Source organism: Triticum urartu, chromosome 3 (assembly GCF_003073215.2).
Source record: "Triticum urartu cultivar G1812 chromosome 3, Tu2.1, whole genome shotgun sequence".
In the NCBI taxonomy this organism is placed as follows: Eukaryota; Viridiplantae; Streptophyta; class Magnoliopsida; order Poales; family Poaceae; genus Triticum; species Triticum urartu.
In genome coordinates this window covers 8,346,251-8,397,421 of record NC_053024.1, presented here as the reverse complement: position 1 = coordinate 8,397,421, position 51,171 = coordinate 8,346,251, and the positions used below count along the sequence as shown (strand labels likewise).

Here is a 51,171-nt window from a genome sequence, read left to right as displayed (position 1 = left end):
CTTGGAGAATACTTTAGCTCCTTGTAGCTGGTCAAACAAATCATTGATCATCGGTAGTGGGTACTTGTTCTTAATTGTTACTTCATTCAATGCACGATAATCAACAACCATTCTCAAGGATCCATCCTTCTTCTCAACCAAGAGCACTGGGGCTGTAACATCCCAAATTTTCAATTTGGAATGTTATACACTAGATCATCATTGCATATCATATTTATTGCATTTTGATTGATCCTAGAAATTTCACGCAACTCAAGGACCCTCGGAGAGAGTTGGGGATTTCGTTATTTTCATATTTGAGTTCTCTCAAATTTTGCAAATAGGATCATTTGATTTTATTTATTTTATCTTCAATTATTTCTATTATAAAAATTATGAGAGAGGGAATAAAATGACTTTCCCAAAAATAAAGAAATATTGGGGTTTTAATAAAAAATCAAATAAGATTTTATTTTGGTTTTATTTGCTATTTTATTTGTATTAGGGAAAAATGCGCGTTTTTCAAAATTGCATTTAGGCCCCAAATAAATGTTCATCCTGTGCGGCTTGATTTTAGAAGCCGGGGAAATTTTATTTCAGGATTTTTGGAGTCAGTTTAGTATTTCTTTTGTTTTTTTCCGAGCGTAATTATTTAAAAAAAAGTCTAAACCGCCCTTGGGCCATAACCGGCCAGGAATCCTCCTGTCCGGGCCTTTTTATAGCGCCCCGAGGCCCCGGCCAAGCCCAGCCGCGCCCCACCCGAAAACCCTAACCCTAGCCGCCCGCCACCGCCGCGCCGCCCCGCCGCCGCCCGCCACCGCCGACATCGCCGCCCGCCAGATCCGCCGCCGCCGGAGGTTGTCTCACCGCCGCCGGTTTTTCTCAAAAAACCGTTCGATTTTCCGACGGTTTTGTTCGTTTTTTTAGTTTCGGTTTTTTTAAATAGATCAGTTTTTCCGGTTTATTTAATTAGCGAGCGTTCGTCTGTTCGTTCGTTTTAACGAACGTTTGTCATTTTTCTTTTTCTCGGATTAAATCCGTGATTTTTCTGATCGCGATTTCTGATCCGATTTTCGTTTTAGTCTAACTTTTCGCTCGTTTATCGGAATTAGACGATTCAAGCGCCTGGAGTTTCGTCTCGAAACCCTCTTTCCGTTTAACCAACACAAACAAGTTTTTTCCACTGTAAAAATTGCCTTAGATCCAAAATAGTAAACGGAGCCTGTTTCTTTTGACGTTTGTCTTTCGTTGCTTCGTTCGATTTGATTCTTTTTGCCAACCGGAGTTCTTAAGTTGAACTTTCTGGTTAGATCTCTTATTTGAGTTTTACCTATGCATTATTTGAGTACATATTGTATGCTTGTTTGTTTGCGATAGAGTACCCGGAGTGCACCGCTTGCTACTTCGAATCGCTAGGTTTCCCGGATCATCAGCAAGACAAGTAACACTTTGATCATGTTTTTCCCTCTACCTAGTTTTATTGCATTAGATCAATCCTCACACATTGCATGATTAGGATCTAATTAAATTGTGGGTTTGGGAAGTAGTTGACGTAGTACCTATTACCTTTTATTATCAAACCTTTGGGAGTTACTTCTACGTTTGCTTTATGCCATGCTATGCTAGTAGACGTGGATTGGGTGAGTGTATCCGTGATAGATGTGAGTTGTTAATTAATGGTTTACTTAAGGTGGCAACTTAAATACACATCTGGGTGGATTGAGGCACCTGGGTATTCCAGCGATTGCATGTTTTTCTTTATGGACCGCCACCCAGGCTCAAAGGGATCATGAGATTATTCATGCTAGAAACTTCCGTGTGCAGCCACAAGCTGTTATGGGCTCTAGCATAGTTGATTAAGTCGTGCGAACTATTATAGTGGTAGACTAGCAGATGTAGGGGATGTAGGTTGGTATGGTCTACCCGTTCGTAAGGTGCTAGCGCTTCTGAAAGACTATGTCTCGGTCATCCGTCTTCTCAAACACCATGTAGTGCGAGAAACCAAACGGAGGCGATCGAGTCTTGTGGGGAAAAGTGTGCAAACCTCTGTAGAGTGTATAAACTAATCATGATTAGCCGTGTCCCCGGTTATGGACATCTTGAGTATCTAGTACCTGGATTATCATGTGAATCTCAACATGTTACTCTAAACTTAATTTTGTTGGGTTTTGTTGTTTAATGATGATGCTTAATTGGGATTGAGAATGCTGTCAACCATTCTCAATGTTTAACAACCACCATGATAGATTAAATTTTATTCCTTTGAAGTAGGGAAAAATTGGCTTTACGCAAAAACTGTAACCATAGAGCTTTCCACCAGCCAAATATGCATATAGTATAGCTGTTTCATTCCATTACTCTCTATGTGTTACCTTGCCAGCATATTCCATGTGCTGACCCGTTTCGGGCTGCAACGTTAATGTTGCAGACTTTTCAGACGATGATTAAGGAGTTTTTAGGTCGTGGTTCTATACTCAGTGATGCCGTTGTAGTTGATGGACTCACTTATCTTCCAAGCCTTCCGCTGTTATCGTTATTAGATGGCCTTAAGCCATATTTATTGTAATAAGTTCTCTTGAGACACTCGATGTAATAAGTGTGTGATTGCTACTCTGCTATAAATCCGAAGTACTGTGTGGTGTCAGCATTACTGATCCAGGGATGACACCGGAGCACAGAGATCAGACGTTTGAGGTCTGGTCGCTACAATAACCACCATGGACAACCGACAGTCGACAACCAAGAGGCTCTGCCAAATAACTCCACCTTCAGCCCACGTAATAATGGCCGTCATCGCCCCGTGGACAGAACCATTCCTCGCCTACCTTACTAGGCAGGAACCTAGGCAGGAACTCCTCGAGGACCAAAATGAGGCACGCTGCATAGTGCGGCGATCCAAAGCCTACAGAGTCCACGAGGGAGAGCTCTATAAGAAAAGCACTACCCGAGTCCTTCAAAGGTGCATCTCCGAAGAGGAGGGGCGGAACCTCCTGGCTGAAATTCATGCCGGACTCAGCGGTCATCACGCTGCAGCCCGGTCCCTTGTAAGCAAGGCCTTCCGTACAGGTTTTTATTGGCTGACGGTCCGGGCAGATGCTCAGGACTTAGTCCAACGATGCACCGGTTGCCAGCTCTTTGCAAACCAAAGCCATATGCCACCCACCGCCCTCCAAACTATCCCCATTACTTGGCCCTTCGTGGTTTGGGGGCTTGACATGGTTGGACCCCTTAAAGGCGAAACCCACAAGCAAAAATACTTACTGGTCATGGTGGATAAGTTCACCAAATGGATAGAAGCCAAGCCTGTTAAGACGGCCGAATCCGGACTGGTGATAGACTTTATATCCGGGGTTGTACACCGTTACGGCGTCCCCCACAGCATCATCACTGATAACAGCACGAACTTCATGGCCGACGAGGTAAAACTCTGGTGCAAAAACATGGGCATCAAGCTCGATTATGCTTCCGTCTATCACCCACAAATTAACGGCCAGGTCGAACATGCAAATGGTCTTATCATGAGCGGCATCAAACCCAGATTAGTGCGGTCCCTCAAGGAATCTAACACGCACTGGGTAGAGGAGCTCGACTCCGTACTCTGGGGGCTGCGGACCACGCCGAATCGCACCATCGGATACACACCATTCTTTATGGTGTATGGCGCAGAGGCAGTTTTGCCTTGCTACATAATTCATGACTCACCTCGAGTGCGCATGTACGAAGAAAGAGAAGCCGAGCTCGATCGTCAGGACAGCTTGGACGCATTGGAGGAGAAGCGTGACGTGACAAAAGCCCGTTCCGCATTCTATCAGCAGCAGGCTCGAAGATACCAAAGCAGAGAAGTACGGGCCAAAAATTACAACGTTGGCGAATTAGTTCTACGACTACCAGACAAGAAAAAGGACAAACTCAAGCCCAAGTGGGAAGGTCCCTTCATAATTGACCAAGTCCTGACTGGTGGAGCGTATCGCCTGCGGGATGCATCGGATAACCGACTCGAGCCAAACCCATGGAACGCAACCCGTCTCTGAAGATTCTATGCCTAGTGCTGAACTCTGTGTTCGTCTCCTTCCTCTGTCCATTTTTTATATATTTTCTGTCTTACATTTCTCTTCTGCTCTCTCTCTCTCTTATAGCCTTTAAAGGCTCATAAAGTGACGCGCTATCCACGCTCATTAAACCTAGGGGCTTCTTTAAAAAGAAGCTTATTCATACGGGCTTCATGCCCAACACATGTGTGACACTTCCGCATGTACCTTTTATTCACCATTATATGCATCGATATGACTTAAGTTTTGGCCAAGCTGGGTTGCCTGGCTCCTGTGCTTACCCCTACATTCCCGATTGTTCGGCTAGGTGGTAAAGGGAGCACCTCTGCGATTGTTACTGCCGGGTCAGTCGGACGTGTACCTCAGACTGGGTGAAGCCGAAAGCTAGCGTTCTTAAGGGAATATTCGGTCGATGAACTAAAGATGATCTTTTTTTATTTTTATCTATACGCCCCAGATGTTTTTCCTGCGTTTCTTTTCGCAGCATGGACATGCACCTTAGGGCATGCCTCCCAGGGAAAGGAACCCCTAACGAAACTATTCTCCCTGGAAGATGTTTCTTACTAACCATGTAATATAACATAACTAGTCGGGCACTTGTCTGTTCAAGCCCTAATGACCCCTACGCCTGGTCTCCATGCATTCCCCGGTTCCTATATAACCGCATGGGAATTCGGACACACTCCGGACCGTCAGGTCCCGAGGCTGAAGCGAAAAGGTCGGCCATGACAAATGATCTACAATCTGGCTAGAAGGCATTATAAATGTCAATTAAATTACATAGTCATTTTGACTGATTGTATTCCTCTTCAATACCATCTAACAGGCTGTCTAATTTACAGTCCTGCTGGGAGTACTTTGCGGCCAACTCTACTTGGCCGTATACTAAGCTTACAGGGATCTCCTTCCCATCGGGCCCTACAGGACCGACCTCGGCCATGTGGTTGGGGTCAGCCTTTGCGTACCGCGTCTTCACCATGGCCCAGGCCTCCCTAGCGCCTTGACGGCAGGCTGATATCTTCCACAAGCGTAAGCGCCGCCATGCTCCCTTTAGCTTCTCCGCAAGCTCTCCAAGACCTTCGGGCATGGAGATGGATGGCCACAGGGCCTGGGTGACACCTTGCATCGCCTGCCGAACTCGATCGAGCAGTTGCGAGAGCTCGGGAAGAAGGTCACCCGTAGAACCAGGCATCTCCTCTGCAGGACGACCTGTTAGCACACCTACAGACATTGCTCTGTTAGTCGACTTCCCCGCCGAACTTTCTTTCAAAGGTTCGTTCAAGCACTTACTAAATATGCCGCGCCGAAGCCACTGATTCTCCTTCACGGAGTCTGACAGCTGGGCACGAACATCTTTCAGCTCGACGCCCAGCTTGGTGTTGGCATCTTGGAGATCGTTCTTCTCCCGCCTCACCTTTGTCAGCACCTTCTCACCAGCCTTTAGCTGGCGTAGGAGGTGTTGCCTTTCCGGATTCAATCCGGCGCCATCTGCAATTTCATTTGTCAGATTCGCACCCATGCCGTGCTTTGCAAAATACTTATCTTTCGAAGTGTATATTACCAGAGGGGGGTCTCCTTGGGCTCCCCTTCCGCGGCTAGTGTGGCCTCAAGTTGGGCTTTGCACTCTTCTAGCTCCTTGGACAGTAGGGAATTCTTTTCTGTAAGAACATGCATAACAAATGATCCTTAAATCAGTTATTCTAACTATTTCAAGTCTCGGGGGCTACTGGTATATATATATAATTACCAGAATTTTCCTACCCGTATGTCTTTTACATATTGCTCCGTGGCTCTAGCTAGACCATTTTGAGCGGCACGGAGGTACGCATCTCCTGAGTTGAAGGCATCTAACGCCCCTTGGGAGAAACAAGCGTCACGAAGAATTGTCCGGCGACGCCTGTGGTTCATGGCACTCTCCACCTCAGAGTTGGTGGCAGACAACCCGTCCACATCCTCCGTCGGAGGAGCGTCTCGCGCGCGCCTTGCGTTCTCCTCCGCCTCCGGACCAGGCTTTGGAGCCTGGCTGGTGGAGGCGCGATTGCCAGCCTCTCCGGATATAGTCCGGTGAGGTCTCTTTATCCTGAAGAGAGCGCGAGTGTCAATGTGCCTCGAAGGTATAACACCTGGGATAAGGGGCGCGCCATACCTTTACGCTGACGCCTCAGTCCGGACTGCACTTCTTTTCTGCCCGCGGGGCCCTACGGCCCCTCATTGGCTTGTCGCCGCAGGTTCGGCCTTCCGCCTTAAAAACCTCCCCTGCAAAATTCAGTAGTAATCAGGAAACTGAAAACACGAGTGGGCGGACACCTATTCGGGGTACTGGGACTTCGATCTCAGTTACCTGGGGGGGTCAGGATTAGCCCTAGGTAATCGGCCGTAATGGCCACCAAGGCGTTGTCCTTAATCAATTGATGGAACACTCCATCAATCAGCTCCATAGATATGTCCGGATCCTCTTGAGAGGCCGGGGCGAGGGACCGTCTTGGGTCCTCGGGTTGTGGAGGAGGGCTGCTTATTTCCTTAACAGCCCGGCGCAGTTCCTGCTTTGAAGTCGTTAGACTGAATATTTAACAATGGGAATACAAAACGGATGGACAAGTACGGCCGCTTACCCAGCTTGGGGGATTGTGCATGGAGAATCCACCCTGAGCGTTGACGCGGAGAAATTCCTCCTCTTCTCCCTTATACAAAGTGGACAAGATCTTTAGTAGAGCGGCAGTTGAATCCGGCCCCTTACGGCCGTAGCGGGTGGCGTCGTCCTCCCCGTTGAAGTCCCACATGGGGTGGCTTCTATACTGAAGCGGCTGCACCCCCCGCATAATGCATTCGGCCATAACCCCGATCATGGTTAGTCCGGAATGGGCTAACAATCTTATTCGGCCCATCAGGTAAATGATGTCCCTGTCACTTTCCCTCTGAGGGCTTCGTGGGCGCCAGCTTAGGTGCTTCTTTAAGGGAGTACTGTTGAATTCAAGGAGGCCGATCCGGACAGGATCCGGCAGCGGGACGTCTTCTATATAAAACCATTCCGAGGGCCAGTCTTTGGACGCCTTCTTTGGGGTTCCGGACAGATATCCGGTCCCGGCGATGCGTCACACTTCGGCTCCGCCCACTTGATACATTGACCCCTTTTTAGAACGGGGCACGAGGCAGAATAGCTCTTTCCATAGCCCGAAATGAGCCTCAACACCCAAGAACAGCTCGTAGAGGGCTACAAAGCCCGCGATATGCAATATGGAGGCAGGCGTGAGATTATGTAGCTGGAGGCCGTAGAACTCCAGCAGCCCCCGGAGAAATGGATGGATTGGAAATCCGAGCCCCCTTATTAAATAAGGGACGAGGCACACCCGCTCTCCTTTGGAGGGATTAGGGGTACTCTCTGCTTGCTCTCCGCCGTTATAGACGGCAAGACCGGCTCGAACCGGGACCATATAGGTCGGGGGGAGAAATCCCTTGGTCCGGAGCGTCACTAGCTCGCTATGCGGGATGGAGCATCTCTCCCAATATCCAGGCTTAGGGCTGGAAGGGCGAGGGGAGGAGTTGCGATGGCTGGCTATGGTGGAATAGACCTTTGTTGGATGCGCTCTGATGAACACTTGCGAAGGGGAGAAGGTGTGGTTTGGATTCAAATCCTCGTCCCCTTAAATAGGGCAGCTCATTTACGCGGCTAGGGGTGTGGATGTAAAAACACTCAGACTTTTCATATTCGTTTGACACGTGGAAAGCGGCCATTATTGGGCGTAGAAGCCAAGGAGCGCAACATCTACAAGGAACCGGACTTTATTCAACAGGTACACATAATTTGGGGGAGAACCCACCTTGCAATGCCGAAGACAATCTGCGCGCCGGACTCATCATCATTGAAGCCTGGTTCAGGGGCTACTGAGGGAGTCCTGGATTAGGGGGTGTTCGGATGGCCGGACTATACCTTCGGCCGGACTCCTGGACTATGAAGATACAAGATTGAAGACTTCGTACCGTGTCCGGAAGGGACTTTCCTTGGCGTGGAAGGCAAGCTTGGCGATACGGATATGCAGATCTCCTACCATTGTAACCGACTTTGTGTAACCCTAACCCTCTCCGGTGTCTATATAAACCGGAGGGTTTTAGTCCATAGGACAACATACACAACAACAATCATACCATAGGCTAGCTTCTAGGGTTTAGCCTCTCCGATCTCGTGGTAGATCTACTCTTGTACTACCCATATCATCAATATTAATCAAGCAGGACGTAGGGTTTTACCTCCATCGAGAGGGCCCGAACCTGGGTAAAACTTCGTGTCCCCTACCTCCTGTTACCATCCGGCCTAGACGCACAGTTCGGGACTCCCTACCCGAGATCCGCCGGTTTTGACACCGACACTTTCCTCTTTAAGGGAAAACCAACGCAGTGCTCAAGAGGTAGCAGTGTCTAGATTGGATCTGATGGTTCTGGACTCTGCGGCGGCTGGATAAGCCAACTCGCTCCCACGAGGCTCCCCCAATTTGAAGCTTCGTTGGCCGTCGGATTTGTATTCCAGCGTGTCCGAGCCATCAAATTTTCATGGCAGTTAAAACTAATTTTCACCTGGCGGTAGTTTTCATTGTCCATTGACGGGTGGGCTCACGCGGCACGCTGGTTGGCTGGGCCACCTGTTTCCGCGTGCAGAGTGTTTTGCCCAATCTGCACCGCGCGCTCCGCACCCAATCCCCCTTCTCCCCAGGCCCCAGCCCCCACCAGACAAACCCTAGCCTCACCAAGCCCCACATCTCGCGCTCCTCCCTCCTCCATCCTCGTTAGCCGCCGCCGTCGTTCTGCCTCCCTCCTCTCTCTCCTACAACCACGCCGCCAGGAGGAAGCCGTCGTTCGTGGCGCCATGCCGCTGCCGGGGTGTTGCACACGCATCGTTCCCCATAGCCCCTCCCTCATCCTCGCTCGTCACCACCGCTGCATGCTACTCCCCTCCACCATCGTTGGTGCTTCTGGGTTGAATCTGGCGTTGGTGGGTCGGAACTCGAGATAGAGGTCGAGACGGGGAAGGTCAGAAAAATGAGAGACCGGATGGAGGTGCTCGAGATAGAGGAAGCTGGAGATGGTGAGATCCCTCTCCCCATATCTATTCTCTTAGTTTTTCCTCTTCAAACCTTCATTGATGGTCTATCTCCCTCAACACAATTATCTTCATTGTCCATCCGGTGGTTGGAGCACGGGGCAACGCTCTGGTCGCGATGGGGTTGAGCTGCGCAGGAGGGGGAGGAGGCTGGCGACAGGGAACCGGGCCAGGGAGGAGGCAAGGTATGTGTTGTCCCGTGTCTTTTCTCTTCGCGTTTTTCTTCTACCATGTGTCTGTTTGTTTCCAGAGTGGATCCATGCCACCAAATTCTTGGATAAATAATGAGTGCCTAGGTATGTATGCTGACATGTGAGTTAATTTTTTGGAAAAAATATAATCATATATGTATTGCCAACAATTTTTATGTTTAAAGCAACCAATTTTGTGAAAAGAGTGGAGAGAAAGATACATGTGCAATTTCTTGATGTTACAGCGGATGGATACTCGATCTTTAAACATAAGCATAGATGAATAGGTACAAATTCGAGGAAAGGCCAATGAAATAGTTGCCTATACACATATGTGCCAGTTTTATACCTGGTTGTCTGGTTGCATTATTTATCCGGTTTCAATTCAGTTTGAGTAGATTGTTATCCGTGAGCGATACTTGCTACTATCTGTCGCCATGCACCAATTTGCATACCTATTTTAGGCACAGAAACCAACCATGACTGAAAATCTTGTATATATAATATACTATGATTCATGGTGAGAAAATCATGATTTAATAAACGAAAGGTGGTTTGTTTTGCTAATAGTAATGAGTATAAATGTAAATCGCAGATCGTACGCTGCTGCTACGGGCTCCATGTTGTTTATGCTAGACAACACAATGGTTCTTGTGTTATCTGTAGTTGAAGTCACAGTTTAATATTCTTTGCTTTATGCTTGTGTTATATGTGGTTGAAGGGACGTCCTTGTTAGTTTGCATGGTCTATGTAAGAAGGGGCAGTACAATGCTTGTCAAGTTTGTTTATATTCTGATGGATGTTGAATTCTGGACAATGGAGACGTGAATTTGTTACGTACATAAGTATTAGCCATAGGATACTTTACTCATTGACGACAGGTAGTTTTAGAGAACTTCTGAAAATTCCAATCCGGGTTTTCTGTGTTCCATTCAGGAAGAACGCACAGTCTGCACTGGGGTATAAAATTATCTACTACTTACCTTTGTGTCTCGACATATGCTTGTGATGCATCGTGCTACCAGAGGCCAACATTATCCAGTATCATAGCGATGCTAAAAATGCCTATTGGCTACTCCACATATTCTCATCTAATTTCTCATATATAGATATTAATTTCCTTTCATGGGAGGCCTTCATTACATTTCAGCGGCAGTTGCGGATGTGGTCGGTGGTTGAGGGAGGGTCTCCGACTAGAGCAGCAGGAGCAAGGAGCTCGAGGAAGTTCAGGTTTGCCTCTACATCCTCTCTCTTTCCTCCACTTTGTTCTTGCATTTAGATGATACAATTTGTGATCATGTGTATGTGCATTTATGAGATCTTTGCTGCTAGGCACAGAGTTTATGGTTACTGAAATTGGATAATAGAGTCACAGCTTCAGTTTTCAATTATAGTATGTGTTATGTTTGCTACAATGTGTCATGTGTGTTTGAGAGAGAGGGATGAAAAAGAGGGGACTGGAAGCTTGATCATTGCTAGGATCTAGATTCAGAGAGAGGGATGAAAAAGAAGGGACATGGATCCAGAGAGGGATAAAAAGAGGGGACTGAAAGATCTTGCATTGTGTTTCTTCATCTACCAATACGATTTTGTGTACCATTTGAACATAACCAAGCAGTATAACAAAATGTGCTGGTAATATCCCTTTCTTATTTTGTAATTGGACAAATATTTGCACATGTGCCACGTCTATGCAGTCTTTCTAACTGATGCAGTTTCTAGGTTTATGGCTTCTCACGGATTGTGATTCTGGTCATGCTGCCTGTTATGAAGGTAAAAACAAAGTTATATGTTTCTTCGGTTTAGTTTGGTCTGCATTTATCCCAGAGAGCGAGTGTTCACAGGTCCAGTGCTTATGTCGTTATTAATTAGTCTGGATTATGTTCTCGTGTAGAATATTTTGTTCAGTTTGGTCTGCATTTGTCCCATAGAGTGAGTGTTCACACGTTGATTGCTTATGTCAGTTATTAATTAGTCAAGATTCTGGTCTAATGTACTCCCTCCGTTCCTAAATATTTGTCTTTCCAAACATTTCAAACAGACTACAACATACGGATGTATGTAGACATATTTTAGAGTGTAGATTCACTCATTTTGCTTCGTATGTAGTCACTTGTTGAAATCTCTAGAAAGATAAATATTTGGGAACGGAGGGAGTAGAATATTCAGTTTAGTTGGTCCACATTTGTTCCAGAGAGCGAGAGTTACTGATAAAATACTTATCTGGCTTAAATTAAATTTTATGGATTTACAGGCTGAGGCGAGCATCATGGAGATGAGCAGGCGAGTGGCTGATACAGAGAGCTCCTCGAACAGGGAAGAGGCATTGCTGGAGGAACTCGAAGATGAGCTAGTCAATTTTGGCATGTCCAGTTCATGTAACCTTTGCATCTTTACATATCTTTGCCTTACTGCCATTTTATTTTTGCTGCTTTGGGGTTAGGTTCCGAAGTCATGCCTTTGCCTTGCTATTGTGCTGATATTGGATGCAACATTGTGGACCTTTGGTTCGAGCATGGCCAGCATGGCCACGGATTGTAGGGGAGGAATGTATTGCCTAATGAGTTGTATGCTTTCTTCGGATCCTCTGTGCTTCCTATCACATCTATCTTGGCCACCTACAAATTCTTGGGTCCAGGTGAGCTCTCCCTCCACTCTCCAAGTTTGGCTTGATCTTTCTGGGCTATTTGTGTAGGCTAGCCCCTTTCCTAAGTCTCTTATTTTATTATGGATCGTGGAAGCGGGAAGTGTAACTCACATTTTTAGAACACTGATCCTTTAGGTATATATAGTTTGGTTTTCTGAAAGTGGATTGCATTTGCTTCCTGATCACATTGAAACAAGAGTGGAAACAACCATCGTCCGCCGTCCGTTATTCCTCCCTTAGGTTCCTGATCTGAAGTGGAGGGAACACGAGGTCACATCCGCAAAGTGGCGGAAGGGGGCTGCAACGTTTTTCTTCAGTCTGATAATCATATAGTAATTAGACGGTGTAGTACTATGGCGGTGGTATACTGATTTGGTGTAAGAATCACTAACATGACTTTACTTGTACAAATCTTACAGGTTAATGGTATTAAGAATTAGTAGCGTGTTTTTTTGTTTACTGCTGGATTTGCTAACAAGTTGTCTCTTGTGTTGTTGTTCATATGTTGACTTGCTATTTTTTGTTCAGTTGAAGGGTTCTCCAGGCTTAAGATCTTTCTAGGATAATTGCGTCATTGAATCTGAAGATATTTGATTGGTTTCTCAACTCATGTATCGATAAGCATTTTTTCATCCTCAATATATTGTTACTTACCTAACTTGTCGTACATTTGTGAGGTTTCTGAGGAAGTTCACTTCTTGCACGCGGCGTATAACTTGAGTTGCCTACAAATGATTTTGCCAGTTCGACGAAAACTTAAAATAACCAAGGGAAATTTCTCAGTTTTGTTGTTCTTGCTCTTCTCAGATCTTAGGTTGGGGGTATTAACATATATGCCACACACTAAGTTTAGATCTTAGTGTGAGATTAAATAGGGATAAATCCTTGTGCCATGTTGAAGAATTAGAATTACAAAAAAGAAAGGAAATATTAAAGAAGGGATATGGTTGATTAGGTTATTTTGGTGTTTCTTTGTAAATAATGACATGCTAACTTGCTGGTTTAATTTAGGTGTGTGGAATATAGGAAATACAAGGAGAGATATTCAGTTGCAATCCAGCTTTATTTTCAAAGTGAAACATGGTATACATGCATAGCATGCTGGTCTTTTACTCTATAGTTGTGTGTCGCCATGGTGTCAACTTTGAACTTGCAAACTGAACTGTAAAATGTTTTAATGCCTTGGCGCATGAAGTTTTCTTTGCCTGCTCTGACTACTTCATTTATGTTTATTTATCAGGTTATGCAATCTCCTGTGTTGCTGCATGTTGATCTTCTGTTTTGTTGTAACTCTGTTTTGCTGCTCGAGGTTTGCTTCCTTTCTTTCCAGCTACATGTGTATTCTTTGAATTCAAGCTACATGCATGTTTACATTTTGCTCACGGAATAGTTTAGTTATATTGAACAGGAGCATCTCTATTATTAGAGACATACTAGGCTCGTGCTTCTTCACAGTGGCCATCTCTTTTTTGTGAGAAGTGTGCCTTATGGCTTATTCTTATATATTCAGTTCTTCTGCCTTTCAACAGTCAATTACCAAGACATTTTTATGGAGCCGATAGTGTTACTTCTGGTGGTCAGTGATAACTGAAAATATTTTTCATTATCATTGCTTGCTATGTAGCCATTTTTTTAGCTTTGCTTCGATGTGTTTTTTTCTATGGAGTCTCTGCTACCCTACAACATCAAGATGAAAACTAAGCATGTGAGTTTCTTGGAGCAGCCCTACACGTGGTTGTCGTGCCTTTTTGCCTTGTTCTTTTGAAATGCAACATGACAGTAGCCAATGTCATATATCAGGGTTGTAAACCTATTAGATTTGGGACAGAGGAAAGTATGAAGATCTTCTTATTATTGCAAAGTAAAAGTTGATATTAGTGCCAACTTAGGTGATCTGGTCCGAAGGGGTATCTCAGCTTTATGAGTTGATAGTATATTTGCATCTAAGAATAAACCTTAGCTTTTAGATAGAATTTATGAGTGAAAGTATTCTGGTGTATACCATCCTTTGTGCAGGATTGTCATGGTTATTGTGGTTGTCAATTTTGTTGACAAAATAGATCCAAATGATATCTTTTTCGATGTCTTATGGTAGATATATTTGGTCTGCTGTTTCATGCATTCTTCGGATTTATGATTAATATTCCCAGATATTTGAACAATTTAGCTATTAAATATACATCCCAGGAAATTTACATTATTACAGTGGGGCACTCCTTTGCACGGTTTTCAGTATAAGAGATTTAACCTTTTTTGCAGTATCATTCTCCCTGGCGGATTACATGTAGGTTGTTGTTCTAATTACAAGCATGCCTTTAGCTCATGATTCTTATATTTTTGTATTTTCCATAGGACAATTTCCTGGATTAATATCTATACTGGAGATCTAGGAGTCCACCCGAATTCAGTCTCCAAGAAGCCGTTCATCCAGGATCCACCAAAATTCAAATGATATGTGAAAAGTGTGTGCTAGATGTGGCCCCTATCCAGCGTTTTGATTTGTCCACTCAGGTGCTTTTGTCTAGGTGGTAACACAACAAGTTGCTTATCTTATAGAAACTTATTATACATACAGTCATATGTTCGTTCTGCTTGCATGTTAGAGAAAGAGATTCTGCCCCTATGTGAGTAATCCTATGGGAATTAGCAATGTTGGTTGTACTTTCAAGCGGGCTGAATCCAATGCAAGTTTTTGGAGCAGTTGGGTTCCAGAACAAACGACTAGGTATTCCCAAAGAGGTCATTCCACTGGTGGCTAGCATAATACCTTCATGTCGGGACAAGTAAGATGACAGATCGTTTCTCAAATATTATGCCGTTGTTCTCAATTTTTATTTTCTCTTCTTTTCTGCTACTTGCCTCACTAACTATGACCTCAACGATCTTTGGTGCAGCGATCCAAGCAAGCAACCATCATTCTACCAGCTGTTGTCATCGTTGAAGAAATTACAGTGGTTACATTGTTACAGAAAGCCTATGACAATTTGCGAGTGTTGTTTGTGAAATATACTGGTTTTATGGGAGGTGCATGTATGAATTCATATGGTAGTGGTCTCCTTGTTTACAGTTATAAGAATAATAAAAATATTGATAATGGTCTTTCCACTATTACAATCTCATAGATTACATTACTTGTTTCCATTAGAAAGGAACCGTGGCTCATGGGTTTACTGGATGATCTTTTTGATGGACATTTTAAAAATAGCATGGTTTAACACATGGGATTTTTATTACGAGTATCGAATATGTCCTTGCAAAATGAAACTATTTTCATCGACAACATGGTTTTAGCGGGTCTTTGTGCCATTTGGCGCAACGGGTCAACTAGTTTATAAAGCAAAGAAGCGGTCCGGGAGGCACCCGAGGTGGGCACAACCCATCAGGGTGCGCCTGGGCCTCCTGGCACGCCCTGGTGGGTTGTCCCCTCCTCGGAACTCCCCCCAGGTGCAACCAGGGCCAAACATCTTCCTTTTGGTCCATAAAAAATCTTCGTAAAGTTTCGTGGCATTTGGACTCCGTTTGATATTGATTTTCTGCGATGTAAAAAAACATGGAAAAAACAGCAACTGGCACTTGGCACTATGTCAATAGGTTAGTACCAAAAAATGATATAAAATGACTATAAAATGATTATAAAACATCCAAGATTGATAACAAAATAGCATGGAACAATAAAAAATTATAGATACATTGGAGACGTATCAGCATCCTCAAGCTTAACTCCTACTCGTTCGAGTAGGTAAGTGATAAAAACAGAATTTTTGATGTGGAGTGTTGTTCATCATGTCATACCATATTCTTTTCTTTATAGCATGGACATTTGGACTTTTACGTGATTCAAAGAAATAGTCTAGTTTTGACATAATAATTTAGATACTCAAGCATATCAACAAGCAACCATGTCTTTCAAAATATCAATGCTAAAATAAGTTATCCCTAGCCCATCATGCTCAAACATTGATCCATTCATGAAACATACTCGAATATTAACTACACCCAATACTTAAGCACGATCATATTACCTCCTAGTTGGTGCTTTTATAAGAGAAGATGGAGACTCAAAATAAAAATAAAAATTGCATAAAGTAAAGATAGGCCCTTCGTAGAGGGAAGTAGGGATTTGTAAAGGTGCCAGAGCTGAAAGCAAAAAAATTGAGATAAAAACATTTTGGGAGGTGTATCCATCCCACCAACGAAAACGACTTAGATTTCCCAATACTTTCCATGCATAGATATATCATAGACGGTTCCCAAAAATAAAATAAAGTGTATTCCTTTTTCTATCATAACTTTCACTTTCCATGGCTAGCCGTATCCACGGTTGCCCTCCATACCAACACTTTCCAAGGAATGTATCATTTGACAACATAAAGTAAATTCATTTGTTTTTGCATTTCGGGACTGGGCATCCCTAATACCTTTGCCTTACTCTTGTGCAATGACAAGTGAATAAACACTCTTCCTGAGAATAACACATCTAGCATGGAAAATGTTAGCCACCCCTCACCGCTCCGCGAGCGAAACAAACACACAAAAGAGAAGTTTATTTTGAAAATTAGAGATGGCACATGCAAATTTGCTTAGAACGGCAAAAGAATACCGCATATAGGTAGATATAGTGGACTCATGTGGCAAAACTGGTTTAAAGGATTTTGGATGCACAAGTAGAGGTCATACTTAGTGCAAAATGAAGGCTAGCAAAATATTGGGAAGCAACCAACCAAGAAACGAATAATCTCATAAGCAAGCATTAAGAATAATTAACACCGAATAATGCACCACAAGTAGGATATAATTTCATTGCATGATTATTGACTTTTGTGCATGCATAGGGAATCACAAACCTTAACACCAATATTATTACTAAAGCATAATTACTCATCAAGATGACTCACATATCACATCATCATGTCTCAAAACTATTACTAAGAATCAAGCTTATTTTGTCCAATGATCTTCATGACATTTTTTTCTCTTTTTTTCTTTATCCTTCTTGGATATCTATCACTTTGGGACTAATTTTCATGTGTTGCTTTTCATAATCTCAAACAAATATAAGTGAAGATCACGAGCATAACAAATTTTCTTTTTCTCAAAATAATTTAAGTGAAGCAAGAGGGAATTTCTTCAAAATTTTACCAACTCTAAAATAAATCTAAGTGAAGCAAGAGAGCATTTCTTCAAAAATAACAAAGCACACCGTGCACAAAAAGATGTAAGTGAAGCACTAGAGCAAGTCCATTGCTCATAAAAAAATTAAGTGAAGCATAGAGAGCAATTCTAACAAGTCAAGATATACTTTTGACTCTCTCAAATAGGTGTGTCTAGCTGATGACTTAAAACACAAAATAAACCAAGCAAAGACACATATCATACAAGACGCTCCAAGCAAAACACATATCATGTGACGAATAAAAATATAGTCTCGAGTAAAATACCGATAGTTGTTGGAAGAAAGCGGGGATGCCACTCGGGGGCATCCCCAAGCTTAGTTGGTTTCTCATTCTTGGATAATAGCTTGGGATGCCAGGGCATCCCCAAGCTTAGGCTCTTACATCCTTCCTTCATCCATCATAAGATAACCCAAAACTTGAAAACTTCAATCATACAAAACTCAACAAAACCTTCGTGAGATCCGTTAGTATAAGAATAATAAATCACTACTATAAGTGTTGTATCAAACCAATTCATATTTTGTTTTTGTATTATATCTATTGTATTCCAACTTTTCTATGGAAAAAGCCCATCAAAGAGAACCATTGAGCCATCAAAATAAGCACACAGCACAAAAGAAAACAGAATCTGTCAAAATAGAACAGTCTGTAGCAATCTGACTATTTCGAATACTTCTGTAGCTCAAAAAACTCTGAAACATTAGGACGTCCTAAGAAATTTGTATATTGGTCTAGTGAAATTGGAGTGGGTATTTTATCGCTCTTTGGTAAAAAACTAAAATTAATTTCATCAGCGCAAAACTTTCTGTTTTTTCAGCAAGATCAAACAACTATTTCCCAAGAAGATCCTAAAGGCTTTACTTGGCACGAACACTAATTAAAACACAAAAACACAATCATAACGGTAGCATAATTGTGCTAACACTCAAAAACAGGAAGCAAAAAGCAAAAATATATTTTATTCATTGGGTTGCCTCCCAACAAGCGCTATAGTTTTACGTCCTTAGCTAGGCATAAAGCAAGGATCTAAATTTTGTCATCTTTGGTTCGAGATCCATAAGATGCCTTCATGATTGATTCATAGGGTGGCTTAATTGTAGTTCTAGGAAAGTATTCCATACCCTTCCTCAAAGGAAATTGAAACTTAATATTGCCTTCTTTCATATAAATCACGGCACCGATAGTGCGTAAAAATGGTCTACCAAGAATAATTGGACAAGACAGATTGCAATCAATATCAAGAACAATAAAATCTATGGGCACATAATTTATATTTGAAAGAATAAGAACATCATTAATTCTTCCCATAAGCTTTTTAATAGTAGAATCCGCCAAGTGCAAATTCAAAGAACATTCTTCAAGATTAGTAAGACCAAGCACATCACATAAAGATTTCAGAATTGTAGAAACACTAGCACCCAAGTCACACAAAGCAAAACACTCATAAGTTTTAATCTTGACTTTGATAGTAGGTTCCCATTCATCATGCAATTTTCTAGGAATTGAAACTTCTAATTCCAATTTTTCTTCAAGAGCTTTCATCATAGCATCAACAATATGTTTAGTAAAAGCTTTGTTTTTTTCATAAGCATGGGGTGAATTTATCATGGATTGCAACAAAGAAATACAATCAATCAAAGAGCAACTATCATAATTAAAGTCTTTGTAATCCAAAAGAGTGGGTGCATCACTAGCTAAAGTTTTGACCTCTCCAAACCCACTTTCATCATTCTTCTCAACAAGATTTTCACCCTCTGAAATATTGGGACGCCTTCTACCTAAAGTTGACTCTTCTCCAGTCCCTTTTTCATCAATATTAACTTTACTAAACAAGGAATCAATAGAAGAAACACCAATCATTTTAAGATCTTCATCACTTTTATCTTCTAGCGAGATTGGTTTAGCAACCATTTGATTTACTAAGGTAGCTTGTGCATCGGATATTTTTCCTAGCAAACTTTCAGCAAAAGCATACTTAGATTGAAGATTACAAACTTCTCTACTAATATCATCAAGTTGTTTTGTGATAGCATCTAGCACAACGGAGTGTTCCTTAAGTTCTTCAGTAAAGTACTTATTATGCTCAAATTGTGTAGTCATATATTCCTTAGTACTTTTCTCAATTTCAAGCAAAATATTTGGGTAAGGAACATCATAATATTTTCTTTGAGGTATCATGATTTCGCAAACAAGAAAGCAAACAAAAACGGATCCGGCAAGAAAACGGCGAACAGAAAAAGAGGGGCAAATAAAGAGGCAAATCTTTGTGAAGTGGGGGAGAGGAAAACAAGAGGTAAATGGCAAATAATGTAAATTGCGAGGAGGCAAGATTTGTGATTAGGAACCTGGTTATGATGAAAATCCTCCCCAGCAACGGCGCCAGAAATTCCTTTTGATGTCGCTTGAAGCTACGTCAGTTTTACCCCCAAAGAGGAAGGGATGATGCAGCACAGCGGTCGAACCAGTAGGAGAACCAAGCAACATAACATAAACAGCCCCTGCACACAAATAACAACCACTTGCAACCCGACGTGTTAAAGGGGTTGTCAATCCCTTTCGGGTAACGGCCCCAGAAATGGCACGAGGACAGGAGAACGATGTAAATACTGATAGATCGAATGCCAAATAAAATAAATTGCAGCAAGGTATTTTTTGGTTTTTTGGTTTAATAGATCTGAAAATAAAAGCAAGAGAAAAATAGATCGCAAAGGCAAATATATGAGAAAGAAGACATGGGGGCCTTAGGTTTGACTAGTGGCTTCTCTCGAGAAAAATAGCAAACGGTGGATAAACAAATTACTGTTGGGCAATTGATAGAACCTCAAATAATTATGACGATATCCAGGCAATGATCATTACATAGGCATCACGTCCAAGATTAGTAGACCGACTCCTGCCTGCATCTACTACTATTACTCCACACATCGACCGCTATCCAGCATACATATAGTCTATTAAGTTCATGGAAAATGGAGTAATGCAATAAGAACGATGACATGATGTAGACAAGATCCGTTTATCTATGGCGGTAGATATAGATCCCATCCTTTTATCCTTATTAGCAACGATACATACGTGGCGGTTCCCTTTCTGTCACTGGGATCAAGCACCGTAAGATCGAACCCACTACTTGGCACCTCTTCCCATTGCAAGATAAATAGATCAAGTTGTACAAACAAAACCCAAATATCAGAGAAGAGATATGAGGCTATAAGAGATCATGCATAAAAGAGATCAAAGAAACTCAAATACTTTCATGGATATAAAAAGATAGATCTGATCATAAATTCAAAGTTCATCAATCCAACGAACACACCGCAAAAGAGTTACATCATATGGATCTCCAAGAGACCATTGTATTGAGAATCAAGAGAGTGATATGAAGCCATCTAGCTACTAACTACGGACCCGAAGGTCTACAAAGAACTACTCACGCATCATCGAAGAGGCACCGATGGAAGTAATGAACCCTGAAAGTGCGTTAAGTCGACTAGAGGGGGGTGAATAGGCGATTTTTATGAATTCTTCACTGAGGAATTTCAGGGTGAGGAAATTCCTAAGAGAAGAACTATTTGCAGCGGAATAAGTACTCAGATGCAGACATGACATGACATAACATAAGCATGGACATCATGATGAATAGAAAACAAACATAGAGTACAGGAAGCGTAAGCATAGGATAGAACAGAATGGAGACAAACAGATTGGAGAAATTGAACTGAGGAAATTGAGAATGTCTTCAGTCAAAGCCTTCAAACAGATATGAACAGGTACACGACACAGTAATGAAGAAATGAAAGGGTTGAGGAAATAGAACCAGTTAGCTCGGTGAAGACAAAGATTTGGTAGACCAGTTCCAACTGTTGTGACAGTTGTACGTCTGGTTAGAGCGGCTAGGTATTTAAACCTGAGGACACACAGTCCTCACCGTATTCTCCTTGAACTAAGGTCACACAGACCTCGTCCAATCACTCGTGGCAAGTCTTCAGGTGACTTCCAAACCTTCACAAACTCGGTAACCCAGCGATCCACAATTTCCTCTTGGATGCTCTAGACCATGACGCCTAACCGTCTAGAGGATGCACAGTCCTCAAAGGTAACAAGCGTTTGTTCCACACAGGAACAATCTCTTTAGTGATGCCCAATCACTTTGGGTTTGTAGGTGTTTGGTTTGTGGTTTTCGGTTTTTTCCTCTCTTGATGATTTTCGCTCAAAGTCCTCGGAGGATGGGATGCTCTCAATGACAAGTGTCAGTTTCTCGTGGAGTAGCCAACCAGCTAGTGGTTGTAGGGGGCGACTATTTATAGCCGCCGGGAGCAGCTCGACATGATAAGACATAAATGCCCTCCAATGATATGACCGTTAGGTGGATAAGATATTTTGGGACAGCTAGCGCATAACACAGCAACGGTCGGAAATTTGAGGTTCAAATTCCTCAGGGCTATCATGTTCCTCACTTGTAGGCAATCTGCACTGGTGAATTCCTAACTCCTCAGTCAGGACAAATTCCTCAAAGACCAGAAGTTCTTCATCTCTGTCACTAAAGAAATTGACTGGACTGTATGAGATTTCCAATGGCTTCACTTGAAGGGATTGGTAGGTGTAGGATTTTGTGATGAGCATCACCTGGAAACTTTTCCTTAGTTTTAACTTGACCCCCTTTAACAGTGCGGTGTTTCCTATGACTCAAGAAAGAGAAAATGAAACTACGAAAACAAAAGTCTTCACGCTTCATGTTCCTCGCATGAATATCAAGTCTTCATGGTCACACCAATTTCTTCACTTTCAAAGTCTTCAGAAAGTCTTCAGAAATCCAAAGTCTTCAGTTGAAGACATTCATTTTTAGGGGTCGACTTTCTCTATAAATATCAAACTCCTCATAGACTTATAGTCATGTGTACACTCACAAACGCATTTGTCCCTTAACCTATAAGTCTTCAATACACCAAAATCACTAAGGGGCACTAGATGCACTTACAAACCCCTCCGTGATGGTGTCTAGATTGGATCTAGTGGTTCTGGACTCTGCGGCGGCTGGATGAATATTCCGTCGACTCCCCTAGGGTTCTGGGATTTTTGGGGTATTTATAGAGAAAAGAGGCGGTCCGGGGGGCACCCGAGGTGGGCACAACCCACCAGGGCGCGCCTGGGCCTCCTGGCGCGCCCTGGTGGGTTGTCCCCTCCTCAGGACTCCCCCAGGTGCAACCAGGGCCCAACATCTTCCTTCTGGTCCATAAAAAATCTTCGTAAAGTTTTGTGGCATTTGGACTCCGTTTGATATTGATTTTCTGCGATGTAAAAAACATGGAAAAATAGCAACTGGCACTTGGCACTATGTCAATAGGTTAGTACCAAAAAATGATATAAAATGATTATAAAACATCCAAGATTGATAATAAAACAACATGGAACAATTGAAAATTATAGATACGTTGGGGACGTATCAAACACGAGAGAGAGAGAGAGATCAATGGTGATTTTTTTCTGGAGGTAGGTGATGATGTGGTATGAAGAGATAAGTGAGGGGGCCCACGTGGGGACCACAACCAACCAGGGCGCGCCTGGGGGTCCTGGCGTGCCTAGGTGGGTTGTGCCCACCTGGTGCACCTCCCTCTGATGTTATTTGCACCAAAAATTCTTAAATATTCAGGAAAAAATCGTATTAAATTTTCAGGGCATTTTGAGAACTTTTATTTTTGGGTCATTTTTTTATTTCATGGTAAATTCAAAAAACAGACAAAACATGGCATTTTATTTTATTTAACTAATAAAAACATAGAACAAAAAGTAGGGACATAAGGTAGTGCTTACTAAATTCATCAACTTCACACCTCTCAAAAATTATCCATTAATAAGGTTGATCAAGTCTTATTAACAACAACTTTCGATTAGCATGAAACCGAAGAACTTCCGTAAATCACTAAGTTACCTCAACGGGGACATGAATGTCCCCAACTATAAGCGTTTCATTTTTTTTGACAGTAGGTAGAGGTAGTTGAAAACTTCCAATAATGATTGTCGAAGATTTTTCAATAACATTAATACCATTCACTTGGAATTGTTTCTTCGGAAAGTGCATCGTATGCTCATTGCTATTGATATGAAAAGTGACCTTGATTTTATTGCAATCAATAACAGCCCCTACAGTATTCAAAAAGGGTCTACCAAGGATAATAGACATGTTGTCGTCCCCGGGCATCTCAAGTATAACAAAGTCAGTCAAAATAGTAACATTAGCAACAACAACGGGCACATCCTCACAAATACCGATAGGTATGGCAGTAGATTTGTCTCCCATTTGGAAAGATATTTTGGTAGGTGTGAGTTTATTCAAATCAAGTTTTTTATATAAAGATAAAGGCATAACACTAACACCAGCTCCCAAGTCACATAAAGTAGTTTTCACATAATTACTTTTGATGGAGCAAGGTATAGTTGGTATTCCCGGATCTCCAAGTTTTTTAGGTACTCCATCCTTAAAAGTATAATTAGCAAGCATGGTGGAGATTTTAGCTTCCGGTATTTTTCTCCTATTGGTGATGATGTCTTTCATATACTTTGCATAAGGAGGCATTTTCAAGATATCAGTCAAGCGGGTACGCAAAAAGACTAGCCTCAGCATTTCAGCAAAGCGTTCAAATTCTTCATCATCTTTCTTTTTAGTTGACTTAGGTGGAAAGGGCATAGGTTTTTGAACCCATGGTTCTCTTTCCTTACCGTGTTTCCTAGCAACAAAGTCTCTTTTATCGTATTTTTTATTTTTAGGTTGTGGGTTATCAAGATGAACTGCAGGTTCTATCTCAACATCATTGTCTGGTTCTTCATTATTTGATTAACTATCTTCATGAACCTCATCATTAAAATTTTCATTATCAGAAGGTGAGTGTTCACTACCAGGTTGAGTTTCAGCATCGGAGATAGAGACTTCATTATCAAGAGGTTTTTCTACTTCAGGTTCACTAGAGGCATGCAAAGTCCTATCATTTTTATTCTTATTTTTATTTTTAGAAGGACTACGGGCATCAGCGTTAGCTCTTTGAGAGTATTGTTCAATTCTTTTTTGGGTGTCCCTCAGGATAAAGTGATTCCTGAGTCATTTTACCTCCTCTAGTTGCTACTCTAACAGCAAAGTCATGTATGTTATGTTGGGGAACGCAGTAATTTCAAAAAAATTCCTACGCACATGCAAGATCATGGTGATGCATAGCAACAAGAAGGGAGAGTATCATCTATGTACCCTCGTAGACCGTAAGCGGAAGCGTTATGACAACGTGGTTGATGTAGTCGTACGTCTTCACGATCGACCGATCTAGCACCGAAGGTACGGCACCTCCGCAATCTGCACACGTTCAGCTCGGTGACGTCCCGCGAACTCATGATCCAGTAGAGCTTCGAGGGAGAGTTTCGTCAGCACGAAGGATGATGACGGTGATGATGATGCTACCGGAACAGGGCTTCGCCTAAGCACCGCTACGATATGACCGAGGTGGATTATGGTGGAGGGGGGCACCGCACACGGCTAAAAGATCAATGATCAACTTGTGTGTCTATGGGGTGCCCCTCCCCCGTATATAAAGGAGTGGAGGAGGGGGAGCGGCCCTCCTAGGCGCGCCCCAAGGGGAGTCCTACTCCCACCGGGAGTAGGACTCCAACCCTTCCAAGAGTAGGAGTAGGAGAGAGGGAAGGAGGAGAGAGGGGGAGGAAAGGGGGTGCGCCCCCCTCCTTGTCCAATTCGGACTAGAGGGAGAGGGGCGTGCGGCCTGCCCTGGTCGCCCCTCCTCTTCTCCACTAAGGCCCAATAGGCCCATTACACTCCCGGGGGGTTCCGGTAACCCCCCGGTACTCCAGTATTTGTCCGAACTTGCCCGGAACCTTCCGAAGTTCAAACATAGTCATCCAATATATCAATCTTTATGTATCGACCATTTCGAGACTCCTCGTCATGTCCGTGATCATATCGGGACTCCGAACTACCTTCGGTACATCAAAACACATAAACTCATATTACCGATCGTCACTGAACGTTAAGCGTGCAGACCCTACGGGTTCGAGAACTATGTAGACATGACCGAGACTCGTCTCCGGTCAATAACCAATAGCGGAACCTGGATGCTCATATTGGCTCCTACATATTCTACGAAGATCTTTATCGGTCAAACCGCATAAGGTATACGTTGTTCCCTTTGTCATCGGTATGTTACTTGCCCGAGATTCGATCGTCGGTATCTCAATACCTAGTTCAATCTCATTACCGGACAAGTCTCTTTACTCATTCTGTAATGCTACATCCCATAACTAACTCATTAGCTACATTGCTTCAAGGCTTATTGTGATGTACATTACCGAGAGGGCCCAGAGATACCTCTCCGACAATCGGAGTGACAAATCCTAATCTTGATCCATGCCAACTCAACAAACACCATCGGAGACACCTGTAGAGCACCTTTATAATCACCCAGTTACGTTGTGACGTTTGGTAGCACACAAAGTGTTCCTCCGGTATTCGGGAGTTGCATGATCTCATAGTCATAGGAACATGTATAGTTATGGAGAAAGCAATAGCAACAAACTAAACGATCATCGTGCTAAGCTAACGGATGGGTCAAGTCAATCACATCATTCTCTAATGATGTGATCCCGTTAATCAAATGACAACTCATGTCTATGGTTAGGAAACATAACCATCATTGATTCAACGAGCTAGTCAAGTAGAGGCAATACTAGTGACACTCTGTTTGTCTATGTATTCACACATGTATTATGTTTCCGGTTAATACAATTATAGCATGAATAATAAACATTTATCATGAAATAAGGAAATAAATAATAACTTTGTTATTGCCTCTAGGGCATATTTCCTTCAGTCTCCCACTTGCACTAGAGTCAATAATCTAGTTCACATTGCCATGTGATTTAACACCAATAGTTCACATCATTATGTGACCAACACTCAAAGGGTTTACTAGAGTCAATAATCTAGTTCACATCACTATGTGATTAACACCCAAAGAGTACTAAGGTGTGATCATGTTTTGCCTGTGGGAGAAGTTTAGTCAATGGGTCTGCCATATTCAGATCCGTATGTATTTTGCAAATTTCTATGTCAACAATGCTCTGCACGGAGCTACTCTAGCTAATTGCTCCCACTTTCAATATGCATCCAGATTGAGACTAAGAGTCATCCGGATCAGTGCCAAAACTTGTATCGACGTAACCCTTTTACGACGAACCTTTTGTCACCTCCATAATCGAGAACCATATCCTTATTCCACTAAGGATAATTTTGACCGTTGTCCAGTGATCTACTCCTAGATCACTATTGTACTCCCTTGCTTAACACAGTGTAGGGTATACAATAGATCTGGTACATAGCATGGCATACTTTATAGAACCTATGGCTGAGGCATAGGGAATGACTTTCATTCTCTTTCTATCTTCTGCCGTGGTCGGGCTTTGAGTCTTGCTCAACTTCACACCTTGTAACACAGGCAAGAATCCTTTCTTTGCTTGATCCATTTTGAACTTCTTCAAAACTTTTTCAAGGTATGTGCTTTGTGAAAGTCCAATTAAGCGTCTTGATCTATCTCTATAGATCTTAATGCCCAATATGTAAGCAGCTTCACCGAGGTCTTTCATTGAAAAACTCTTATTCAAGTATCCTTTTATGCTATCCAGAAATTCTATATCATTTCCGATTAGCAATATGTCATCCACATATAATATCAGAAATGCTACAGAGCTCCCACTCACTTTCTTGTAAATACAGGCTTCTCCAAAAGTCTGTACAAACCCAAATGCTTTGATCACACTATCAAAGCATTTATTCCAACTCCGAGAGGCTTGCACCAGTCCATAAATGGATCGCTGGAGCTTGCACACTTTGTTAGCTCCTTTTGGATCGACAAAACCTTCCGGCTGCATCATATACAACTCTTCTTCCAGAAATCCATTCAGGAATGCAGTTTTGACATCCATCTGCCAAATTTCATAATCATAAAATGCGGCAATTGCTAACATGATTCGGACAGACTTAAGCATCGCTACGGGTGAGAAGGTCTCATCGTAGTTAATCCCTTGAACTTGTCGAAAAACCTTTTGCGACAAGTCGAGCTTTGTAGACAGTAACATTACCGTCAGCGTCAGCCTTCTTCTTGAAGATCCATTTATTCTCAATTGCTTGCCGATCATTGGGCAAGTCAACCAAAGTCCACACTTTGTTCTCATACATGGATCCCATCTCAGATTTCATGGCTTCAAGCCATTTTGCGGAATCTGGGCTCACCATCGCTTCTTCATAGTTCGTAGGTTCATCATGATCTAGTAGCATGACTTCCAGAACAGGATTACCGTACCACTCTGGTGCGGATCTTACTCTGCTTGATCTATGAGGTTCAATAGTAACTTGTTCTGAAGTTTCATGATCATCATCATTAGCTTCCTCACTAATTGGTGTAGGTGTCACAGAAACCGGTTTCTGTGATGTACTACTTTCCAATAAGGGAGCAGGTACAGTTACCTCATCAAGTTCTACTTTCCTCCCACTCACTTCTTTCGAGAGAAATTCCTTTTTCTAGAAAGGATCCATTCTTAGCAACGAATGTCTTGCCTTCGGATCTGTGATAGAAGGTGTACCCAACTGTCCTCTTTGGGTATCCTATGAAGACACATTTCTCCGATTTGGGTTTGAGCTTATCAGGATGAAATTTTTTCTTATAAGCATTGCAACCCCAAACTTTAAGAAATGACAACTTTGGTTTCTTGCCAAACCACAGTTCATACAATGTCGTCTCAACGGATTTAGATGGTGCCCTTTTTTTCGTGAATGCAGCTGTCTCTAATGCATAACCCCAAAACTATAGTGGTAAATCGGTAAGAAACATCATAGATTGCACTATATCCAATAAAGTACGGTTATGATGTTCGAACACACCATTAAGCTGTGGTGTTCCAGGTGGCATGAATTTGTGAAACTATTCCACATAGTTTTAATTGAAGACCAAACTCGTAACTCAAATATTTGTCTCCATGATCAGATCATAGAAACCTTATTTTTCTTGTTACGATGATTTTCCACTTCACTCTGAAATTCTTTGAACTTTTCAAATGTTTCAGACTTTATGTTTCATCAAGCAAATATACCCATATCTGCTCAAATCATATGTGAAGGTCAGAAAATAACGATACCTGCCGCGAGCTTCAACACTCATTGGATCGCATACATCAGTATGTATTATTTCCAATAAGTCAGTTGCTCGCTCCATTGTTCCGGAGAATGGTGTCTTTAGTCATCTTGCCCATAAGGCATGGTTCGCAAGCACCAAGTGATTCATAATCAAGTGATTCCAAAATCCCATCAGCATGGAGTTTCTTCATGCGCTTTACACCAATATGACCTAAACGGCAGTGCCACAAATAAGTTGCACTATCATTATTAACTTCGCATCTTTTGGTTTCAATATTATGAATATGTGTATCACTATGATCAAGATCCAATGAACTATTTTCATTAGGTGTGTAACCATATAAGGTTTTATTCATGTAAACAGAACAACAATTTATTCTCTTACTTAAATGAATAACTGTATTACAATAAACATGATCAAATCATATTCATGCTCAACGCAAACACCAAATAACACTTATTTAGGTTCAACACTAATCCCGAAAGTATAGGGAGTGTGCGATGATGATCATATCAATCTTGGAACCACTTCCAACACACATCGTCACTTCACCCTTAACTAGTCTCTGTTTATTCTGCAACTCCCGTTTCGAGTTACTAATCTTAGCAACTGAACTAGTATCAAATACTGAGGGGTTGCTATAAACACTAGTAAAGTACACATCAACAACATGTATATCAAATATACTTATGTTCACTGTGCCATCCTTCTTATCCGCCAATCACTTGGGGTAGTTTCGCTTCCAGTGACCAGTCCCTTTGCAGTAGAAGCACTTAGTCTCAGGCTTAGGACCAGACTTGGGCTTCTTCACTTGAGCAGCAACTTTCTTGCTGTTTTTCTTGAAGTTCCCCTTTTTTCCTTTGCCCTTTTCTTGAAACTAGTGATCCTGTAAACCATCAACACTTGATGTTTTTCTCGATTTCTACCTTCATCGATTTCATCATCATGAAAAACTCGGGAGTCGTTTTCGTCATCCCTTGCATACTATAGTTCATCACAAAGTTCTACTAACTTGGTGATGGTGACTAGAGAATTCTGTCAATCACTATTTTATCTGGAAGATTAACTCCCACTTGATTCAAGCGATTGTAGTACCCAGACAATCTGAGCACATGCTCACTAGTTGAGCGATTCTCCTCCATCTTTTAGCTATAGAACTTGTTGGAGACTTCATATCTCTCAACTCGGGTATTTGCTTGAAATACTAACTTCAACTCCTGGAACATCTCATATGGTCCATGACGTTTAAAACGTCTTTGAAGTCCCGATTCTAAGCCATTAAGCATGGTGCACTAAACTATCAAGTAGTCATCATATTGAGCTAGCCAAACGTTCATAACGTCTGCATCTGCTCCTGCAATAGGTCTGTCACCTAGCGGTGCATCAAGGACATAATTCCTCTGTGCAGCAATGAGGATAAACCTCAGATCACGGATCCAATCCGCATCATTGCTACTAACATCTTTCAACACAATTTTCTCTAGGAACATATCAAAATAAACACAGGGAAGCAACAACGCGAGCTATTGATCTACAACATAATTTGCAAAATACTACTAGGACTAAGTTCATGATAAATTTAAGTTCAATTAATCATATTACTTAAGAACTCCCACTTAGATAGACATCTCTCTAATCCTCTAAGTGATCACGTGATCCAAATCAACTAAACCATGTCCGATCATCACGTGAGATGGAGTAGTTTCAATGGTGAACATCACTATGTTGATCATATCTACTATATGATTCACGCTCGACCTTTCGGTCTCAGTGTTCCGAGGCCATATCTGCATATGCTAGGCTCGTCAAGTTTAACCTGAGTATTCTGCGTGTGCAAAACTGGCTTGCACCCATTGTAGATGGACGTAGAGCTTATCACACCCGATCATCACGTGGTGTCTCAGCACAAAGAACTTGTCGCAACGGTGCATACTCAGGGAGAACACTTATACCTTAAAATTTAGTGAGAGATCATCTTACAATGCTACCGCCAAACTAAGAAAAATAATATGCATAAAGGATAACCATCACATGCAATCAAATATAAGTGATATGATATGGCCATCATCATCTTGTGCCTTTGATCTCCATCTCCAAAGCACTGTCATGATCACCTTCATCACCGGCTTGACACCATGATCTCCATCATCTTGATCTTTATCAATATGTCGTCACATGGTTGTCTCGCCAACTATTGCTTTTGCAACTATTGCTATTGCATAGCGATAAAGTAAAGAAATTGTATGGCGCTTGCATCTTATGCAATAAAGAGACAACCATAAGGCTTCTGCCAGTTGCCGATAACTTTAACAAAACATGATCATCTCATACAACAAAATTTAGCATCATGTCTTGACCATATCACATCACAACATGCCTTGCAAAAACAAGTTAGACGTCCTCTACTTTGTTGTTGTAAGTTTTACGTGGCTGCTACGGGCTGAGCAAGAACCGTTCTTACCTACGCATAAAAAACCACAACGTGGTATAGTGACCGCTTTTTGATCTTCAAAAAGAACCCTGTTCATTGAATCCTATTCAACTAAAGTTGGAGAAACTGACACCCACCAGCCACCTGTGTGCGAAGCACGTCGGTAGAACCAGCCTTGCGCAAGCGTACGCGTAATGTCGGTCTGAGCCGCTTCATCCTACAATACCGCTGAATCAAGAATCAACTAGTGATGGCAAGCAATATGTATATACCCACACCCACAACTCCTTTGTGTTCTACTCATGCATATAACATCTACGCATAGACCTGGCTTGGATGCCACTGTTGGGGAACGCAGTAATTTCAAAAAAATTCCTACGCACATGCAAGATCTATCATGGTGATGCATAGCAACAAGAGGGGAAGAGTGTTGTGCACGTACCTTCGTAGACCGTAAGCAGAAGCGTTATGACAACGCGGTTTATGTAGTCGTACGTCTTCACGATCCGACCAATCCTAGTACCGAAAGTACGGCACCTCTGTGATCTGCACATGTTCGGCTCGGTGACGTCCCACGAACTCTCGATCAAGTTGAGTGTCGAGGGAGAGCTTCGTCAGCACGATGGCGTGATGACGATGATGATGAAGTCACCGGTGCAGGGCTTCGCCTAAGAACTACGACGATATGACAACAAATTATGGTGGAGGGGGCCACCAGACACGGCTAAGGGATCAATGATCAACTTGTGTGTCCATGGGATGCCCCCCTCCCCCGTATATAAAGGAGTGGAGGAGGGGGGAGGGCCGACCCTCTATGGCGTGCCCTGGAGGATTCCTACTCCCACCGGGAGTAGGATTCCCCCTTCCCTTGTTGGACTAGGAGAGAAGGAAGGGGGAGAGAGGAAGGAAGGAAAGGGGGGCGCTGCCCCCCCTCCTAGTCCAATTCGGACCAGAGGGGGACGGGGCGCGCGGCCTACCCTGGCTGCCTCTCTCTTTCTCAACTAAAGCCCATTAGGGCCCATATACTCCCCGGGGGGTTCCGGTAACCCCCCGGTACTCCGGTATATGCCCAAACTCACTCGGAACCATTTCGATGTCCAAACATAGTCTTCCAATATATCTAACTTTACGTCTCGACCATTTGGAGACTCCACATCATGTCCGTGATCATATACGGGACACCGAACTACCTTCGGTACATCAAAACACATAAACTCATAATACCGATCGTCACCGAACGTTAAGCATGCGGACCATACGGGTTCGAGAACTATGTAGACATGATCGAGACACGTCTGCGGTCAATAACCAATAGCAGGACCTATATGTTCATATTGGCTCCCACATATTCTACAAAGATCTTTATCGGTCAAACCGCATAACGATATACGTTGTTCCCTTTGTCATCATTATGTTACTTGCCCGAGATTCGATCGTCGGTATCTCAATACCTAGTCCAATCTCGTTACAAGCAAGTCTCTTTACCCGTTCCGTAATGCATCATCCCGTCATTAAATCATTAGTCACATTGCTTGCAAGGCTTATAGTGGTGTGCATTACCGAGAGGGCCCAGAGATACCTCTCCGATACGCGGAGTGACAAATCCTAATCTCGATCTATGCCAACTCAACACACACCATCGGAGACACCTGTAGAGCATCTTTATAGTCACCCAGTTACGTTTTGATGTTTGATAGCACACTAAGTGTTCCTTTGGTATTCGGGAGTTGCATGATCTCATAGTCATAGGAACATGTATAAGTTATGGTGAAAGCAATAGCAACAAACTAAACGATCATCGTGCTAAGCTAACGGATGGGTAAAGTCAATCACATCATTCTCCAATGATGTGATCCCGTTAATCAAATGAAAACTCACGTCTATGGTTAGGAAACATAACCATCATTGATTCAACGAGCTAGTCAAGTAGAGGCATACTAGTGACACTCTGTTTGTCTATGTATTCACACATGTAGTAAGTTTCCGGTTAATACAATTGTAGCATGAATAATAAACATTTATCATGACATAAGGAAATATAAATAACAACTTTATTATTTCCTCTAGGGAATATTTCTTTCAGAAAACTCTTCAAAGAAACCATAGATTCATGAAAACAAGCACACAACGCAAAGAAGACATAATCTGTCAAAAACAGAACGTTTTGAAGAAATCTGGATATTTCAAATATTTTTTAAACTCCAAAAATTCTAAAAAATTAGGACAACCTAATAAATTTGTATATCAATCTTCTGCAAAAATAATTAGTATTTTATCACACTTCTGTTAAGAACTAAAATTATTTTGTGAGCGCAAAAGTTTCTGTTTTTCAGCAAGATCAAATCAACTATCACCCAACATGATCCTAAAGGCTTTGCTTGGCACAAACACTAACTAAAACACAAAAAACACAATAATAACATTAGCATAATTTTGCAAACACTCAAGAATAGAAAGAGAAAGAAAAAAATAAATTTTATTCATTGGGTTGCCTCCCAACAAGCGCTATCGTTTTACGGCCCTAGCTAGGCATAAGGCAAATGATCTAAGTATTGTCATCTTTGTTTCTAGATCCATAAGATGCCCTCATGATTGATTCATATGGTGCTTTAATTCTTGTTCTAGGGAAGTGTTCCATACCATTCCTTAGTGGAAATTGAAATTTAATATTGGCTTCTTTCATATCAATCACGGCACCAATAGTACGTAAAAATGGTCTACCAAGAATAATTGGACAAGATGGATTGCAATCAATATCAAGAACAATAAAATCTATGGACACATAATTTCTATTTTCAAGAATAAGAACATCATTAATTCTTCCCATAGGCTTTTTAATAGTAGAATCCGCCAAGTGCAAATTTAAAGAACATTCTTAAATATCGGTAAGACCAAGCACATCACATAAAGATTTCAGAATTGTAGAAATACTAGCACCCAAGCCACACAAGGAAAAACACTCATAATTTTTAATCTTGACTTTGATAGTAGGTTCCCATTCATCATGCAACTTTCTAGGAATTGAAACTTCTAATTCCAACTTTTCTTCCAAAGCTTTCATCATAGCATCAACAATATGTTTAGTAAAAGCTTTATTTTGTTCATAAGCATGGAGTGAATTTATCATGGACTGCATAAAACTAGTTCCCGCGAGTGGGCACATAAATACAATAAATCAAAGAGAAAATATCATAATTAAAGTCTTTGTAATCCAAAAGAGTGGGAACGTAACTAGTTAAAGTTTTGACCTCTTCAAACCCACTTTTATCAATTTTCTCAACAAGATTTTCACCCTCCGTATTATCGGGACGCCTTCTAGCTAAAGTTGACTATTCTTCAGTTCCTTTATTATCAATCTTAATTTTACTAAACAAAGAATCAATAGAAGAAACACCAATCATTTTAAGATCTTAATCACTTTTATGAAAGCAATCACTAAAAACGCTTTTTCTAAGAATTCTCTTCTAGCACTAAGCATAGTGGTTCTTTTCTTACTTTCATCCATAGAAACATAAAGAGCCTTAATTGATTCCTCAACCTTAGGCACAAAAATTTTCATCTCGAGATTTTCTACATCATGAGAAATTCTATCAATGCTTCTAGACAAATCATCAATCTTATCAAACTTTTCTTCCATTGTAGCATTGAAAACTTTTAGAGTATTGATAAATTCTTTAATATTATTCTCAAGATCAGAAGTGTTCCTATTATTATTATAAGAAGGATTATCATAATTATTAGAGGAATTACTAGGAAAATGCCTAGGATTAAAATTACCCCTATAAGCATTGTTATTGAAATTGTTTCGCGAGATAAAATTCACATCTATGGCATCACTATTTTGCTCAATCAAAGTATACAAAGTCACATCATTAAAATCAATAGGAGCACTTTTATTAGCAACAAATTTCATAAGAGCATCAACTTTTTCACTCAAAGAAGAAATTTCTTCAACCGAATTAACTTTTTTACTAGTTGGAGCTCTTTCAGTATGCCATTGTGAATAATTTGCCACAATATTATCAAGCCATTTGGTGGCTTCACCCAAAGGAATTTCCATAAAAGTACCACCCGCGGAAGAATCTAAAAGATTACGAGAAACAAAATTCAATCCCGCATAAATTTTTTGTATGATCATCCACAGATTTCACCCATGAGTTGGGCAATTCCTTAGCATCAATTTCATCATTTCCCAAGATTGTGCAACATGCTCATGTTCAAGTTGCTTGAAATTCATAATCTGGGTTCTAAGGGAAATAATTTTAGCAGGCGGAAAATACTTAGTAATAAAAGTATCCTTGCACCTATCCCAAGAATCGATACTATTGCGAGGCAAAGAAGAAAACCAAAATTTTGCACGATCTTGCAAAGAAAACAGAAATAATGTCAACTTCACAACATCATTGTCCACATCTTTTTTCTTTTGCATATCGCATAATTCCAAAAATGTGTTAAGATGGGACACGACATCCTCATTAGGAGTACCGGAAAATTGATCTTTCATAACAAGATTCAGCAAAGTCGTATTCTCCGGCCCATTGGGTGTCTTTCGGTCCATAAAATATCCACAAAAAGTTTAGCTGCATTTGGACTCCATTTGATATTGATTTCCTGCGATGTAAAAACAAGCAGAAAACATCAACTAGCACTCCTAAAAATGATGTAAAATGACTATAAAATGATTGTAAAACATCCAAGAATGATGATATAACAACACGGAACAATCAAAAATTATAGATACGTTGGAGAAGTATCAGTCTTTTGATCTCTTATATGCACGATTACTCATATCCTTGTATTTCTTCTTTGAATATTTGGTTTAGTTAGGCCGAATAGATCGATTTTTCTTGCCATGGGAAGAGGTGCTTTGTGATGGGTTCGATCTTATGGTGCTCGATCCTAGTGACAAAAGGGGAAACTGCACATATGTATCATTGCTATTAACAATAACAAGATGGGGTATATTCCTATATGATTAGATCTTGTCTACATAATGTCATCGCTCTTATTACATTACTCCGTTTCTCCATGAATGGTCGATGTGTGGAGTAATAGTAGTAAATGCAGGCATCAGTCGGTCTACTAATCTTGGACGTGATGTTATATAATGATCATGCCTAGATATCGTCATGATTATTTGAAGTTCTACCAATTTCCCAACAATAATTTGTTTACCCACCGTATGCTATTTTTCTTGAGAGTAGCCACTAGTGAAATCTACGGCCCTCGGGTCTCTTTTTTATCATATTTTCCTTCGAGGTATATTTTTATTTTATTTTATTTTATTTCAGATCTATTAATACAAAACCCCAAAAATACCTTACTGCAATTTATTGTTATTTATTTTATCTCGCGTTCCCGCGAGACCTATTTATCAATCTACTACAATTTTTACCTATCTTTTACCCGGGAGGGATTGACAACCCCTCTTTTACATCGGGTTGCAAGTATTTGTTCTTTGTGTGCATGTGCCGTTCACATAGTGTTGCGTGGTTCTCCTATTGGTTCGATAACATTGGTCTCATCACTGAGGGAAATACCTACCATAGTTGTGCTGCATCATCCCTTCCTCTTTGGGGAAATACCGACGCATTTCAAGCCGCATCAAAAGGAATTTCCGGCGCCGTTGCCGGGGAGACATCATCTAACTCTACCAGGTTCCTAATCACAAATCTCATCTCCTTGCAATTTACATTATTTTCCATTTTCCTCTCGTTTTCATCTCCCCCATTTCACAAAATTTGCTATTTTATTCGTCCTCTTTTTTGTTCGTCGTTTTCTCGTCAGATTCGTTTTTCAGTGCAATCTTGTTGTGTAGTCACGATTACTCAAGAGAACACCAAGTTGTGTGATTTCCCCAATACCAACAACAATGATTTTGTTAGCACTCCGATTGATCCTCCCGCCACTAGTGAAGAGTCTTGTGATATTAATGCCGCTTTGTTGAATCTTGTCATGAAAAATTAATTTTCCGGTACTCCTAATGAGGATGCTGCATCCCATATTAACACATTCGTGGAATTATGCAATATGCAAAAGAAAAAAGATGTGGACAATGATATTGTGAAGTTGAAATTATTCCCGTTTTCTTTGCGAGATCGTGCAAAAATTTTGTTTTCTTCTTTGCCTCGCAATAGTATCAATTCTTCGGATCAGTGCAAAGATGCTTTTATTACTAAGTATTTTACGCCCGCGAAAATCTGAAGGAAATATGCCCTAGATAATAATAAAGTTATTATTTATTTCCTTATATCATGATAAATGTTTATTATTCATGCTAGAATTGTATTAACCGGAAACATAATACATGTGTGAATACATAGACAAACAGAGTGTCACTAGTATGCCTCTACTTGACTAGCTCGTTAATCAAAGATGGTTATGTTTCCTAACCATGGACAAAGAGTTGTTATTTGATTAACGGGATCACATCATTAGGTGAATGATCTGATTGACATGACCCATTCCATTAGCTTAGCACCCGATCGTTTAGTATGTTGCTATTGTTTTCTTCATGACTTATACATGTTCCTATGACTATGAGATTATGCAACTCCCGTTTGCCGGAGGAACACTTTGTGTGCTACCAAATGTCACAACGTAACTGGGTGATTATAAAGGAGCATTACAGGTGTCTCCAAAGGTAGATGTTGGGTTGGCGTATTTCGAGATTAGGATTTGTCACTCCGATTGTCGGAGAGGTATCTCTGGGCCCTCTCGGTAATGCACATCACATAAGCCCTGCAAGCATTGCAACTAATGAGTTAGTTGTGAGACGATGTATTAAGGAACCAGTAAAGAGACTTGCCGGTAACGAGATTGAACTAGGTATTGAGATACCGACGATCGAATCTCGGGCAAGTAACATACCGATGACAAAGGGAACAACGTATGTTGTTATGCGGTCTGACCGATAAAGATCTTCGTAGAATGTGTAGGAACCAATATGAGCATCCAGGTTCCGCTATTGGTTATTGACCGGAGACGTGTCTCGGTCATGTCTACATTGTTCTCGAACCGTAGGGTCCGCACGCTTAATGTACGATGACAGTTTCATTATGAGTTTATGTATTTTGATGTACCGAAGGTTGTTCGGAGTCCCGGATGTGATCATGGACATGACGAGGAGTCTCGAAATGGTCGAGACATAAAGATCGATATATTGGAAGCCTATATTTGGATATCGGAATCGTTCCGGGTGAAATCGGGATTTTACCGGAGTACCGGGGGGTTACCGGAACCCCCCGGGGGTTATTGGGCCTACATGGGCCCTAAGGGAGAAGAGGAAAGGAGGCAAGAGGTGGCCGCGCGCCCCTCCCCTCCCTAGTCCGAATAGGACAAGGAGAGGGGGGCGGCGCCCCCCCTTTCCTTTCCCTCTTCCTCCTCTTTCCCACTTCTCCTTCTCCAACTAGGAAAGAAGGGAGTCCTACTCCCGGTGGGAGTAGGACTCCCCCTTGGCGCGCCCTCCTTGGCCGGCCGCCCCCTCCCCTTGGCTCCTTTATATACGGGGGCAGGGGGCACCCTAGAACACACAAGTTGATCTTCGTGATCGTTCCTTAGCCGTGTGCGGTGCCCCCCTCCACCATATTCCACCTCGGTCATATTGTAGCGGTGCTTAGGCGAAGCCCGGTTGAACATCAAGATCGTCACCACACCGTCGTGCTGACGGAACTCCTCCCCGAAGCTTTGCTGGATCGGAGCCCGGGGAGCGTCATCGAGCTGAACGTGTGCCAAGAACTCGGAGGTGCCGGAGTAACGGTGCTTGGATCGGTTAGACCGGGAAGACGTACGACTACTTCCTCTACGTTGCGTCAACGCTTCCGCTTCGGTCTACGAGGGTACGTAGACAACACTCTCCCCTCTCGTTGCTATGCATCACCATGATCTTGCGTGTGCGTAGGAAATTTTTTGAAATTACTACGTTCCCCAACAGTGGTATCAGAGCCAGGTTTTATGTGTTGATGTTATATGCACGAGTAGAACACAAGTGAGTTGTGGGCGATATAAGTCATACTGCTTACCAGCATGTCATACTTTGGTTCGGCGGTATTGTTGGATGAAGCGGCCCGGACCGACATTACGCGTACGCTTACGCGAGACTGGTTCTACCGATGTGCTTTGCACACACGTGGCTAGCGGGTGTCAGTTTCTACAACTTTAGTTGAACCGAGTGTGGCTACTCCCGGTCCTTACGAAGGTTAAAACAACACCAACTTGACAAACTATCGTTGTGGTTTTGATGCGTAGGTAAGAACGGTTCTTACTAAGCCTAGTAGCAGCCACGTAAAACTTGCAACAACAAAGTAGAGGACGTCTAACTTGTTTTTGCAGGGCATGTTGTGATGTGATATGGTCAAGACATGATGCCAAATTTTATTGTATGAGATGATCATGTTTTGTAACCAAGTTATCGGCAACTGGCAGGAGCCATATGGTTGTTGCTTTATTGTATGCAATGCAATTGCGCTGTAATGCTTTACTTTATCACTAAGCGGTAGCGATAGTCGTGGAAGCATAAGATTGGCGAGACGACAACGATGCTACAATGGTGATCAAGGTGTCGCGCCGGTGACGATGGTGATCATGACGGTGCTTCGAAGATGGAGATCACAAGCACAAGATGATGATGGCCATATCATATCACTTATATTGATTGCATGTGATGTTTATCTTTTATGCATCTTATCTTGCTTTGATTGACGGTAGCATTATAAGATGATCTCTCACTAAATTTCAAGATAAAAAGTGTTCTCCCTGAGTATGCACCGTTGCCAAAGTTCGTCGTGCCCAGACACCACGTGATGATCGTGTGTGATAAGCTCTACGTCCATCTACAATGGGTGCAAGCCAGTTTTGCACACGCAGAATACTCAGGTTAAACTTGACGAGCCTAGCATATGCAGATATGGCCTCGGAACACTGAGACCGAAAGGTCGAGCGTGAATCATATAGTAGATATGATCAACATAGTGATGTTCACCATTGAAACTACTCCATCTCACGTGATGATCGGACATGGTTTAGTTGATTTGGATCACGTGATCACTTAGAGGATTAGAGAGATGTCTATCTAAGTGGGAGTTCTTAAGTAATATGATTAATTGAACTTAAATTTATCATGAACTTAGTCCTAGTAGTATTTTGCAAATTATGTTGTAGATCAATAGCTCGCGTTGTTGCTTCCCTGTGTTTATTTTGATATGTTCCTAGAGAAAATTGTGTTGAAAGATGTTAGTAGCAATGATGCGGATTGGATCCGTGATCTGAGGTTTATCCTCATTGCTGCACAGAGGAATTATGTCCTTGATGCACCGCTAGGTGACAGACCTATTGCAGGAGCAGATGCAGACGTTATGAACGTTTGGCTAGCTCAATATGATGACTACTTGATAGTTTAGTGCACCATGCTTAATGGCTTAGAATCGGGACTTCAAAGACGTTTTAAACGTCATGGACCATATGAGATGTTCCAGGAGTTGAAGTTAGTATTTCAAGCAAATACCCGAGTTGAGAGATATGAAGTCTCCAACAAGTTCTATAGCTAAAAGATGGAGGAGAATCGCTCAACTAGTGAGCATGTGCTCAGATTGTCTGGGTACTACAATCGCTTGAATCAAGTGGGAGTTAATCTTCCAGATAAAATAGTGATTGACAGAATTCTCTAGTCACCATCACCAAGTTAGTAGAACTTTGTGATGAACTATAGTATGCAAGGGATGACGAAAACGACTCCCGAGTTTTTCATGATGATGAAATCGATGAAGGTAGAAATCGAGAAAAACATCAAGTGTTGATGGTTTACAGGATCACTAGTTTCAAGAAAAGGGCAAAGGAAAAAAGGGGAACTTCAAGAAAAACAGCAAGAAAGTTGCTGCTCAAGTGAAGAAGCCCAAGTCTGGTCCTAAGCCTGAGACTAAGTGCTTCTACTGCAAAGGGACTGGTCACTGGAAGCGAAACTACCCCAAGTGATTGGCGGATAAGAAGGATGGCACAGTGAACATAAGTATATTTGATATACATGTTGTTGATGTGTACTTTACTAGTGTTTATAGCAACCCCTCAGTATTTGATACTAGTTCAGTTGCTAAGATTAGTAACTCGAAACGGGAGTTGCAGAATAAACAGAGACTAGTTAAGGGTGAAGTGACGATGTGTGTTGGAAGTGGTTCCAAGATTGATATGATCATCATCGCACACTCCCTATACTTTCGGGATTAGTGTTGAACCTAAATAAGTGTTATTTGGTGTTTGCGTTGAGCATGAATATGATTTGATCATGTTTATTGTAATACAGTTATTCATTTAAGTAAGAGAATAAATTGTTGTTCTGTTTACATGAATAAAACCTTATATGGTTACACCCAATGAAAATGGTTTGTTGGATCTCGATCGTGGTGATACACATTCTCATAATATTGAAACCAAAAGATGCAAAGTTAATAATGATAGTGCAACTTATTTGTGGCACTGCCGTTTAGGTCATATTGGTGTAAAGCGCATGAAGAAACTCCATGCTGATGGGATTTTGGAATCACTTGATTATGAATCACTTGGTGCTTGCGAACCATGCCTTATGGGCAAGATGACTAAAGACACCATTCTCCGGAACAATGGAGCGAGCAACTGACTTATTGGAAATAATACATACTGATGTATGCGATCCAATGAGTGTTGAAGCTCGCGGCAGGTATCGTTATTTTCTGACCTTCACATATGATTTGAGCAGATATGGGTATATTTGCTTGATGAAACATAAAGTCTGAAACATTTGAAAAGTTCAAAGAATTTCAGAGTGAAGTGGAAAATCATCGTAACAAGAAAAATAAGGTTTCTATGATCTGATCATGGAGACAAATATTTGAGTTACGAGTTTGGTCTTCAATTAAAACTATGTGGAATAGTTTCACAAATTCATGCCACCTGGAACACCACAGCTTAATGGTGTGTTCGAACATCATAACCGTACTTTATTGGATATAGTGCAATCTATGATGTTTCTTACCGATTTACCACTATAGTTTTGGGGTTATGCATTAGAGACAGCTGCATTCACGAAAAAAAGGGCACCATCTAAATCCGTTGAGACGACATTGTATGAACTGTGGTTTGGCAAGAAACCAAAGTTGTCATTTCTTAAAGTTTGGGGTTGCAATGCTTATAAGAAAAAATTTCATCCTGATAAGCTCAAACCCAAATCGGAGAAATGTGTCTTCATAGGATACCCAAAGAGGACAGTTGGGTACACCTTCTATCACAGATCCGAAGGCAAGACATTCGTTGCTAAGAATGGATCCTTTCTAGAAAAAGGAATTTCTCTCGAAAGAAGTGAGTGGGAGGAAAGTAGAACTTGATGAGGTAACTGTACCTGCTCCCTTATTGGAAAGTAGTACATCACAGAAACCGGTTTCTGTGACACCTACACCAATTAGTGAGGAAGCTAATGATGATGATCATGAAACTTCAGAACAAGTTACTATTGAACCTCATAGATCAAGCAGAGTAAGATCCGCACCAGAGTGGTACGGTAATCCTGTTCTGGAAGTCATGCTACTAGATCATGATGAACCTACGAACTATGAAGAAGCGATGGTGAGCCCAGATTCCGCAAAATGGCTTGAAGCCATGAAATCTGAGATGGGATCCATGTATGAGAACAAAGTGTGGACTTTGGTTGACTTGCCCAATGATCGGCAAGCAATTGAGAATAAATGGATCTTCAAGAAGAAGGCTGACGCTGACGGTAATGTTACTGTCTACAAAGCTCGACTTGTCGCAAAAGGTTTTTCGACAAGTTCAAGGGATTAACTACGATGAGACCTTCTCACCCGTAGCGATGCTTAAGTCTGTCCGAATCATGTTAGCAATTGCCGCATTTTATGATTATGAAATTTGGCAGATGGATGTCAAAACTGCATTCCTGAATGGATTTCTGGAAGAAGAGTTGTATATGATGCAGCCGGAAGGTTTTGTCGATCCAAAAGGAGCTAACAAAGTGTGCAAGCTCCAGCGATCCATTTATGGACTGGTGCAAGCCTCTCGGAGTTGGAATAAATGCTTTGATAGTGTGATCAAAGCATTTGGGTTTGTACAGACTTTTGGAGAAGCCTGTATTTACAAGAAAGTGAGTGGGAGCTCTGTAGCATTTCTGATATTATATGTGGATGACATATTGCTAATCGGAAATGATATAGAATTTCTGGATAGCATAAAAGGATACTTGAATAAGAGTTTTTCAATGAAAGACCTCGGTGAAGCTGCTTACATATTGGGCATTAAGATCTATAGAGATAGATCAAGACGCTTAATTGGACTTTCACAAAGCACATACCTTGAAAAAGTTTTGAAGAAGTTCAAAATGGATCAAGCAAAGAAAGGATTCTTGCCTGTGTTACAAGGTGTGAAGTTGAGCAAGACTCAAAGCCCGACCACGGCAGAAGATAGAAAGAGAATGAAAGTCATTCCCTATGCCTCAGCCATAGGTTCTATAAAGTATGCCATGCTATGTACCAGATCTATTGTATACCCTACACTGTGTTAAGCAAGGGAGTACAATAGTGATCTAGGAGTAGATCACTGGACAACGGTCAAAATTATCCTTAGTGGAATAAGGATATGGTTCTCGATTATGGAGGTGACAAAAGGTTCGTCGTAAAAGGGTTACGTCGATACAAGTTTTGGCACTGATCCGGATGACTCTTAGTCTCAATCTGGATGCATATTGAAAGTGGGAGCAATTAGCTAGAGTAGCTCCGTGCAGAGCATTGTTGACATAGAAATTTGCAAAATACATACGGATCTGAATATGGCAGACCCATTGACTAAACTTCTCCCACAGGCAAAACATGATCACACCTTAGTACTCTTTGGGTGTTAATCACATAGTGATGTGAACTAGATTATTGACTCTAGTAAACCCTTTGAGTGTTGGTCACATAATGATGTGAACTATTGGTGTTAAATCACATGGCAATGTGAACTAGATTATTGACTCTAGTGCAAGTGGGAGACTGAAGGAAATATGCCCTAGAGGCAATAACAAAGTTATTATTTATTTCCTTATTTCATGATAAATGTTTATTATTCATGCTATAATTGTATTAACCGGAAACATAATACATGTGTGAATACATAGACAGACAGAGTGTCACTAGTATGCCTCTACTTGACTAGCTCGTTAATCAAAGATGGTTACGTTTCCTAACCATAGACAAAGAGTTGTTATTTGATTAACGGGATCACATCATTAGGAGAATGATGTGATTGACTTGACCCATTCCATTAGCTTAGCACCCGATCGTTTAGTATGTTGCTATTGCTTTCTTCATGACTTATACATGTTCCTATGACTATGAGATTATGTAACTCCCGTTTGCCGGAGGAACACTTTGTGTGCTACCAAACGTCACAACGTAACTGGGTGATTATAAAGGTGCTCTACAGGTGTCTCCAAAGGTACATGTTGGGTTGGCGTATTTCGAGATTAGGATTTGTCACTCCGATTGTCAGAGAGGTATCTCTGGGCCCTCTCGGTAATGCACATCACATAAGCCTTGCAAGCATTGCAACTAATGAGTTAGTTGTGAGATGATGTATTACATAACGAGTAAAGAGACTTGCCGGTAACGAGATTGAACTAGGTATTGAGATACCGACGATCGAATCTCGGGCAAGTAACATACCGATGACAAAGGGAACAATGTATGTTGTTATGCGGTCTGACCGATAAAGATCTTCGTAGAATATGTAGGAACCAATATGATCATCCAGGTTCCACTATTGGTTATTGACCGGAGACGTGTCTCGGTCATGTCTACATTGTTCTCGAACCGTAGGGTCCGCACGCTTAACGTTATGATGACAGTTTCATTATGAGTTTATGTATTTTGATGTACCGAAGGTTGTTCGGAGTCCCAGATATGATCATGGACATGACGAGGAGTCTCGAAATGGTCGAGACATAAAGATCGATATATTGGAAGCCTATATTTGGATATCGGAATTGTTCCGGGTGAAATCGGGATTTTACCGGAGTACCGGGGGGTTACCGGAACCCTCCCGGGGGTTATTGGGCCTACATGGGCCCTAAGGGAGAAGAGGAAAGGAGGCAAGAGGTGGCCGCGCGCCCCTCCCCTCCCTAGTCCGAATAGGACAAGGAGAGGGGGGCGGCGCCCCCCTTTCCTTTCCCTCTTCCTCCTCTTTCCCACTTCTCCTTCTCCAACTAGGAAAGAAGGGAGTCCTACTCCCGGTGGGAGTAGGACTCCCCCTTGGCGCGCCCTCCTTGGCCGGCTGCCCCCTCCCCTTGGCTCCTTTATATACGGGGGCAGGGGGCACCCTAGAACACAGAAGTTGATCTTCGTGATCGTTCCTTAGCCGTGTGCGGTGCCCCCCTCCACCATATTCCACCTCGGTCATATTGTAGCGGTGCTTAGGCGAGGCCCTGCGATGGTTGAACATCAAGATCGTCACCACACCGTCGTGCTGACGGAACTCCTCCCCGAAGCTTTGCTGGATCGGAGCCCGGGGAGCGTCATCGAGCTGAACGTGTGCCAAGAACTCGGAGGTGCCGGAGTAACGGTGCTTGGATCGGTTGGACCGGGAAGACGTACGACTACTTCCTCTACGTTGCGTCAACGCTTCCGCTTCGGTCTACGAGGGTACGTAGACAACACTCTCCCCTCTCGTTGCTATGCATCACCATGATCTTGCGTGTGCGTAGGAATTTTTTTGAAATTACTACGTTCCCCAACACAATAGTGGAGCCTAGTTGGGGTCGATCGGGGACCTTGTCGCATTTGGGGTTCTTCTTTTATTTTGGTTCCGTAGTCGGACCTTGATTGTATCTGATTGATGAAATGCTTTATTCATGTAATTGTGTGAAGTGGCGATTGTAAGCCAACTATGTATCTCTTTCCCTTATGTATTACATGGGTTGTGTGAAGATTACCTCACTTGCGACATTGCTTTCAATGCGGTTATGCCTCTAAGTCGTGCTTCGACACGTGGGAGATATAGCCGCATCGAGGGCGTTACACCTAGTGACAAGCATTAAGCATAGCAAAGTCATAGCAACATCAATCTCAGAACATAGTGGATACTAGGGATGAAACCCTAACAAAACTAACTCGATTACATGATAAATCTCATCCAACCCATCACCGGCCAGCAAGCCTATGATGGAATTACTCACGCACGGCGGTGAGCATCATGAAATTGGTGATGGAGGATGGTTGATGATGACGACGGCGACGAATCCCCCTCTCCGGAGCCCCGATCAGACTCCAGATCAGCCCTCCCGAGAGGTTTTAGGGCTTGGCGGCGGCTCCGTATCGTAAAATGCAATGATTTCTTCTCTCCTATTTTTTTCTCCCCGAAAGCAGTTATATAGAGTTGGAGTTGGAGTCGGGGGGACTCCAGGGGGCCCACGAGGTAGGGGGCGCGCCCTAGGGGGGCGGCCCCCACCCTCGTGGCAAGGGTGTGGGCCCCTGGTCTTCATCTTTGGCGAGGATTTTTATTATTATTTATTGTAATATATTCCGTGGAGTTTCAGGTTATTCCGAGAACTTTTGTTTTCTGCACATAAAACAACATCATGGCAATTCTGCTGAAAACAGCGTCAGTCCGGGTTAGTTCCATTCAAATCATACAAGTTAGAGTCCAAAACAAAGGCAAAAGTGTTTGGAAAAGTAGATACGACGGAGACATATCAGGCCCCCGATACATCAGGAAAAAAACATCAAAGCATCCGGGCTTACCCGGGCAGCTGGGCTACTTGTGCTTCATGGGCTTCCTTCCGTCAGTAATGAATGGGTTCGGTGATCTGGAATACTAGGCTACTAGCCTAGGCCTAGCAAGCAGTGTATTCAGTTGTTTTACTCGAGGCGAGGACTACGATCTTTTAACAAGAACCACGATCGAGCGTTCGCTCCACCTCCCCGCGCCCCCGCCCGACACCCTGGGTCGATCGGACACGGAACGGCGGCGAGTGGAGCTGTGGAGGCTGGCCTGTGCTGGGAGCGGTATTATCAGCCGGCTTGCATCCCAAGAACGGATCCATCCCAGGAACGGCTTGCATCATTAGTCGGCAGCTGCTTGCCCCCTCGTTATTTGGTGAGATTGATAGACTTATTTTTAGGTTTAAATTTTGAGATTAGAGCATGAGGAGTTGGTCATCGAGGATATTTCACTTTAAAATTACATTTGTATGACTACTATGTTCAAAATTTCAATTCATTATTAATGTTGATAGATTTGTGGCTCGTGATTTTTGTGCTATTTTATATTTTATCTATCTGAATCAAGGTTTTTTTGCCGGTCAACACTTTGAAAACGACCGGTTACCGGATATTTCATCGGACCCTGAACTCTTTGCTACATGTTTGTAGTTAAAATAGAACTCATATTCATATTTTAGCACAAAACAATGCCCCCTAGCCTCGTGAAAGTGCTTTCAACGCCGCGGGATCAACTACCAGCCCTGCCAGCGTGATTTTAGTGTTTAAATTATTTTATGCCGTGGTGGGTTAGAGAGGACTCAAACCCGCTCATTAGGGAGTGGATTGATATGTGTTGACTGCTAGGACACAAAGAGATTTGCATACATAAAGGGTAAAAATACTATATATTTTTTGCTGATAAATGAATTTGAATCCAAAATTTGTTTAAATACTTTAGGCCAAAAAGCCGAAAGTTTTTGAGATTTTTCAAACACCAATTTTTTGGCACCCACCTCGAAAAGCCGGTATGAAGAAAAAAAAAACCATGGTTCAACCACTAGATTTTAATTTCAGATTATACAATTTCCTGGCTCCGCCCCTGCTCACTTGCTTTAGGCTCATACAACCGTCTTCCTCAGCCCACATCTCTATTCGAAGGTCTAGGGCTTCCCTCCTCCGTCAACCCGTGCCCTTCTGTTGAAGACGTACTTATGTCAGTTCTGCAGATATCTTCAAAGCAGCGACACTGGCATTAGCTCCCCCCTGCAAAACCAGCGTAGCCCCATGCTAGTGCCAATGGAAAGCGTTGATGGACTGTTCATAGTCTTCCCGAGTAACGTTGGTCGCTGGCAAGCCTGGCCACTTGATAAACACTTGTAGTAATGAAGCATTCCCTTTCTTGACTAGCCCCCGGTCCAGAATCTCTTTAGGCACCACATCAATCATGTTCAACAATGGTGGTTCTGGCAAAGTACTGTAGACAGGGATGTGATCCGTTACATGTGTTTTCAATTGAGACACATGGAAGACAGGATGCACACAACTTCCAGCAGGTAACTCGAGTTTCTACAAGACCAATCCTTTCTAAAATCTTTGTAAGGCCCAAAGAACGTGATAACAAGTTTGGGATATGGTATGTTAGACCACTAAATTTTGACCATAAGGCTGCAGTTTCAAGAACATGGTATCTCCTACCACAAATTGGGAAGTTATATTTTTATTAGCAGCAGACTTCATCTGAGTTTGTCAACACATTGACTAGGACTAGCCTTCGCCAGATCAGCCCGACAGATAGTTCCCACCCGTCAATTCCGCTGTTAAACGCGGCCTAATTTCGAATTGGTGCATTTTGTTATTCACTTTGACGCAGAAGTGGTAGTCTTTTGTGATTTTTGGCAAAAGCAGTGGTTTTGAAGTACCTAGCCACAAATGTGGTGATTTTGAGCAATTTACTCCCATATAGGACTATGTACTTATACTTGCATGCTATGCTTGTGAAGTTATGATGCATTGGAGTTGGCATGAAGTTTCCTGGATAGGTACACATGGTAACGAGCGTATGTACGTTCCACTTTCAAAGTTGTTTGAAAAAACTATCTCCTTCGTTTATTCTGGTCTGGGCAGAGTGGCATGTCTGGAGCAGCTGCAAGAGATTTAGGCCCTGTTCGGAATTTCTCCACTCTGCTCCAATATTTGTGACTCCGTGGAGCTGTGGAGCTTGGTTTAGTCGCTCCGTGAAAATAAGCTGCAGCCAGGTCCACTCCGGTAGCGCAGTCAAGGGAGCGGAGAGGAACCGAACAGGCTGTTAGTCTCATAATGGGTGATGGATGGCTAGGATTGATGATTTTGATGATTGGGTCTCTCCTGCATATCCCGGCTTATCAAAATAACATTCTGTCGCGCATAGATGTTATCATGACCTTATTGGATTCGCACACAATGTTATCGTCATCATGTTTAGGCCACTGCCGGCTGTACTGCTGTTTCTTCTCCTCTCTGTCTTTGTTTGGAGCTTTCAGTTCAGGTGGTTTTTCAGTTCTAGAGCGCCTAAACTAGAACCTGAACTTTTGTTGTATCTCCTTTCTCTAACAAAAGTACCTGATGAATATAACATACTCCCTTCGTAAAAAAATATAAGAGCGTTTAGATGAGAGTACTGTGCAGCTGAGCTAACTCTAACACCACAAAATCTACTACTCCCTCGGCCCAATAATATAACATAAGATGTTATTACAAGAGAGCGGACTTTTGGTGAACGACCACCACAGTGGACGTTATTTTCAGAAAAATCAAACATCGCATTTAAAAGTTCAAAAAAATATAAAAAATCCGTGGAAACTTATGTGTTCCACACAAACGTGTGAAAATTCATTTGAAAAAAATTGTGATTTGTAGGCTGCACAACAAAATTCCAGCCCAGCAATAAGAAAAGGTCAGCCCATTTTGGAAATACGTTTTTGCGTTTTTTGTGTAGGCCACATGTGAAAGTATAATGTTAGAAATTTAGCATATAAGTGGTATACATGTCTGTGTTCACAAAAAATTTCAAAAGAAATCATGCTGTGGAAATTTGTATTTTGAAAACGTCCATCATGGTGGTCGACCACCATTAGCATATTTTTTTAGGAGCAATGACAGTGGGGAAGGCTCCCACAGACTTTTAAATTTCACTGGGTTATTACAAAGTACAAAGTTTATAACCAGAGAGCAATAGCAACTATTAGCATTTCTTGGTTTTCTTTTTGACGGGGTTAGCATTTCTAGGTTATTACAACCGATATACTGACATATTGTTTATAATAACATCTTATACCCCCTTCGTCCTGAATTACCTGTCTTAAATTTGTCTAGATACGGATGTATCTAGACACATTTTAGTGTTAGATACATCCATATCTAGACAAATCTAAGCTGAGTAATTTGGGACAGAGGTAATATTACGAGAGGAGGGGTAGTACTCCAGACGAGGGTAATATAAGTAGTTAATATTCCATCTCCAAATTGGTATAGCTTACAGCTTGAGCAAATAGTGGCGCTTCCAGACACGCTAAACCGTTTCGTACAAACTGGAACCATACTCCTAATAAGAGCGCGAGTAAATAACGCTACATACACAACTACGCCTCTTGACTTGGTGGTTCTGGAAATCAACCTTATAGTGAATCAGAACAGTAGACAAGGATGTTGTAGTGATGGTGTTAACCGAAACAAACAGGGAAAAAAATGGCAACGGATGCATTCCAGAAAAAAGAAAACATTGTCGTACTAACCAAATGGTAGTAGTTGATATACAAAACCAAGGAAAATTTATGCGGACATGAATTGATTCACCACACTATCATTTATGAATATCAAAGGAATGAAGACTCGCCAACGGCGACAACTTGGAATGAGACAAATATAACCATATCTGATTCTCGCTATAATGCCAATCATCTTAGTTTCCATACAACCACCTAATCAGATGCAATTGTTTCATGACTAAAAATGAATTATAACAGAATGATTCATTGAGAAGTTGACTCTTATGCTCCAAATTGCTTCAAAATCAGATGCGGCTTGCAAAGTTGCAATCAACAAAGAGGAGAATCTGCCTCTTTTCATCATCAGCTAAAACAGATGGTAGAAACAGCAAACACCCTAAATTATGGCTATTAAGAAAGCCACTAGATACGAAGGTAAGTAAATTCTTCAGTTCAAGGAAGAGGGACATGAAACATATAAATTGCTAACAGGTGAGTTGTAAGAAGACCACTAGATAAATAAAATAAAACTAAAGCCAATTCTCAGCCAAATAAAATAGGCACCCGATGCAGATTAGTTGGCAAATAATTTCAAAAGCAGAGCAACATGCTAGCATTAACACACACAGTAGTCTCACTTCAGCCCGAAAAGGTACCAAAACAAGCATGGGCTTCATGCAACCACATAACAGTCAGAGCTTCTGATCATAACTTGTATACATCAATGCAATAAAAGAATAATAGGCCAGTAGGCTCATACTTGATCCAATTCCTAATATTGCAGCAGATGAGGATACGTAAACTAGGCAGAAAGAACATCACTCAGCAGCCATCAGATCAAAGGCGAAACGTTCACAGCATAACCTTCTAGGTCCGGAAAAAAGATATGCTGAAAAAGACTTTTCTAGAGCCAACATTTAAAGAGGGGGAAAAGTGATCCAGCATTTTCTACTGCAAAAAATAAGCAGC

General features: G+C 41.9%; 1 long non-coding RNA gene across 19 annotated transcripts; it reads left to right on the top strand.

Annotated features, from left to right (window-relative positions):
- Window positions 1–8,710: 8,710 nt before the first annotated feature.
- LOC125542339 lies at window positions 8,711–15,066 on the top strand. 19 transcript variants are annotated; one of them, XR_007297881.1, is made up of 8 exons: window positions 8,711–9,105; window positions 9,216–9,305; window positions 10,248–10,271; window positions 10,421–10,541; window positions 11,034–11,084; window positions 11,566–13,267; window positions 14,311–14,741; window positions 14,853–15,066. It is a non-coding gene; the product is annotated as an uncharacterized LOC125542339 (long non-coding RNA). The 19 variants fall into 19 exon arrangements; XR_007297884.1 differs by lacking the exon at window positions 10,248–10,271 and having other exon boundaries at window positions 8,712–9,305; window positions 10,462–10,541; window positions 11,566–12,569; window positions 12,970–13,041; window positions 13,199–13,267; XR_007297874.1 differs by lacking the exon at window positions 10,248–10,271 and having other exon boundaries at window positions 8,713–9,305; window positions 10,462–10,541; window positions 11,566–13,041; ... (1 more) ...; window positions 14,311–14,469; window positions 14,562–14,741.
- The last annotated feature ends 36,105 nt before the right edge of the window (window positions 15,067–51,171 follow it).